This window comes from Dasypus novemcinctus, chromosome 10 (genome assembly GCF_030445035.2).
Source record: "Dasypus novemcinctus isolate mDasNov1 chromosome 10, mDasNov1.1.hap2, whole genome shotgun sequence".
Lineage (NCBI taxonomy): Eukaryota > Metazoa > Chordata > Mammalia > Cingulata > Dasypodidae > Dasypus > Dasypus novemcinctus.
In genome coordinates this window covers 17,051,106-17,123,194 of record NC_080682.1, presented here as the reverse complement: position 1 = coordinate 17,123,194, position 72,089 = coordinate 17,051,106, and the positions used below count along the sequence as shown (strand labels likewise).

Here is a 72,089-nt window from a genome sequence, read left to right as displayed (position 1 = left end):
CAAATAACAGCAGATTAGAAGAGGCAGAGCAGAGAATTAGTGATGTGGAAGACAGTACATCTGAAATCAAACAGATAGTAGAATTGACCGATAAAAAGATAGACAAAATCCAGCTAGGATTTAGGGACCTGAATGACAATGCAAAATGCACAAACCTACTTATTATAGGCATCCCAGAAGGAGAAGAGAAGGGAAAGGGTCAGAAGGAGTGTTGCAGGAAATAAAGGCTTTAAAATTCCCAAATCTACTGAAAGAGACAGATGTATGTATCCAAGAAGCACAGCGCACCCCATTCATCATAAACCCCAACAAGCCAACCCCAAGATATATACTTGTCAAATGATCCAACGCTCAAGACAAAGAGAAAATTCTAAAAGCAGCAAGAGAAAAGAAAACCATCATGTACAAGGGAAGCTCCATAAGATTAAGTGCTGATTTCTCATCTGAAACCATGGAGGCAAGAAGGCAGTGGTATGATATAGTCAAGGTAACAAAAGAAAAAAATTTCCAACCAAGAATACTCTATCCAGCTAAATTAGCATTCGAAAATGATGGAGAGTTCAAAATATTCACAGATAAACAGAAATTGAAAGAGTATGCCAACAAGAAACCTTCCCTTCAAGAAATTCTAAAGGGAGTTCTGCAGGAAGAAAGGAAAAAACAGGACAGGCAGAGTTGGAGGAGATTGTAAGAGCAACAAAAAAGACAAAGAGAGAAGAAAACAAACACACAAACAAACAAAATATGACAAACACAAGTCCAATTAAAATATGGCTAACATAAATAATTCCTTGAAAGTAATAACACTGAAAGTCAAGGGATTAAACTCACCAATCAAAAGATTCAGACTGGGACATTGGAAAAGGAAATATGACACATCTATATGCTGTCTACAGGAGACACATCTTAGACCCAGAGACTCCTGGAGGCAGAAAGTGAATGGTTGGAAAAAAATCTTACAAGCAAACAATAACCAAAAAAAATGCAGGAGTAGCTGTATTAATATCCGACAAAATTGACTTTAAATGCAAAACAATTGTAAGACAGAAGGATACTACATATTAGTGAAAGGGACAATCTGTCAAGAAGAATGAACAATCATAAATATTTATGCTCCTAACAAGGGCGCCTCTATATAGATGAGACAAATGCTAGAAAAACAAAGTGAAAGTATAGATGCATCTACGATTATAGTGGGGGATTTTAATACACCACTATCAACTCTCGACAGAACATCTCAAAAGAGAATCACTAAAGAAATGAAATATTTGAACAATATATTAGAGGAGCTGGATCTAATAGACATATACAGATCATTACACCCAAACAAAGCAGGATACACATTTTTCTCAAGTGCACATGGATCATTCTCCAAGATAGACCATATGCTAGGCCACAAAGAAAAGTTTAATGAATACACAAAGATCGAAATCATACAAAATAATATCTCTGAACACAGTGGAGTGAAGCTGCAAATCTGCAAGGACCAGAGGCCCAGTTTCACAATAAGATATGGAAATTAAACAGCACACTCTTAGAAAAACAGTGTGTCAAAGAGGAAATCTCAAAAGAAATCAATGACTACCTTGAAACAAATGATAATGATAACACAACATACCAAAATTTATGGGATGCAGCAAAAGCAGTACTGAGAGGGAAATTTATAGCCATAAATTCATATATCAGAAAAGAAGAAAGAGTAAAAATTGGGGAACTAACTGCACATCTGGAGGAATTAGAAAAAAACAACAAAGTAATCCAACAGGAAGAAGAAGGTAGGAAATTACAAAGATAAGAGCAGAACTAAATGAAATAGAAAATAAGAAGGCACTTGAAAAGATAAAAAAGACCAAGAGTTGGTTTTTTGAGAAGATGAATAAAATTAACAAACCTTTAGCGAGACTAACAAGAAAAAAAGAGAGAAGATGCAAATACACAAAATAAGAAATGAGAAAGGAGATATCACCACTGACCCCACAGAAATAAAGACTAACATAAGAGGATACTTTGAAAAACTATATTCCAACAAAAATGACAATTCAGAGGAAATGGACAAATTCCTAGAAACACATAAGCAGCCTATATTGATTAAAGAAGAAATTGAAGATCTCAACAAACCAATCACAAGTAAAGCAATGGAATCAGTCATTAAAACCCTCCCAACTAAGAAGAGCCCAGGGCCAGATGGCTTCACAGGTGAATTCTACAAAACATCCGGAAAGAACTAACACCAATCCTGCTGAAACAATGCCAAAAAATCAAAACAGAAGGAACATTGCCTAACTCCTTCTATGATGCCAACATTACCCTAGTACCAAAGCCAAACAAAGACACCACAAGAAAGGAAAATTACAGAACAATTTCTCTAATGAACCTAGACGCAAAAATACTTATTAAAATACTTGCTAATAATATTCAACAACAATTTAAACAAATTATACACCACGAGCAAGTGGGATTCATTCCAGGTATGCAAGGATGGTTCAACATAAGAAAATCAATCAATGAAATACACCACATAAACAGATTGAAGGAAAAAAAATCACAGGATTATATCTATAGATGCAGAAAAAGCATTTGACAAAATACAGCACCCTTTCTTGATAAAAACACTACAAAAGATTGGAATACAAGGAAATTTTTTGAACATGATAAAGAGTATATATGAAAAACCCACAGCTGACATTGTTTACAATGGAGAAATCCTAAAATCCTTCCCCTAAAGTCAGGAACAAGACAAGGATGCCCATTCTGTCCCCTTCTATTTAACATTGTCTTAGAAGTACTTGCGTGAGCACTGAGGCAAGTACCAGAAATAAAAGGCATTCAAATTGGAAAGGAAGAAGTCAAAATTTCATTGTTTGCAGATGACATGATCCTATATATAGAAAACCCTGACAGGTCTAAAACAAAGCTTCTAGAACTCATAAATGAGTTTAGTAAAGGCAAAGGTTATAAGATCAATGCGCAAAAATCAGTAGCAGTTCTGTACACCAATAATGAGCAAGATCAAGAGGAAATCAAGAAACAAATACTATTCACAATAGTAAATAAAAAAATCAAATATTTAGGAATAAATTTAACTACAGATGTAAAAACTTATACACCAAGAACTACACAAGTCTGTTCAAGGAAATCAAAGAAGACCTAAATAAATGGAAAAATATTCCATGTTCATGGATAGGAAGACTGAATATTATTAAGATGTCTATCCTACCAAAACTGATCTACACATTCAACGCAATCCCAATAAAAATCAACACAGCCTTCTTTAAGGAACGAGAAAAACTGACTATGAAATTTATTTGGAATAAAAAGAGGCCCCGAATAGCCAAAGACATATTGAAAAAGAAAAACGAAATAGGAGGAATCACACTTCCTGACTTCAAAACATACTACAAAGCTACAGTAGTGAAAACAGCATGGTACTGGCATAAGGAGAGACACACAGACCAATGGAATCGAATTGAAAGTTCAGATATAGAACCTCATGTATATAGCCATATAATATTCGATAAATCCACCAAACCCTCACAACTGGGAGAGAATGGCCTATTCAACAAATGGTGCCTGGAGAACTGGATAGCTATATGTAGAAGAATGAAAGAGGATTACCATCTCACACCTTATACAAAGATCAACTCAAGATGGATCAAAGACCTAAATATAAGAGCCAAGACCATAAAGACCTTAGAAAGCAGTGTAGGGAAACATCTACAGGACCTTGTAATAGGAAATGACTTCATGAATATCACACCAAAAGCACGAGCAGCAAAAGACCAAATAGATAAATGGGACTACCTCAAAATTAAAGCCTTCTGCACCTCAAAGGAGTTTGTCAAGAAAGTAAAAAGGGAACCCACACAATGGGAGAAAATATTTGGCAACCATATATCTGATAAGAGACTTATAACTTGCATATATAAAGAACTCCTATATCTTTAAAATAAAAAGATAAACAACCCATTTAAAAAATGGGAAAAAGATTTAAACAGACACTTCTCCAAAGAAGAAATACAAATGACTAAAAAGTACATGAAAAAAATGCTCCAAATCTCTAGCTATCAGGGAAATGCAAATCAAAACTACAATGAGATACCATCTTACTCCCATAAGATTTGCAGCTATGAAAAAAAAACAGAAGAATACAAATGCTGGAGAGGATGTGAAGAAAGAGGAACACTCATCCACCGCTGGTGGGAATGCAGAAGGATCCAGCCATTCTGGAGGACAGTTTGGTGGTTTCTCAAAAAGCTAACCATAGATTTGCCATATGACCCAGCAATACCACTGCTGGGTATATACCCAGCAGAACTGAAAACAAGAACACAAACCAATATATGTACACCAGTGTTCATAGCAGCATTGTTCACTATCGCCAAAAGTTGGAATCAACCCAAATGCCCATCAACAGACGAGTGGATCAATAAAATGTGGTATATACACACAATGGAATACTACTCGACTGTAAGAACAAATACACTACAAACACACGTGATAACATGGATGAATCTTGAGAACCTTATGTTGAGTGAAGCAACCCAGGCATTGAAGGACAACTACTACATGAACTCAATGATATGAAATAAGAAAGCTGCCTCAGAGAGCTAGAGACTGAATGATAGGCTTACAGGAAATCAGGGCGTGGAGGAAGGATGTGAGCCGACGTCTGCAGGGGTGGAATTTATGGCGAGCTGATGGTAAGTATGAACACAAAGAGGAGATAAAATGGGAACAAGGGGTTGCCTTTGGGTGGGGCTTTGTGGGTTTGAGGGGGGCTGGGGATGGTCGGATGGGTAATATTGCCCAAAAAGTGGGGGGAGGGAAGGGTAGCGTACGAACATAGGAGAGTGTCAGGTGTTGGTTGAGAGTAAAATGCTGAGAAAATTGTATCAAAATATAATTAAGAGGGTTACCTGTTTAGGATGCTCGGAGGGGATGGTCTGATGCGGGACGGGCTCCTGGGGAATGTCTGAATGCTCATTTTGCCAGAGTGGGTGGTACCATTGGGTAGAGACCCAATTAGTGAGAGTGGGGGTGGACCCACATCCTGGGGAGGACTAATGCCATCAAATAGAGGGAACTGTATCTCTCGAGAGAAAGGGTGGCTCCCAGGGCATTGGGGCAGTTGAGCAAGTTAGGCCCTGAACACTGTTGCAAGTATCTCTAGATGTGGCTCCTCAGGAAACGGAGGTTGGCTGTCACTGTGGGCACCAAGGGGATGGGAAAATGGATGTTAAATGTGTGGAACCAAGGTAAATGTGGGGTAAGAGAGGAGTTTCGCCAGAGTACACAAGGATGGAATTAAAACATGTAATATTACACCATAAACATATAGGGGATGACAAACTGATAATGTAAACCATAATGTAAAACATAGGATAACTAAAAATTTAGAAAACTGTGTGTCCTAAAGTATGGACCACAATGTAAGCACAGATGTCACCTTGTTTGAAAGCTATTGTCTCAGAGTCTGTACATCACTTTAAGTAAATATGATGTGAATAGGTTGTAAGAATATCACTGTGGAAGGGAAAAGGCTTTGTGGTGGATGTGTGGGAGTGCTGTATATTGTATATATGAATTGCTGTGGTCTAGGGCTCTTGTGAAGAGAAGTTCAATAATTAGAGAGAGAAAAAAAAGAAAAAGATAGGATGTAGAATTTTTCCAAGTCAACACGTATTCTATATCTAACCTTTAAGCCCATCCCTATATGCCATTTTGCTAGTAAGGGACCCTCACATTATACTGGGCTTCAATTTTCAGGAAGTTTTGGATCACAGAGTGGTTCAACAATGGCAGCGGAGGAATACTGGTATAGGATACTATTGACAGGTGATATATGGCTGACAGGGAGCTATACAGGGCATATGTCCAGGATGCATGGTAATGTTTGGATATACTCATAGTGGCAACAATTAAAAACAACAGCTGGGGGGGTACTGGGTTACTGGCCGGGGGTGCTCTGTCGTGGTGTCTAGGGGAGCAGCGGCAGTCCTCCAGGTGCAGCGGCAAGGACCGGGATGGAATGAGGGTCCAACAGTGAGCCCCTGATACTAATGACTATGCTTGTGAGCCTATATGCCTTAAATAAGAACAAGGCCTAGAGCAGCACTGTGCCTGGGAATTTCCTCCTGACAGCCTTCATGTTACTCAAATGTGGCCAGTCATAAAGCCAAACTCAGCATGTAAATGCAATGCCTTCCCCCAAGCATGGGACATGACACCCATGGATGAGCCTCCCTGGCACTGAGGGATCACTATCAACTACCAACTAATGATGCAACTGGAAAATGACCTTGAATTGAAGGTTCGATGTGGATCAGCAGAATATCCCTGTCTACGTATAATAACATGACTTTAAAATGCTGTTTGACCTAATGTAAGGGGGAAATGGAAAGGAGAAATGAGTTTATATGGCTATGAGTCTCTAATAAAAGAGTCTGGAGGCTGTCAGAAGGATTGCCCTTATGCACAACTGAACAGAGTCTAATGAGACAGATAAAGTAGATACAATCCCCAGGTACTGGTTCCTTTGAGGGCTGAAGAGACCCATGGGTTCTATGGTCATGGCAGATGGGGTTCACTGCCATGTCAGGTGGCCCTTCTTTGGAGGTGGTGTTTCTGCGTGATGAAACTGGACTCAGATGGGATCTCTTTTCACAAGCCTTACATGCTACTTTACTGGAATTGTAGTTGGTGTTGGGGTTTAAGATATATTTAGGGGATTTGAATCTCTGGACTGACAATATGATAGCCAGGCCCTGAGCCTCAACAGACTCCAGCTCCTACAATCTGATTTATTGGACTCACCTCACTCAGCTAAGATGGAGTTGAAGAAGGACAACCACCACACCAGGGAGCCTAGAGTGCCTACAATTGAAAGCAGGAGGATTGCATCCAGTATCCATGTGGAATCTGAGCCTCCTCTTGACATAGAGGTGCAATGGACACAACCAATCCAAGGTCCACAGAGAAAAGGTGGCATTGGAGTGGGAAAAGTGGACATGGTGGCTGATGGGTATGGGGAATGGCAGGAAGAGATGAAAGGTGGAGGCGCCTTTGGGACTTGGAGTTGCCCTGGATGGTGCTTCAGGGGCAATCACCAGACATTGTAAATCCTCCCAGGGCCCACTGGATGGCATGGGGGAGAGTATGGGCTATGATGTGGACCATTGACCATGAGGTGCAGAGATGCCCAGAGATGAGCTTACCAAATGCAATGGATGTGTCATGATGATGGGAGTGAGGGTTGCTGGGGGGGGGGAGTGGTGGGGTGGGGGTGGTGCGGTTGAATGGGACCTCATATTCTTTTTTAATGTAATCTTTTCACAAAATCAAAAAAAAAGGAAAAAAAAAAGAAAAAAAATAAAGTAAGGGGGAAATGGAAAAGACAAATGAGATCATATGGCTATGAGTCTCTAAAAAAGAGTCTGGAGGTTGTCAGAAGATTTGCCCTTATGCAAAACTGAGCAGAGTCTCAGAGACAGATGAAGTAGATTCAACCTCAGGTATTGGTTCTTTTGAGGGCTAAAGAGACCCACAGGTTCTGTGGTCATGGCAGATGAGGTTCACTGCCATGCCAGTTGGCCCTTCTTTGTAGCTGGTGTTTCTGCGTGATGGAGCAGGGTTCAGATGTGATCTCTTTTCACAAGCCTTTCATGCTACTTTACTGGAATTGTAGTTGGTGCTGGGGTTTAAGATATATCTAGGGGATTTGAATCTCTGGACTGACAATATGATAGCCAGGCCCTGAGCCTCAACAGACTTCAGCTCCTACACTCTGATTTATTGGACTTACCCCACTCAGCTAACATGGAGATGAAGAATGTCAACCACTGCACCATGGAGCCTAGGGTGCCTACAACTGAAAGCAGGAGGATTGCATCCAATATCCATGTGGAATCTAAACCCCCTCTGGATATAGATGTGGAATGGACACAACCAAACCGAGGTCCCCAGGAAGGAGGAATACAGTAAGGATCAGAGTGGACATAATTCATGAACTATTGTGGTTAATAATCGAGAAAATGTGGCATTGGTGTGGAAAAAGTGGCCATGGTGGCTGCAGGGTGTGGGGCATGGGAGGAAGAGATGAGATGTGGAGGCATTTTTGCGACTTGGAGTTGTCCTGGGTGGTGCTCCAGGGACAATTGCCGGATGTTGTATGTCCTCCCATGGCCCACTGGATGGAACGTGGGAGAGTGTGGGCTATGGTGTGGAACACGAGACAAGGGGTGCAGCGATGCCCGGAGATGTACTCACCAGACGCAATAGATGTGTCATGATGATGGGGGAGAGTGTTACTGTGGGGGGAGTGGTGGAGTGGGGTCGGTGGGGGTGAATGGGGACCTCATATTTTTTTAATGTAATATCTTTTAAAAAATGAATAAATTGAGTACAATTTGGGAAAAGAAAGAGAAAAACAGAAGAATGCAAATGCTGGAGAGGATGTGAAGAAATGGGAACACTCATCCACTGCTGGTGGGAATGCAGAAGGATCCAGCCATTCTGGAGGACAGTTTGGCAGTATCTCAATAAACTAACTATAGATATGCCGTATGACCCAGTAATTCCACTGCTGCGTATATACCCAGTAGAACTGAAAACAAGGACACAAACTGATATATGCACACCAATATTCATAGCAGCATTGTTCACTATTGCCAAATGTTGGAATCAACCCAAGTGTTCACAACAGATGAATGGATATATAAAATGTGGTATATACATACAATGGAATACTACTCAGATTTAAGAATGAATACACTACAAACACACGTGATAGCATGGATGAATCTTGAGAACCTTATGTTGAGTGAAGCAACCCGGGCTTTGCAGGACAAACACTACATGATTTCAATGATATGAAATAAATAAGCCAAGCTACCTCAGAAAGCCAGAGACTGGATGATGGGCTTAAAGGAAAATGGGGGGTAGAGGAAGGATGTAAGCTGACACCTACAAGGGTGAAATCTATGATAAGCTGGAGGTAAGTATTTTACAAGGAAGGGATAAAATGGGGGTATAGGGTTACCTTTGGTTGGGGCTTTGCAGGCTTGAGGGGGGGTTGGGATGGGAGGATGGGTACTATTGTCCTAGAAATTGGGGGGAGGGTGGGGCAACATGTGAACATGGGAGATTGTCAGGTATTTGGTTGAGAGTTTAATGCTGAGAAAACTTTTTCACAAATATAATAAGGAACGTTACCTATTTAAGATGCTTAAAGGGGATAATCCAACACAGGACAGACTCCTAGGCAGGATGTGAATGCTCATTTTGCCATAGTGGGTTATATCATTGGATAGAGACCCACCTAATGAGAGTGAAGGTATACCCACATCCTGGGGAGGACTGATGTTCTCAAATAGAGGGAATTGTATCTTTCGAGAGAAATGGTGGCTCCCAGTGCATTCGGTCAGTTGAGCATATAAAGCCCTCAACACTGTTGCAAGTATCTCTGAACATGGCCTTTCAAGTAAAGAACATTGGCTGTCACTATGGGCCCTAAGGGCAGGAGGAAAGAGATATTGAAGAGATGGAACCAATGTAAATGTGTGGGCAATAGAAGTGTTCCAGAACAGTACACAGGGATGGATATGACATGTTAAATTACACCAAAAATATATACAGGCTTATAGGCTAAAATGTAAATCATAATGGAAAACATAGGGTAACTAAAAATTTAGAAAATTCTATAGTCTAAAATATAAACCACAATATAAAACTAAATATTACCTTATTTGAAAGCTATTGTCTCAATATCTGTACATCAGTTTCAGTAAATACAGTATGAATATGTAAAAAGATTATCGCTGTGGAAGGGAAAAGTGTTTTATGTCAGATATGTGGGAGTATGTATATTGCATATATGAATTCCTGTGATCTAAAACTTTCATGAAGATAATCTTAATAATTAGGGAAAAAAAAGAAAAAGATAGGATGTAGAAACTGAGGAAAAGACAGATGTAGTTGCCTTGCCAATTTTCATACAGGGCAACACTTATTGCAGTGATGGAAAGCAAAACATCAAAAACAAAGCTTTTGCATTTCTAAATTTTTTGTTACCCCAATTTATTTTTACCTTAATTTTTCCAAATTAATAAGTATTCTATATCTAACCTTTCAACTCATCACTATATTCCATTTAACTATTAATGGAACCTGGCAATATATTGGGCTTCACTTTTAAAGTTTTGCATCACAGAAAGGTTCCACATTGGCAGGTGAGGAATACTGATGTGGGATGTTATTGACAGGGGCACATGGTTGGCAGGGAGTCCTACAGGGCATATATCCAGGTTCAGAAAAATGTTTGGATATTTTCATAGTGCATACAATTAAAAACAACAACGGAGGGAGTGCTGAGTTCCTAGCCAGGGGAGCTCTATCACAGTCCCTAAAGGAATAGAAAGAATCCCCCAAGTGCAATGGCAAAGACCAAAAAAGAAGGAAGGTTCAACAAGGAGCCCTTGACACTAATGACTATGCTGTGAACCTGTGCACCTGAAGTAAGCAGAAGGCCTAGAGCGGCAGGGTGCCTAAGAGTTCCCTGTGAGAGCCTCCATGTTGCTCAAATGTGGCCAGTCTCGAAGCCAAACTCAGCATGTAAATGTGTTACCTTCCCCCCAGCATGGGACATGACTCCCGGGGATGAGCCTCCCTGGTGCCGAGGGATTACTACCAAGTACCAGCTGATGATGTAACTAGAAAATGACCTTGAATAAAAGGGTCAATTCAGACCAGCAGAATATCTCAGTCTACATATAATACCAGGAGTTAAAATAATTTTTGACCTGAATCAAGGGGGAAATGGAGAGGACAAATGAGTTTATATGGCTTTGAGTCTCCAAAAAAGAGCTGGGGTGGTGGACTTGGCCCCGTGGTTGGTGCATCTGTCTACCACATAGGAGGTTCGCAGTTCAAACCCCAGGCCGCCTTGACCTGTGTGGAGCTGGTCCATGCACAGTGCTGATGCACACAAGGAGTGCCCTGCCACACAGGGGTTTCACCATGAGGGGGAGCCCCACGCACAAGGAGTTCACCCCATAAGGAGAGCCGCCCAGTGCAAAAGAAAGTGCAGCCTTCCCAAGCCACTGAGAACAGAATCTGACAAAGAAGACACAGCAAATAGACACAGAGAACAGACAAACGGGGAGGAGGGGAGAAGGGGAGAGAAATAAATAGATCTTAAAAAAAAAAAGAGCTGGAAGGTTATCAGAGGGGTTGCCCTTATGCACACCTCAACAGAGTCCCAGGGACAGATAAAGAAGATACAACCCTGGGTATTGGTTCTTCTGACGGCTACAGAGACACACAAGTTCTATGGTCATGGCAGATGGAGTTCAGTGCCATGTCAGTTGGCCCTTCTTTGGAGCTTGTGTTTCTGTGTGATGGAGCTGGACTCAGATGTGATCTTTTTCACAAGCCTCTCCTGTTACTTGTAGGTGGTGCTGGGGTTTAATATATTCCCAGGGGACCTGAATCTCGGACTGACCATATGATAGCAAGGCCCTGAGCCTCAACAGACTTCAGCTCCTACACTCTGGTTTATTGGATTTATCCCACTCAGGTAACATGGAGTTGAAGAAGGTCGACCACCACACCATGGAGCCAAGAGTGCCTACAACTGAAAGCAGGAGAATTGCATCCAGCATCCATGGGGAATCTAAGCCCACACTTGATATAGATGTGGAGTGGACACAACCAATCCAAGGTCCACAGCATGGAGAAATGGAATATGAATTACAGTGGACTTACTGATATTCTATTCATGAACTAATATGATTAATAATCGAAGAAAATGTGGCGTTGGTGTGGAGAAAGTGGCCATGATGGCTGCTGAGTGTGGGGAATGGGAGGAAGAGATGAGATGTGGAGGTGTTTTCAGGACGTGGAGTTGTCCTGGGTGGTACTGCAGGGACAAATACTGGACATTTTATGTCCTCCCATGGCCTACTGGATGGAACATGGGAGAGTGTAGGCTATGATGTGAACCATTGACCATGAGGTGCAGTGATGCTCAGAGATGTATTCACCAAATGCAATGAATGTCTCATGATGATGGAGGAGAATGTTGCTATGGGGGGAGGAGTGGGGTGAGGGGGTTGGGTGGTATATGGGGACCTCATATTTTTTGAATGTATTATTAAAAAAATAAAGACAAAAATTTTGACAAGAAGGAAAAACAATTATGCAAGGATGGATATAAGACATGTAAAATTACAAAATATATAGGGGCTGATAGACTAAAATGTAAATCATAATGTAAAACATAAGATAACTAAAAATTTAGAAAACTGTATAGTCTAAAATATAAACCACAATGTAAACACAAATGTTGCCGTATTTGAAAGCTATTGTGTCAATATCTGTACATCAGTTTCAGTAAATACAGTATGAATACGTAAAAAGATTATTGCTGTAGAAGGGAAAAGGTTTTATGTTGGATATGTGAGAGAACTGTATATTGTATATATGAATTTTTGTGATCTAAAACTCTTGTGAATAGAGGTGCAACGGACAAAACCAATCCACGGTCCACAGAGAAAAGGTGGCATTGGAGTGGGAAAAGTGGACATGGTGGCTGATGGGTATGGGGAATGGCAGGAAGAGATGAGATGTGGAGGCGCCTTTGGGACTTAGAGTTGCCCTGGATGGTGCTGCAGGGCAATCACCAGACATTGTAAATCCTCCCAGGGACCACTGGATGGAATGGAGGAGAGTATGGGCCATGATGTGGACCATTGACCATGAGGTGCACAGACGCCCAGAGATGTACTTACCAAATGCAATGGATGTGTCATGATGATGGGAGTGAGTGTTGCTGGGGGGGGGGGGGGGAAGTGGTGGGGTGGGGGTGGTGGGGTTGAATGGGACCTCATATATTTTTTTGTGTAATATTTTTACAAAATCAATTAAAAAATAAATAAATAAAACTCTTGGAAGATAAACTTATTAATTAGAAAAAGAAAAGAAAAAGATAGGAAGTAGACACTGAGGAAAAGACGGACGTAGTTGCCTTGCCAATTTCCATATAGGGCAACACTTATCGCACTGATAGAAAGCAAAACACCAGAAACAAAGCTTTTGCATTTTTTAATTTTTTGATACCCCAATTTATTTTTACCTTAATTTTTCTAAATTGTTTATTCTTCATCTAACCTTTCAACTCATCACTACTTTACATTTTACTATTAATGGAATCTGGCCATATATTGGGCTTCACTTTTCAGGAAGTTTTGGATCACAGAGAGGTTCAACAATGGCAACAGAGGAATACTGGTGTGGGATGTTATTGACAAGGGACATACGGATAGCAGGGAGTTCTCCAGGGCATATATCCAGAGTATATATAAATGTTTGGATAGTATCATAGTGGATACAATTAAAAACAACTGAGGGAGTGCTGAGTTCCTAGCCAGGGGAGCTCTATCACAGTCCCTAAAGGAACAGCAACAATCCCCCAAGTGCAACGGCAAAGACCAAAAAGAAGGAAGGTCCAACAATGAGCCCTTGACACTAATGACTATGCTTGCGAGCCAGTGCACCTGAAATAAGAACAAGGCCTAGATGTGCAGAGCACCTAAGAGTTCCCTCCTGAGAGCCTCCGTGTTGCTCAAATGTGGCCAGTCTCAAAGCCAAACTCAGCATTTGAATGTGTTGCCTTCCCCCCAGCATGGGACATGATTCCCGGGGATGAGCTTTCCTGGCACCAAGGGATTACTACCAAGTACCAGCTGATGATGTAACTAGAAAATGACCTTAAATAAAAGGGTCAACTCGGACCAGCAGAATATCTCAATCTACATATAATACCAGGAGTTAAAAATGCTTTTTGACCTGAATCAAGAGGGAAATGGAAAGAACAAATGAGTTTATATGGCTATGAGTCTCTAAAAAGTGTTGGGAGCTTATCAGAGGGGTTGCCCTTATGCACACCTGAGCAGAGTCCCAGAGACAGATAAAGTAGATACAACCCTGGGTATTGGTTCTTCTGAGGGCTACAGAGAGCCACAGGTTCTATGGACTTGGCAGATGGAGTTCAGTGCCATGTCAGCTGGCCCTACTCTGGAGTTTGTGTTTCTGTGTAATGAAGCTGGACTCAATTGTGATCTTTTTCCACAAGCCTCTCCTGTTACTTTTACCAGAACTGTAGTTGGTGCTGGGGCTTAATGTATACCCAAGGGACCTCAATCTCTGGACTGACCATGTAATAGCCATGCCCTGAGCCTCAACAGACTTGCAACTCCTATACTCTGGTGTTTTTGACTTACCCCACTCAGCCTACATGGAGGTGAAGAAGGTCAACCACCACACCATGGAGCCAAGAGTGTCTACAACTGAAAGCAGGAGCATTGCATCCAGCATCCATGTGAAATCTAAGCCCCCTCTTGATATAGATGTGGAGTGGACACAACCATTCTAAGGTCCACAGGATGGAGGAATACAGTATGGATTAGAGTGGACTTACTGATATTCTATTCATGAACTATTTTGATTAGTAATCGAAGAAAATATGGCATTGGTGTGGAGAAAGTGGCCATGATTACCGCTGGCGGTAGGGAGTGGGAGGAAGTGATGAGATGTGGGGGCATTTTGGGAACTTGGAGTTGTCCTGAGTTGTGCTGAAGGCACAGTTACCAGACATTGTATGACCTCCCATGGCCCACTGGGTGGACTGTGGGAGAGGGTGGGCTATGATGTGGACCATTGACCATGAGGTGCAGCAGTGCTCAGAGATGTGCTCACCAAATGCAATGAATGTCTCATGATGATGGAGGAGGTTGTTATTGAGGGAAGAGGAGTGGGGTGAGGGGGCTCGGGGGTATATGGGGACCTCATATTTTTTGAATGTAATATTAAAAAAAGAAAGAAAGAAAAAAAGAAAAAAAACAGTAGGTTATGGGATTTGCCCTTGGTGTAAATGTTCTTCACAGTCCAGTGTGCCTATGTAATTATATTTTCATTGTTCTCAGTTTCATCCCCTGAAAAAAATACCTTATTGGCAATTCCGTTTAGTACTTCAGGTAATGGTTCTCAACAGGAGCTCATGGAGACATTTCTTGGAAGGCAGCAGCTCCCAGGCACTACACTTATCTCCAGAAACCCCCAGAATATTAACTTCCAGTGTCCATCAGCACTTGTATTCATCACCTCTCTGAGCCCATATAAGCCTGTCAGACATAGATCTGTGCAATATTTTGGTACTTTACGCCACTAACACCTACCAGTGGTCCACTCCGTCCAAAGGCCTAAGGGTTCTCTAAGAACAGACTTCTCATATGAACTTATGTATTTTTAAAGAACAGAGTACACAGCCATGCTTGGATTGGAGGTCCCACATCCTTTACTCATGCTGCATTGCCTAGGTGGCATGGGGTGAACCCATAGGTTCTGCCATTATCACCTATAGGGTCAACAATCCCCCTTCTCTCAATCCAGGCCATGTGCATATTCATGGAAGATTCAGCAAATGTCTCTGATACATCATTCTTTATAAGAATAATCCATGTGACTCTTATCCAAATTGAGATCCCAAGACAACATTAAGAATTCAATGAATCCCAAAGATAATATGTAAATATAGTGACCACGGGTTTATATTAGTTTACACAAGTCTTGGAAATCTGGCAATTCAACAGTTTTATGATAAATCATATTTCCCTTTTTAAACAGAAAGATGAGATCACAAACTTTATTTCACCTTCAAATTAACAGATCTTGATAGCTGGTCAGAGTTGTTGGGAAGTCCATTATCCCACTCCCTATACAACACTTCTTTGAGCTTTCTGGAAAATATCACCATTGAAGTTAACAGTTATTGTATACAATTCATTGTACCACCCCATACAACAATAAGTTTCCAGGACACAGAATGTGGAACATACGCATAGAAAGACCTGTACCGTTTTTCCATACTTGTTCTTACTCTCTTCACCTGGAATATTCATAAACCTATTCAGTGACTCTATTACAATGACATTTTACAATCAATTTTTTTAAAGAATTTTATATTACATAAATGTTACATAAGAAATATAAGGGATTCCCATATGCCCTACTCCCACCCCCTCCCACACTTCCCCACATTAACAACATCCTTAATTAGTGTGGTACATTTGTTAAAATTGATGAACCCACAATATATCTCCTCAGCAAACCATGAATAAAAATTTCAAATTTAAGAAATCATTCTATAGTGTGCTAGAACTATCAACTACGGTTAGATTTTCTGGATTTATTAAGAGCAAGAAAGAGAGGATAGAATTCCAAAATAAGAGATAGTACTATTTTATGTGACATGGACATTGATTATCATCTCCCATCAGAAATACCCACTGAAGTACAAATGTGAGGATAAAAGCATCAGACTCAGAAGTCAATGGACACTGAAGGATCACACCCCTTTTCCCATCCTTTCTCAGGAATCAAATTGCGACCCCTTCCTTTAAACTATAATTGACAGAGATGAGGACACGATCAATAACTTCTTAGATGTCTTACCACTGAGAGACATCTTAAACAAGCATTAGCTATCTTGATTGGTCAATCCATGAAGCACAGTCTAACCAATTTAAAAGCTTTGTTTCTATCCAAAGGTATACCCCCTCTCTGTTCATTCTCATACAGTCAGAAATATAGAACAGTCAGTGATCACCACTAACTCTAGATCATGCTGCATCAGAATATTTAGAAGATAAGATTTCTGGGGGACTATGGCAACACCAATCCCTAGGTGAAGAAGACTGAGATTTAGAGGGTCGCAATCTCAGAAGCAAAAAGGATCACGAGGGCTTCTAAATCTTGGTTTTCAAAAATACTTGTGGTTAGATTAATAAAAGAAGTGATCATCACTGATGTACAGTGAACATATGAACCGCCAGGATGTAAATATTGTGTTTCTGTGACATCAGCTCAGCTGTTGGTCCATAATAGCATATTATCTGTCATATTAAGTCTAATTTGCTCCTACATAATATGAATTTTATTAATTTACATTCTTGTGCATATTACTGTGAGTTGTGATTGATTCTGACTCGCCAAATCTGTCATCTATTCATCTCACAACCTGTGACCTTAGCAATGCCCTCTCCTCTTTTGCAACCTCTTCAAAGCATCTTTGATCTCCCTGTTCCTCAGACTGTAAATCAAAGGATTCATCATGGGAATGACCACAGTGTACAAAACTGAGGCAAATCTGTCAAAGCTGGAGGAACCACTTGAGCTGGAACTCAAATAAACAAACAAACCTGATGTATAGAAGAGAGAAACAGCAGTCAGGTGAGAAGCACAGGTGTTGAAAGACTTGGACCTGCCTTTAGCTGAAGTGATCTTCATGATCGAGATAACAATATAGACATAGGATATCAGGATAACTAGAACATTTGTTATCCCAAATATCATTGATAATATAGCAAGCATGACTTGTATGAAGAAAGTATCAGTGCATGACAAGATTAACAATTGGGGCATGTCACAGAAGAAATGGCTGATAACATTGGGCCCACAAAAGTGAAGTTGAAGCAAGCCACACAATTGGGATAAGGAAGCAGAGAGTCCAGCCATATAGGCTCCCAGCGCCATTCGAACACAGAGGCTGGGTGACATGATGGATGAATAGAGCAGTGGGTTACAAATGGCAGCATATCGGTCATACGCCATGACTGCCAGGAGACAAGACTCGCTCAGTCCCATTGTTGAAAAGATGAAATACTGGACAATGCAACCCAAAAAGGTGATTGTTTGCTTCTCCTGAAAGAAGTTGAAGAGCATCTTTGGAACAGTGGCAGTAACATAGCACATATCTACGAAGGACAGGTTGCTGAGGAAAAAGTACATGGGTGTATGGAGGAGGGAATCCATCCTTATTAAGACAATAAGAGACAGGTTCCAGGTCAAACCCGTAGCATAGATGACCAGGAATACAACAAAGAGCAATGGTAAGATTCTGGGAAGATCTGAGAATCCCAATAGGATGAAATGAGTGATCTCGGTAATATTTTCTCCCCCAATCATTGATTCAGTGCTCCTAAAATCTGAAAGGAGATAAGGAATACATTGCTAAACCAGGAAAATGATATCACTATCATTTTCATATGTGTTAGTCTTCTCTTCTATTGACCTCTTGAAAGGAAATATTTTGCTGCCCTTCTGGTGAAAAGAGCCCATCTTTTCTCCTCAAAGTAGTCATGTAGTAGCCATTCAGTGCCTTGGGTTTTGATTAATTTGTGTGATTTCACAGATATTTAGAAGTCTAATGACAGCTTTGATTCTCTATTTAAAGTAGAGATCACTGAATAAAATAAAACTTTTGCAAAGACCTCTGTGAATTAATTATGTATTATTGTATAATTGCAAAAGCATTAATGGCATCATTTTATAATAAATTTTAAATAGAGCTTTAAAATTTAAAGAACTTAAATTTTTAATTATTTTACAATTTAGAAATATTTTCTCTGTTTAAAGAAATTTTTCAAACTTTTCTACAAATGTATTTAATAGAATGTCTCCAAACTGATATGAAAAATAACATCATAATTTGTAATTCTGATAATTTTTTGATGGGCCAAAAGCATATATGCCCAATAAAGTTATGGAATTAGTCCTCTATGGAAGCATTCATACTAAACATCCCAAAGTGGGTGAGTAAAATTCACTATTGGCCCTAAATATTGTGTCAATATTGGGGTATTTTGACTATTGGAAATAACATCGTACTGTGGTTAAGGGTTTGCGGTTGGGAGTTTGGGTTCTGCTTCGTACTCCCTTCATGAACTTGTCCGAGTGGATTAAAACACACTAAACTCAGTTTTACTCTTAATAAAGTGAGTCCAATAGGAGCCTCTGAACTAAAATGTTACAGGAGAGTTAGAAGAGAACATGATACAAGTGCTCAGCATACAGCTCAGTACATAGTAACTTTGCTCAGTCATTGCTGGCTCTAATTAGCATTGGTTGCTAAGAGATGCCCGTGGCACTAATTGTTCTATAATTGGTTTGGACAATAATTGTAATGTGTAATTTGGGAAATTCTTGAGATATCATAAGTCCTGCAGACAGTGTGGCATTGTTTCCAAGCAGGTGTGGATTCAGACCTAATATCAATGCACGATGGGCCTTGAAATACAAACAAAGTCAAATATTTCATTTACTACAGAGGTATAATTCTTACTTTTTGTAGATATGATCAGGTTGATTGAGTTCACTAACAGATTCATAATAAATAATACCTGTTTATTCACTCCATTCCAAACTATATTTCCTTGAAATGAAAGAAAAAATCAGTGACACAAGCCAAGGAAATTTTGAAAGTGATTAACAATTAGGGAGGAGTTGTAATAAAAAAATTAAAAGGATAATTTTTCTGTAACCAACAATGACTCTAATAAAAAATAAATTTTAAAACCTTAAATAATTCTTTCTTATTTTAAGAGACATGTCAAAAGAACACATGGAGAATTAAGAAATAATTCCAAATATTGGCAAAAATTTAATATATGATATAGTTAGTAACTTACATTGGTGGAGAAAACATAAAGTCTTTTATAAATGGTAGAAGGCCTGGCTCATTATGGATAAAAGAAAAATTAGACAAGCAAATACATAATCTTTGGGAAGAAAAACTACTTTTGATATATAATACCAAAAAGATAAAGCAGAGGAGAAAAAAATGGTATAGGAACTTACAACTTAATTGTAGCAGAAATACTAACTTAAATAAAATACACTTAAATTATAATTTATTATACTATATATAACTTGGAATAAAAGATGAAATTTTTAAAAAGACAATGTAGAATTGTCTTAATATAAAAATATCTTATAATCAGAAAATAATCGGCACTCTCATACACTGCTGATGAGTGCACAAAATCGTTCTACAGATGAGCTGCTTAGAATGAAAAGGTAAAATGTATTGGGTGATATGATTTATATTACTTTTTTTACTTGCCTATATCTTCTCAATTTTCTAAAAGTCCTAAGTCAATAATAAGCAAAATATACTAAAATATATAAAACCTCATAGCACATGTAGAGAGAGCAAAAGAAAGGGAAAATAGATTTTCCTTACTTCTACTTACTAGCTATGTGACTTTGAGAATTAAATTCTCTGTTCCTCAGTTGCCTCATCTATAAAAATGAACCAATAGTAGCCACCATCTGTTCAGGGATTAAAGGACACACGGGCTTAAAACAATAAGAACCCGATAAATGTTAGCAATTATCTTTCCCATTATCATTCCTCTCTAAAAAGGGGAAAAAGGTAGAACTATTACTGAAGCATTAAAGAGCTCTTCATAAAGAGATTTCCAGAATTAGATCATCTCTAAGCTTACAATGAAGAAAATTGTTAATGAATTATTGTGTTTATTTGTACTTTACATTATGCTTTAGGGTTGCACATTCCTGAAGCCACATTTTAATCACCAACGCTAAGTACCCTGGAGCTGTTGAAACTGACTATATACAGTTCATGCACTAATTGAGATGCTTTACTGTTTAGTGATAACAATGAAAACTAATATATGCAAAACTCATTAAATATATATTTTATGCATTACTAAATGCTTACTTTACACAGTTTTGGATATGAAATTAAGATTAGCTCTTTTCTGTATCATTTCAATTCTAGCTTTAGGAACCTGGAAATCTTTCTCTCAGTTTACATTTACAATACAGTATTGTCAATACAAATCCCCAGATATGTTAAACAAGAGTTATATTCAATGAGAATATTTTTAATATATAAATTCTCAGAGAATATTCCCAAAACACCACCATAATTGATTAAACTGATAATAAACTGTTGTTACACTAAAGTTCTTCATTTTTTAATACAATTCATTGAGGGAGGCAGCCGTAGTTAAATGTAGTCTATGCCATCCAACATTCCCGTTTTTCTCATTCATGGTGAAATTTATCCTAGAAATTTCTTTTAAAATTTTGTAGACAAGAACAAAAAAGGAAAAAAAGTCTGTATTCATTCACTATTTTGATTAACTACTTTGCATATTTCACCAGACAATTTGGGAAAATAAAACCTCCTGCAACCCTGATCGAATGAGGACATTGCCAGTTCCTAGGTTGTGCTAGGTTCAAAATGAGCTAAAGAAACCTGGGGAATGTTCCTGAATGAAAAAAAAACAAAGAAAGGGAAAGTTAAAAGGGACCATTAGACCAAAACTGCCTGCATGGACTGGGCATCTCTGATACATGTGTTTCCCCATCTATTTTCTCCAGATGCCCAGGGGTCTTCAAAGATAACACTGGAGAGGTATTTGAAGAATTTGAAAGGGCCTAATGAAATCACTCATGAGGTCTTTGTCATATCATTATGCAGTGACTCAGTTTATCTCTTGCTACACAGAAATTATGGATCTAAACTGTATAGTTAAATGAAGATCAAATTATTGTCCATTTAAAAACAACATCCTCAAGGGCAAAAATTAAAAGGGTCATTGGAGTGGAGAAATTTGGGAAACATAGACACATTATTTTGATATGAGGAAATAATTCTAAAATCCAGTATATTATTAGTTTTTATTTATCTTGACTTTTACAATGTGTCAGGCTTACAGACGTTCTGTCATTTAATTGTAGAAGCTCCCATTATTCCATTTTACAGGTTAAAAATACAAAGTAACACAGCTCAGGGTCACATCTTTAAGAAATTGCAGTGCTAGAATTCAAACCACTACCCTACCCCACCCCAGAATATTACCTGGAAACTTATATTAGCAGCTTTTCTTTTCATTGAAGTTTAGAGAGCTAATAAAATATCTTAGAGAATGTTGTTAAGGAACATATGAGAGAAAATGAGAAGAAGAGTCCTAAGTCGAGGGTGTGGAAGTAAAGGTTCCACAGAAACAGCTGAAGGGAAATCTGAGGGTCCATAAAACTTGCTCCTGGTGGTTTCTAAAGGGAAAATTGTACAGATATTGGGATAGCACAGAATCCACTGGCCTCACTAGGTCCCGTCCTCTGAATATGAGCCAGATTCCCCAAGAACACAGAGTTCTTGTCAACGGTATAATTCCTTACTTCTTCTCCAAAGGGCTTTTCCTGTTGGGTCCTATTATACCACAAGACCTGTCCTTTTGGCCAGGAAAATGGCTGTTCACTAACAGCAAGAGAGTTTCAGAACTAGGGATCTTCTTAAATGTCTGGTTAAGGGCAGAGATGAAAAGAGAAAAGGCAATTAGAGAGAAGAAACTCTCGGGTAATTGCTTTCTGGTGTCACTGTTGTCATAGAGCTTTTGTCCCTACAGATTTCATGCCCCACTTTGCCATGTCCGTGCTGGATTCTTTCCTCACTTCCCACTAGACCTATCATGATCTTATGATTATAGGCTTTTCTTTGTTGACCTTGGAGTCATTTGTGCTGGAAAGAGAGATGGTCTGTTCCAATATCTGGATTAGAGATTGCCTAGACCAATACCCTCAATTTTCAGTGAGGAACTCGAAGCCAGAAAAGCTAAGAGATTTGCCCAGGATGACACAGAAAACTGATAATACAATTTGATAATAATATATTATATATGTGTGTACACGTCTGTGTTTACAAAACACTTTCATTTTAGATAGATACATAAAAATATATTCTCAAATACCTTACTTGATTCAATCATCAGAGCAGCCTCTATAGTAGATATGGCATTATTTCCTATGTGTTAACTAACGATGTCAAAGCACAGGGAGACAGAATAAACTAACTCATGACAGAGGCACAACAATACACTTTTGATTATAGGCTTTGGAATCGGCCAATCTGGTTGAATTCTGGCTCTGCCACTTGCTGTTGTGTGATAATATCTCCAAACCTTGTGGGACTAACAGTAGTAGATTTTTAAAACAGTAGCTCCCATAGAGAAAATTTAAGTAGATAATACATACAAAACACTTATCAGAGCATGTAGTTATATAATATGCCCTCTATTCATAAGAAGAATACTTTCTGTTTTCTGATCTGGATTTCTTACCAACATATTATGCAGTATTTCTAATATTTCATTTAAAATATCTACTTAAGATCATTACCAGAAGATTTTACTTAGAAGAAATGTTTTCTTCATTAACAAGGATCTTGAGTATGCCATTTAATGAATCTGTGTTCATCTATGTTATTTTCTGAACAATGGAGGAAGTGAGTTTGTTTTGAAGATAAGATGAGATAAAAGTAGCTGGACAGAACTTTTTTGGAGTAATGTTTCCATAATTTGGTTTGCTGTCTTTGCCTGTGCTTGTTTTTTGTTTTTTGTTTTTTTTTAATATGAAATAGAGTTTGATGTTTTTTAAAAAAGGAACATTTACTTTTGTAAGGGGTGCACCTGCATTGTCAATTACTAGGAAACAGAAATATTTTAAATAAGACCCCATACATAAGATCTCTATTCTGTTTCAGGCAAACTTTTCCAGGAGAGGAGTAGAGTGGTGAAAATGAGTTGATTATGTGATGAACCTTTGCTAATAGGTTAGTACTTATAAGTTTCCCCTGATGAAGATTGTAATGATTTAATCCTGTCAATGCAGCAGATTTTTAAGACACTTTTGAAGAAATAAATCCAAGAGTATGACATTTAAGCACAGTGACAGACCAACAGAGATATTTGATCAAAAGAACTGTTTATGCTCCACAAATCACACTTTGTGAGACTCAAGATAGATTGTTGCCTCTAATAGAAAAGGATGGTAGGATTCAATATGCCCTATATTCCATTTGTGTATGGTGACAATTTCTTACATCTCAACTTCACGTAGGTATAGGAAAGAATCAAATCTATGCAATAGAACTATATGAAGTATAAAGTGTTATACAGATTATAAGGAAATATGTATGAAACCTGAATTATAAACCCTGGCATGTATAAAATGTCTCTGTTGAAAAAGCAACTTTAAGGAAGTGGACTTGTCCCAGTGGTTAGGGCGTTCATCTACCACATGGGAGGGCCATGGTTGAAACCCCGGGCCTCCTTGACCCGTGTGGAGCTGGCCCATGCGCTATGCTGATGTGTGCAAAGAGTGCCATGCCTCGCAAGAGTGTCCCCCACATAGGGGAACCCCACGCGCAAGGAGTGTGCCCCATAAGGAGAGCCGCCCACCATGAAAGAAAGTGCAGCCTGCTCAGGTATGGCACCAAACACACGGAGAGCTGATGCAACTAGATGACGCAACAAAAAGAGAAACAGATTCCCATGCTGCTGACAACAACAGAAGCGGGCAAAGAACACGCAACAAATAGACACAGGGAACAGACAACTTGGGCAGGGGGAGGGCAGAGAAAGAAATAAATAAAACTTAAAAAAAAACCAGCTTTTGGGTCAAAATATAAAGCCTTTTATTTAAACTATTTTTATTTTTAAGTATTTGATTTTATACATGTATTTATTTTATTGGAATATACGAATTTAACAATTAAGAGAAATTTTAAAAATCAGTGGAGAAAAGAACAGGTTGCTTGGAGTCCTGATTCCTCCCATTTCTATATATATAATTCTGTGAGCATTTCTCTTCTCAAAGCATAATCACATTTTAGTGTTTTATCCTCCTTAGATCTAGTCAAGGAAACTGGCCCCTAAAAACATATTCAACATCAGTATCAGTGTCTCAGACAGAACCTTTCTTAGTGGAAACAAAGCATGATGACGTGAGGAATCAAGGAAGCTACATTTTCACTTTTTCTCTCTGCCTCACAATTTTTTGTAACCTGCAAAGGTTATGCACACATTTATACCTCCATCTTCTTTTCTAGGGAAAATAATACCCACTTGCCAAGGTAGATGGAAACCCAGGTGCTGGTTCTACTGAGGACTGCAGTGATCCACAGGTTCTATGGTCAAGGCAGATGGCTCTGGAGTTCAGGGCCATGTCAGTTGACTCAACTTTGAAGATTGTGTTCCGGAGTGTGATAAGTTGGACTCATATGTAACCTTTCTACACATGCCTCTTCTGTTACTTTCGCTGGACCTGTGGTTGGTGTTTGGGTTGGTGTATACTCAGGAGACCTGGGTCTCTGGACTGTCCATGTGACAACCAGGCCCTGGGCCTCAGCAGACTTGCAGCTCCTACCATCTGGTTTCTTGGACTTAACCTGGCCAGCTGACAGGGAGGTTAAGAGGGTCAACCACCACACCAGGGAGCCAAGAGTGCCTACAGCTGCAAGCAGGAGAATTGCATACATCATCCATGTGGAATCTAAACCCCCTCTTGATGTAGAGGGGGACTGGACATAGCCATCCCAGGGCCACAAGATGGAAGAATAGAGTATGGGTTAGAGTGGACTTACTGGTGTTCTGCTGGGGAACTATTGTGATTACTAAGGGAAGAAATTATAATAGTGATATGGAGAGGGTGGTCACAGTGGCTGCTGATGGTCGGGAGAGGGAAGAAGAGATATAGTGTTGGGACATTTTCAGGAGTTGGAGTTGTCCTAGGTAGTGCTGCAGGGACAGATACTGGACGTTGTGTGTCCTGTTATGACCAATGGCTGGACTGGGAGAGAGTGTGGACTACAATGTGGACCACTGTCCATGTGGTACAGCAGAGCTCCAGAATGTATTCGCCAGGTGTAGTGGATGTGCTGCAATGATGGAAGATGTTGTTGATGATTTGGGAGGGGTGGGTGGATAGGGTGGGGGGTGTATGGGGACCTCATTTTTTTTAATGTAACATTTAAAAGAAAATAAAGAAAAAAAGCAAAAAAAATAATAATAATACCCACTTAAATATTATTCTTAATCTGCTATAGTGTTTCCCTTTTTATTACCTTCTTGAAGGCCTCTTTGATCTCCTTGTTCCTATAGACTATAGATCTATAGAACAGAGGGTTTAGCATGGGGACAAAGATGACCTAGAACACTGGCAGCCACTTGTCCCACTCCTGAGAGTGGCTAGAGCTGGGCTGCATGTACACAGAGGAGCCTCTGCCACAGAAGAGCTGCCAAGTGGGAGACACAGGTATTGAAAGCCTTGGACCTGTCTTGGACCTAGGACATTTTCAAGATGGAAGCTGCAATGAAACCAAAAAAAGACAAAGCCAAACAGCCAGTTGCAATGCATTAGAAAATAAGGTCTGCTCATGCTTCCACTTGTCATTATTCTCTACTTTTACCCTGAGCCCAACCTTCTTTTCTTTTTTTTTTTTTTTTATTTAATTCCCCTCCCCTCCCCCGGTTGTCTGTTTTCTGTGTCTTTTTGCTGCGTCTTGTTTCTTTGTCTGCTTCTGTTGTCGTCAGCGGCACGGAAAGTGTGTGCGGCGCCATTCCTCGGCAGGCTGCTACCTCCTTCACGCTGGGCGGCTCTCCTTATGGGTGCACTCCTTGCGCGTGGGGCTCCCCTACGCGGGGGACACCCTTGTGTGGCACGGCACTCCTTGCGCACATCAGCACTGCGCATGGGCCAGCTCCACACGGGTCAAGGAGGCCCGGGGCTTGAACCGCAGACCTCCCATGTGTTAGACGGACGCCCTAACCACTGGGCCAAAGTCCGTTTCCCAACCTTCTTTTCTTTTAAATTTTTCTCTTAACTGTTGTAGCAAGATAATATTTTTGAGATGGTACTTAACTCTTCACCTAATCTTTCCTCCCCACATCTCTTCGGTCATTCTCTTCCTTCAGGCAGCTACGTTATAAGGTTCTCAAGTATCATAGAGGGGATGAGACAGTAAAAAGAAATTAAAATGGAAAGGATAAGATAAAAAACATGAAGGAGTCTGCAGAACAACATATAGACAGAGCCCAAGGAAGACAGTACAAAAATCAAATCAGTTTGGAGACAACAAGAGCAAAAGAGCACTGATCATGTCTTGGATAGAAGAAAAATTGGCAACTGGAATCTTAAGAGGAAGGGGATGTGGGGAGTCCAGATAGACAGACAGTCATTAAGCAGTGAGGGCTTGAGTCCTCCAGAATTTCCTGTACCATAGTAGAGAACGGGAGAACAATTCCTGCTTAACCAAGAGTGGCTGAAAGTAGCAGAGTCATAGGAGCTAATGCACCTTTAGGATTGACAAGTGAGAATCTAAAATTTTATGAGTTGCTGTGTGGAGAGATGTCAAGGATAAAATGCATACATAACTTGACATCTTTCAAGCCCACTTGAACTTGAACACAACCTGGGGACTAAATGGGAAGGGTCATGAATAGACTGATTTTTTTCCTGTTGGAGGAAAGAGGAGAACACGACATAGAAATGGACCTATATAAAGACCATGAAAAATGAATTTCCTGTGCACCTGAGTTTGTGGATAATTTGTTAAAGACTCTTGAGTGTTTGATAAGTATTATGTTTCTCCATTTGCATGGTTTTTATATTCATTTTCGATGTCCACATTATAATAGACAACTGACTATAACAATTCATTTAATGATTTCTTTAATGTAACATGTAAGTTATTTTCAATTTTTTTTAATGTCTTTGAATATATTTACTCTGAAACATTTCCAACATTTGGAAATAGAAGCCAGCTTCCAAGACAGCCCGATGTGATACTTGCTTCATGGAATTCATGGGCTTGTGGATTCCCCTTACATATTAAATCTGTCCAACCATGAAACAAAGAGAGCATTGGCCTCCTCCTCTCTCCACCACCTATGTGCCAGCTGTGTGAATGATCATCTTGCAAGCAGGTCCTCCAGCCCATTCAAGCCTTCAGATGTCTTCAGTCCAAACCAACTACTTGAATGCAATTTCTTGAAAGGCCCTGGGTCAGAACCACACAGCTAAGCCGTCTCTAAATTCCTAACAGGAACTGTAAGAGCAATAATAAAGAATTTTCATTTGATATCACTATATTCATTAATAGTTTTTAAAATAACAGATAAATAACACTGAGAATATAGGCCACTTAGTCAAATGGAGTCTTATTTTGTGATTTTTGGAATATATTACAAGATTGCTTTCAGAATCAAGAATCTTTTATTTTGAATGACTGAAAATTCAAACTAGCTGAAGCAGTAAATCTATTGGCTCATGAAACTGAGGTAGTCAGGAATTACAAGCAGAAGCTCAAAAAATATGATGAAATAACCTATTTCTTAGTATATCTTACATAGCAAATGTCTATCTTCTGCTAATTATTTTCATGGTGGCAAAATTGGCCAAGTTCCAGCTCTCACAGCCTCACTCTACATCATCCAAAAAAAAGAAGAGTTTCTTATGGAAGTTTCCACCAAAAAATAAAAAAGGAAAGGTTTCTTTTTCCAAGAAACCCCAGCAACCATCTTTCATCTCCCTTGCTTTGATTGGATTATGCCCTCTATTTTGCTGTTTCATGATTGCCTTAGACCAGATGTTCTCAACCTTTTTTGTTCCATGAACCTCTTTGCCAGTAAGATGAAAACATTGGACCCCTTACTAAGTCCACACTACACTGGTATTATTTAATAAATATATCACATCCACACCAACACATCCCACAAGAATAATGTTTTTTTGAATTTTCAATTCAGGAATTTCTGACTTAGGCCAATCAAGAATCAGTCCTGAAAAGAATTGGGACCAAACTATGATTGCTGAGATTAGAAAAGGGTATTACTGACACCCGGTCTATAAAAATGTCAAGACACTTGTCAAAGGAAGATATTTGGGTGCTAGCTAGTACAAGAATAAATGAACCTCTAATGTGTGTAATATAACTCTCAATGTAATAAATCATAGTTGTACATGTCTTTTAAAGTCATGTCAGCTTAATAGAATTATAAAAGAGTGTAATTTTTGGTGCTATCCTTATTTTTACTCCTCTATTATATCACACTGTTCTTTCTTTAAAAAACATATCTTAATCTCTGAGTATATTAATGTTGGTACTCTGTTTTATATATACTTGTACTCATCTGCATTGTCATTGCCATGTTTCTTTTTGTCTTGTTTGCTTGTTTGTTTTGTTTTAGGGGCTCTATCTAGTGATCCTTGGCCACATTTTCACATTGCAAAGTGAGGCACTACAAAGCAAGATTTGTAGCTTGGATTTCTTAGTCCGGGATTGTTCTCTGACAGACTTTACTGCTATAGAAACTGAAAAGGACTTCACAATTGTTCTGACAGACCCCTACCATAACCATCAGCAAGGTTTTTCTCTTGTGCAGTTTTACTTCGACATAAGAATTCTCTAGGCTTCTGCCCAGAAGATACCATCCCATTTAGGAGTGTTCTGAAAGTTGAATAGTGAATGGACTGGGTGTATGTTGAGAGTAGGGACATCGTGCAGAAAGAATCTCACTTTTTACCTGGTAAAAATTACCCTAATTTTTCTGTTTACAGCAGTGCCTCTTATATATGCTAGATGGTTCAAAGCCCTTAGTCCCTCATTCCATTCTACGGAGAACAAAGCTCTAGTCTTCTTTCAAAGTGGGGAAGAGATGTTGTGGGGGAGGGGGAAATGGTGGCCTGGATGCAGTTTTAATTGATTTATCTGAAAAAAGAGCAATTTATTTTTTAAGAGATGAATATATGTTGTTATAATGTATTAGAGCCTAAACATTTAATAGCCATGAAAACTGTAGTTCCCTCAGAATGCTACTGAAAATCTACATGCCATATGAATCATTCATTTTCTTTTTCCTTAAGCATTTTCAGAAACATTGCTGAATATAAGCAGCAGGATAATTTTGACTTAGGAAGAATCAAAATACTAAAATTGTACTAAAGTCCTAGGTTGACACATTTATTCAGCACCTATCAATTATGTGAACGCTATGTGGCAACTATCAATTATGTGAACGCTGTGTGCTAGACACTGCTCAGAAGGTGGAATATTAAGGAACTTGTTAATGTAAGTGATAGGACCAAGGTGACTTGGAGTGTCTGCTCTGAACCAGTCTTCACTTCCCTGTATGGAACCCAAAACGGACAGATACATAATGTCACAGAAACTGAGACTCCTCCCCAACCCACTCCAAATGATGCCAGTGTTCCTGCTAGAAGAAGGACCACCTTAAAGGATTAGAGAAAGGGTATTGTCAAAGTCAGCTTTAAGGACACACACTGAATACCAAACATAAAAAAAACAGATAGGAAAGCATAAATGAGTATTACACCTAATTGCACTTTATTTTTTTCTTTTAAATTTGATCTATTGGTATATATGTTTAACATAATAAAACCATACTTTGATTCAAGATATAAATCTTTCTTGTTTCTCATTGTTTTAACTTACTGTACAAGGACACAATTTTAATATTTTATTTATGATTTTAAGTTTCACATTCACAAGTGATGAGACACTAATTGTTCTGTCATTGTTTTTGACAGTAATCATAATGTTTGGTATCAGAAGGAAATTTTTTTTTAAATATCAATAGAATTAAATTAGATGAGCAAGATGCCCAACTTTGTAAATTACTGCCAGGATTGATTTGACTTTACTGGGTTAGCCAGGCTATTGTTTCTTTAATACCCCAACTACTGTCTGTGTTTCTCTCATGAACCTATACTATGTAAAAAAGAACACACTTCTGGATGGGTGAAAGTCAATTTAAAACACGCTGGTAGCTTTTAATCACATTCAGTGTTCTAAATTCTTTCTTGTAACATTGACATGAGCTGTCCATAAAACCACAAAACCCACTGAGACCTTTAGACTTATTTGCAGAAAGGTATTTGATAACTTCAGCTTTTATGTTCTTGTTATTGGTTCACTTTTATTTTCTAGTTGTGGGGTCAATGTTATTAACATTTTCCAGAATATTACACAATTCTTCCATTCTTTGGTTGTGTTTTCTTACCACTGTGGATGTGTTTTCTTAAATTTCAAAATCTCTCTCATACTTAGCTTTCCTCTAAATATGAGTAATCTTGACTTTCCTGTAACATATGCCACCATATTTTATTTCATAAAATTCTGTCAGTCAAATCTAGTTATCAATTTTTCTTCTCCTTTCCAATATATTTCTGTTTTTTATTTTTTCTTCCTATTTTCCTTATGGTTTGTATTCACATTTTTTTTTCCAATTACTTCAATTGAGAGCTTTGTTACTTTATTTTCTTTCTTGTCAAAGTAAGGTACTTTTGAGACTAGCAGGTAAATGGCGTCAAAATAGGTAGGCAGAGCCCAACTCTCACAAAATAGAGCAGAAAAAGGGCAAGAGCCTATCTGAGAGAGCTGCTTTGGAGATAGACAGAAGGGAAAGTGTTCAGCATCATCGAGGAAGGAACAGGACAAATAATGAAGGCAAAGGACAGCTGATTTCTTGGATCTGTTATTTTTTATTTTTTAAAGGTTCCGCTTTTTGTCTCCTTATTTTACACACTAAAATTCAGTACATCATCTGTGGAGGGCAGGTTGCAGGGTGATTGGTTGATGAACACCAGAAACCTAAGAAGCAAATTAGGGGGCTTAGAGAGAAAGCTGTATTTTCTTGGTTATTTCTTTTTCAGTTGTTGGTGCTTTCTTTCTTGTTTGTTCTGTTTCCCCTTTCTTTTCTTGCTTTTTCTTTATTTTACCAATTTTTTCTACCTACTTTATTTCTTTTCTTTCCTTCATATATTTATCTTTTGCTTTGTGTTGTTTTTCTATCATTCCATCTCTTTTTGTTTTCCCTTCAATTTTTTGTTTTTCTTTCTCTCACTGTTTTTTCCTTTTTTCTTTCTTTTTTCTTTTTTGTTTTTTTCTTGTTTTCCTCTCTTCTCATTATTCTGGCCTTTTAATTCAATTTATATATTTTTCTCTGTTTTGTTTCTTGTATCAGTTTTTCTATACCGGTATTTTTTTCTTAATACATTATACATTAAGAATTTTTACTCATGTTAATTATTTATTTTCATGGGTCTTGTATGGTTCCTCTTCTACCTTTTTTATTATAATTACTATTATTCTATTTCTCTTTTTATCTCTTACCTTTCCTCTGCTCCTGATTTTTTTCCAAGTGAACACAGAAAACACCAAGGAAATAGAATCAGAGGAATGAAGTATCAAAGGGAAACCTTATCAAGCACACAAAAACACCAACAAAATAAGCACTAGAGTAGAAAGAGAAGCTAACCAACCAAATAAGCTCATCAAGATAAACAGATACCTAGACACCAACAAAAAATTACAAGCCATATTAAGAAACAGTAAGGCATGGTCCAGTTTAATGAACAAACTAAAAACAATGAGGAGATGCAAACTTGGAACAACTAATCAGAGATAGCCAAACAAATCAAACAAATATCATGAATCAACTTAATGAATCAAGGAAGAGATTAAGGCTATTAAGAAGATACTGGGAGAACATACTGAAGAAATTGTAAACATACACTAAAACATAACAGATATGATGATGAGGTGTGGCACAATCCAAGAAGTCAAAAATACACTGGAAGCATGTAACAGCAGATTTGAACAGGCAGAGGAAAGAATCAGTGATGTGGAAGACAATACATCTGAAATCAAATGGATAGTAAAAGAGATGGATAAAAACAGTAAAATCCAGCAGGAACTTAGGGATTTGAATGACAACACAAAATGCACAAACATATACATTATAGGCACCCCAGAGGGAGAAGAGAAGGGCAAAGGAGACAGAGTTTTGGAGGGAATAATAGCTAAAAATTTCTACACTCTTTTGGGAGACAGGGATGTACGTGTCCAGAAACACAGTGCACTCCAAACAGTATAAATCTTAACAGACTATGCCATGACATATGCTTGTCAAATTGTCCAATGCTCAAGACAGAGAAAGAACACTGAAAGCAGCAAGAGTAAGGAGATCCAGCACATATAAGGCAAGTGTGATAAGATTAAATGCTGATTTCTCATGTGAAATCACAGAACCAGGAAGGCAATGGTATGACATAGTTAAGGAGCTAAAAGAATAAAAACTTCCAAACAAGAATTCTGTATCCAGCAAAGCTGGCATTCAAAAATGAGGGAGAGTTCAGTATATTCACAGATAAACAGAAATTGAGTTTGTCAACAAGAAACCTGCCCTTCAAGAAATACTAAATGGAGTTCCGCAGGTTGAAAGAAAAACAACAGGAGAGAGAAAGATGGAGGAAAGAAAATTACTGGTAGGAATAACTAAAAAAATTAAAACAGCATATGGTATACACGAACCTAAAAAATATATATATGGCTGATGTAAGTAAATCTTGGCACTAATAACATTGAATGTTAATGGATTAAACTCTCCAATCAAGAGAGATAGATTGGCAGAATGAATAAGGAAATATGACCTGTTTATATGCTGTCTACAAGAAACTGACCTTAGAAACAGGGACACAAGGAGACTGAAAGTGAATGGTTCAAAAACAATTTTACATGCAAACAATAACAAATAAAGGGTAGGAGAAGCTATGCTATTATCAGACAAAATAGACTTTAAAAGCAAAACTTTTGTAAGAGACAAAGAAGGACACTATATATTAGTAAAAGGGGTAATCTATCAAGTATGAAGAACAATCATGAACAGTTATGCACATAACCAGGGTGCCTTAAAATATATAAAGAAAGGGAAGCAGACTTGGCCCAATGGATAGGGTATCCGCCTACCACATGGGAGGTCCGCGGTTCAAATGCCGAACCTCCATGACCCCTGTGGCAGGCCCATGTGCAGTGCTGATGTGCGCAAAGAGTGCTCTGCCACGCAGGGGTGTCCCTTGCATAGGGAAGCCCAACGAGCAAGGACTATAAATGATGGGATTCACCATGGGGATCACCACAGCATAGAATATGGACACCAACTTGTCCCTGTTTAAGGAGTGGCTTGAATTAGGTCGCATGTACATGAAGAGACCAGAACCATAGAAGAGGGTCACAGTAGTTAGGTGGGAGGCACAAGTGCTGAAGGCTTTGGTCCTACCTTTAGCTGAATTGATTTTAAGGACAGCAGCAACAATGTAACTGTAAGAAATGAGCAACACAAGGGCAGACACCGCACCAACAACTACACCCATAATGAAGGTCACCACCTGGCTGGTGGAAGTATCAGAGCAGGACAGAGCCAGGACTGGGGGAAGGTCACAGAAGAGTGGTTGATCATGTTGGGCCCACAGAAATCATGATGATAGACAGCGTATGTCTCAATCAAACAACTAAGGAATCCACCCAAATAAGACCCAGCCACCATCTTTAAACAAAGTGTGTTGGAAATGAGAGTGGCATAGAGCAACAGGTTGCAGATCACAGCACACCGGTCATAGGCCATGGCAGCCAGGAGAAAGCATTCAGTCAGCCCCATTCCACAGAAGACAAAATATTGCATGGCACATCCAATGAAGGAAATGGTTTTCTTCTCTGTGATGATGTGGAGCTCTTTGAAGCTGTGGAGGATGCATAGCAGATGTCCAGGAAGGACAGGTTACAGAGGAAGAAGTACATGGGTGTGTGCAGGTGGGAATCCATCCTAATGAGGGCAATGAGACTCAGGTTCCAGGCCAATGTCATGAAGTAGATTCCCAGGAAGAGCACAAAAAGGAAAATCTTCATGTGGGGATCATCTGAAAACCCCAGAAGGATGAATTTTGTCACAAACGTGTTGTTTCTTCCTGCAGCCATAGACCTGCTTCCTGCACAAGGAATGAAGCAATTCTACAGTCATATTTTGTTTGTCATTATATGAATAATATTTCCTGAAGGTCATATGGACAGTTGATGTACAGTTAACGTCCCAGCCATCTTCTAAGCAAAGTCCTCTCAGAGGAAGTCAGTATATAAAAATCGTTTGGCACTGTTTAAAATGTTTATACTATATACCTTGTGGTCTAAAAGAGCTTAGGAATCAGAAACCTGAGATGTGTCCTCAGTACCATTCCTAACCACTAGATGACTTTGGAATAGTCACTTCGCCCCCCTGAGTCTTCATTGGCCTCTAAAGCCAAGAAGAGGCAAGACCACTTTCATGATGACAGCGATCTTTTAACCCTGTCAAAAGTATATGAAAGCTGATTTGCTTTGATAGCAAAAAGTAAGCTATTCAAAAGCAGGCAGAGATTTTTGTCTGTTCTGTTTATTGATCTATCCTGAGGGACTAGAACATTTCCATAGGACCCAGTAAACATCTGTTGAATGAACAAAGGATTTTTTTCACTGATTATCAGCAGAACCTAGAATAGTGTTTGCCTATAATGAATGCTAAATTTTAATAAAATAACCACAAACACTTATTGAATGCTTCCTGTGTACCAGACACTGTACTAGGGATTTGGTTTATATTAAGTCCTCTAATCTTGTTAATAAGCTCTGGAAATGAGTAGTGTTATTCTGCCTCTTCTACAGATAATAAGGGGAATAGGCTGTATATTTTTAGTTGTCATTTGTTACATGAATGATAAAAGAGAGAAGGACCTGGACTTACTAAATTACTTCAGGCAGAAGTATCCTGGAATCTCATGCTGTAAAAGAAGAAACATTGACTGCTTTGCTCTGATTACATCTTTTGCAACCTTTAGTTCATCTGCATTTTCCATTGTCTATGCCTGGTTTATGGTTTAATTTTTTTTTTGTACTTTAGCCTTAAGCAAATAGTAATACCTGCTTCTGGAACTTCTGTTTCTTTGTTACCAAGTTGGCAAAATGGACTTTGGGAGGTGATTATTTTAATGGGTAGAGATAGCCACATTCTTCCTCTGAGAGGCTGCCCTCTGTTACGTACTCTTGGGTTGATGGCTAAAAACACAACCATCTTTTTTTTTTTTCATTTATTTATTTTTATCCATTTATTTTTTTAATTTTATTCATTTTTTTTAATATTACATTCAAAAAATATGAAGTCTCATTCAACCCCACCGCCCCCACCCCCCTCTCCCCCCACAGCAACACTCTCTCCCATCATCATGACACATCCATTGCATTTGGTAAGTACATCTCTGGGCATCGCTGCACCTCATGGTCAATGGTCCACATCCTAGCCCACACTCTCCCATGTTCCATCAAGTGGGACGTGGGAGGATCTACAATGTCCGGTAATTGTCCCTGAAGCATCACCCAGGACAACTCCAAGTCCCGAAAACGCCTCCACATCTCATCTCTTCCTCCCATTCCCCGCACCCAGCAGCCACCATGGCTACTTTTCCCACACCAATGCCACATTTTCTCTGTGGACCTTGGATTGGTTGTGTCCATTGCACTTCTATGTCAAGAGGGGGCTTAGATTCCACATGGATACTGGATGCAATCCTCCTGCTTTCAGTTGTAGGCACTCTAGGCTCCATGGTGTGGTGGTTGACATTCTTCAACTCCATGTTAGCTGAGTGGGGTAAGTCCAATAAATCAGAGTGTAGGAGTTGAAGTCTGTTGAGGTTCAGGGCATGGCTATCATATAACACAACCATCTTTAGAGCCAAACACTTCTGAGAGCTAATTGTTCTCAGAAGTGACGGTGAAAAGGCCCAACCCATCACCAGAGCATTCTTTCATTCCCCTAATTTATTCTCCTCTGAGCTTTCCCTGTTCTGGGTCCAGGAAGATTTCCCTTTTGAGTTAGTGGGCAGCTTTCTGCTTTAAGATTCCCTTTGTTAGATGTAAGCCATATACACAAACATACCAGATCTTATACCAAAATGTAGTGGTTAAAACCAAAGTTTCCAGGAGCAAGATGCGGCTCAAGCAGTTCAACACCCTGCCTTTCATATGGGAGGTTCCAGGTTTGGTTCCTGGTGTCTCCTAAAGAAAAACAAAAACATGGAAACGGACTTTGGCCCAGTGGTTAGGGCGTCCGTCTACCATATGGGAGGTCCGCGGTTCAAACCCCGGGCCTCCTTGACCCGTGTGGAGCTGGCCATGCGCAGTGCTGATGCGCGCAAGGAGTGCCGTGCCACGCAAGGGTGTCCCCCGCGTGGGGGAGCCCTACGCGCAAGGAGTGCGCCCGTGAGGAAAGCCGCCCAGTGTGAAAAGAAAGAGCAGCCTGCCCAGAAATGGCGCCGCCCACACTTCCCGTGCCGCTGACGACAACAGAAGCAGACAAAGAAACAAGACGCAGCAAATAGACACCAAGAACAGACAACCACCAGGGGAGGGGGGGAAATTAAATAAATAAATAAATCTTAAAAAAAAAAAGAGAGAGAAAAACAAAAACAAAAACAAAAACCAGACATGAGCAAACAGACAAGAGAGCCATTTCAAGGGCGAGGGGAAAAAAATGCAGGCTCCCAAAAGTTTCAAATTCTGGTCCTGCCTTTTTATCAATATAAACGGGCAATGTTTCTTAAGCTCTTAAATTTCAATTTCCCCATTTGTAAAATTAGTGTGATAATAATACCTACCTCAAAAGGGATGTAAATAAGATGTAATGAGATGTAAATAAGATCTGGGCACAGTGCCTGAGGAATAGAAATCCCTCAATAAATTTAGCTAATGACATCATCAACTCTCTCTACCTGAGCATGGCCACATGATGTCTATCCTTTCTTACTTCTCATTGTGATTAATTTCATTGTGATGAAAACAGTTCATTTTCTATTTAATATTTTGGGTGCCATATAAGCACTTCTACTACCTGGATGTGTCACTGAGGGTAAGCCAATTAAACTCTCAGGGCCTGAGTAAATTACAATTATTTTCCAAGGATCCCTCAAGCTCTGAAGGTCTGGATCTGTAAGCATAGTTAAAATTTTAAGAAATTTATTTCCTCTTTTTTTAAACTTTTCCTAAAGGAATAAATTTTATTTAAAATAAAAGAGTTAATCCATTTCTACATGAAGGGGTATAATTGCTGAGACTCTTGACACACAAGGCAATAGGCTGAAATTAGGGAAGGGAATTTAGCAACTAAGACAGCTTTCAAAAGGAGGTAAACTGTTTCCCAAATAGGTTATGAGCAAGAAAAGCAGGGAAGGTCTTCAGGTGAAGCATTCTTAGTCAGGGTTGGGGAAATCTGGCCCAAGAGATCCTGATACTGAAGAAGTAGGTTAAATTTTTTTAAGTTTAAATCCATCATTAGGATCTATACATTTTCCTAGGTTTAGAAAAAAAGCTGATAAAACAGGATGGCAATAGATTTTACCTTTTGTGACAACTCTGATTAAATGATAATGACTACATAGAGTAAGACTGAGAAGTTCAAGAACAGGCAAATCATAAATTAGCAATTATGACAGGTAGTCATAAATGTCTGCCTTGGTCAGGAAAATGCAGAGTAGAGACACTCAATGTATGTGGCAGCCAATTCTATAAGAAATTTGAAAATGAGTAAGAAAATCGCCTTATGAAATTCAACTGTATATTATCATAATCTCTTCACACCCTTACTTAAAACCAATCAAATTACAAATACATTAAAATAGCAGAAGTTTAAGTGAACAACAAAAAGTATCAAAGCATGGAAGTGTTCATCAACAGGTGAAGGGACAAATGAAAATGGTATATATATATAAACAATGGAATATTATTCCACAGCAAAAAGTGAAGTTCTGATACAGGCTACAACATGGTGAAGAAACAGAAAGTAAATTATAAGTTAACCAGGACCCAGGGTGGGAGAGGAGAAGGAGTTCTTGCTTATTGTGTGCACATTTCTAACTGAGGTGATGAAAAAAAGTTGGGGTAATGGATACTGGTAATAATAACACAATATTGTGCATCTAATTATTACTGAACTATATACTGGAAAGTGGTTAAGTGGGAACTTTTTAATTGTATATATGTCATTGCAATAAAAAATTTAAAATAGAATAATGTGGTCCTGGCATAAGGATACACATATAGATCAATGGAATATAATGGAAAGTCCAGAAGTAAAACTACACACACAAAAACATATCATTACAACAAATAAACCTCACATGGTATTACAAATGTTGAGAAGCACAGGGCATGAGTGAGATTCAGCTCAGCCTTAAACTCACTAGGAATTTGTATATCTTAGAATTCATTTGCTGACAGATTCTCCTAAAACATTATTTGTCTTCATGTTTGATTAACACGTACTTGGTGGGTAGGGGAGTGGAATCACCTATACATTTTTCTTGTTGTTGTTATTTACTCATTTATTTATTTTTGAGGAGGTACCAGAGAGTGAATCTGGGACTTCACCCATGGGAAGCAGGTGCTCAACCACTTAGCTTCACCCACTCCCCACCAAACATGTTTTAATGAGGCTATTTTAATTGTTATAAAACAAAGCCACCACAATGTAAACTATGGTCCATGCGGTGTGACAGTGCTCCAGGTTGTATTCACCAAAGGCAATGACTGTGCCTTAATGATGAAAGGGAATGTTGAAGTGGGAGGAGGGCAGGGCGGGGTGGGGTACATGTTTTTACTGCAATGTTTTGTGTGATCTATTTATCTTTTTCTAAAAGACAAAAAATTTGCTAAAAAAATAAAAAACAAAACAAAGGCTAGAGAAAAATTCATTATCTTGAGTCTCAAATCGGAGTCTGAAAAATACTGTTTTCATTTCTTCCACTAGTGACTAGTAAAAACTTCAACGTAATATGGATCCAAAGTCTTTTCACCAAGCAGTCCTGCCTAATAAATCCATGATAAAAATGCATTTTAAAATTTTAGAATTATTTTTAAATTTTTAAGAGAGGAAAAGCACTAGGCTAAAATTCCTAATCCCTGAACTCCAGTCCATCTTCTACTGTGGGATACTGGGCCCCTGATTTCTCTGGGCCTCAGTTTACTGCAATGAAACTGAGAAGCTTAAATAGACAGCCTCCAAGGACCCAAACAGTTTAATTACAGTTAAGGTAACTACATGGAGAAATCTTTATCTACACAGATCCTTACTGGTATAGACCTCCAATGGAATATTGCTTCCACCTTGTGGAATTGTGTCTAAATTTTGAGGACAGCTTTACAATTTGGGGACTCAAGTGCATGAGACTCCAGCATTATAATAATGATCATTATGAAACATATTGTATGCTCCCCATTCTCTAGGTGCTGTACCATGCGATCGTCAGGCATCTGAACTCAATACTATCCAGCAATTCAATCCTGAAAAAAACCCAGACCAAGGAGATACACAATTTACTGAACTTAATGTAAAAGTAAATGATAAATGATAATAATAAACAAATATTTAGATAAAGGTGATATAATTAAGAACTGGTAGTTCAAAATTCACGTTACTCATACCCTTTTAAATCAGATTTTTAAATCCTTGAAAAGAGGTGTTATGACATAGTGAAAGACCAGTTGAGAAGAATGGGCACATAGATTTTTTTAAAAAATCACTACTGGTGTCATGTGTCATGGATTTGAATCCTGGTTTGCCTATTGTCATCTGTGTTGTCTTAGGCACCCAAATTAATCTCATAATCAAATTAATCTCTTCCTTCATTTGTGAGACTGGACCCATTGCACAGATACTGTTTAATTGTATGAGGATCAAATGGTACACAACCTGCATGAAAAATATTATGAGTTATTCAAATGGGAGGGGTTATCATTTTGAGTTTTAAATTGCCCATTTGTCTCAGAAGAAACACTTCCAACTATAATCTGATAACAGTTTATTAGAAATAGCATGGTAATGAATATAAATGCTGTTCCCCATTATGTTTTTATTTTTTTTAATATTTATTTTCCTTCCCCCACCCTACTATTTCTGCTCTCTGTGCCCAGTCTCTCTGTGATCTTCTATATCTATTTCTCTTTTTCTCTTCTCTTCTCAACTTTCTCCTGTAGGATTCGACCCTAGGACCTCTGATATGGAGAGAGGTTCCCTGTCACCTGTGCCAACTCAGTTCTTGGTTTCTGCTGCTCTTTACCTTGACTCTCCCCCTCTTCTCTCTTTTGTTGAATCATCATCTTGTTGCGTGACTCACTTGCGCATGCACTGGCTCACCACATGGAGGGGAAGAGGTGGAGGGAGAATCAGTGAAAACAAGAGTTCACATGCCCAATTGAACTTAACCTACTGTCATTTCAAGTTTCCTTACACTGAAAATTACGTTAAAAGCAAAACCTGGCACCTACATGCCAGGATCTTTCCCTCACTCAATCCCCACCTAAAAAGGGAGGAAAGCAGGCATTTCACACATGGTCAAAATACAGCCAAGCTACCCTGCATTCATTTCTGTATCTTCCATCAGTTTCAAAAGTAATCCATTATAAGGTGATTGCATATTGTAAAGACTGGCTCCCTTTATTGAACAATAAGAAATGCATTCTGGTGGGGCACCCTATGGCAGAGACTATAAAGACTGATATAATTGCTTACATTATCTTCTTAGGTCATCTCAACCAGTCCTATGGCTATAAAGAACTTTCTATGCCCGTGACTCTCAAATTTTTATCTCCAGCCTTGATCTCCACATCAAACTCCCAAATCATGAATCTAACTAGTCTTCAGTTTTCCAATGATTTCCAATGATTACGTAATCTCAAAAGTAGCATACTAAAACAGAATTATTCTTTCCTCCAAAATTCTGTTCTTCCCCCATTCTTCCCCTTCTCACTAAATGGTACCATCACCCATCAGCCACTCAAGCCAAAACCTTGGGTTCTTAATGATAGCCCTTTTCCTACATCTAGACAACTCCATCTCCAAAATATAAAATCTGATATTTAATCAATTCTCCCTGACTCCACTTCTAACACTCTAAGTTCAAGCACCATCATCCCTCACTTAGACTAATGCAATTTCCAACTCACTATTACTTACTCTCAAAAAAAGCTGGCAGAATAATCTTTCAAAACTATAAATCAGGTCATTTTGCTTCCCAGTTCTCCAATGGTTTCTCCCTGCACCATCAAAAGACTAAAGTCTTTCCTACAGCCTAGCCTGGCTCTCCAGCCCCACCTCAGTACTTCATTATGCAGCATCCTCATGGGTCTTTCAGGTTCCACCTTAATCTCTACTGAGGGGTCTTTGTATGTGCTCTTCCCTGTCCTTGGAAAACTCTGTGCCCTCATCTTTTAATGGCTGGCTTCTTATCATCCTTGGGATCAAATGCCATGCTGCTCCTCTCACCCTACGCACTCTGTCACGTCATACTCTTCTCTTGGTAAATGAAACTATCACATAAAGTGATTTTTTTTATGAGTAGTTTATCCAAGTCTTCTCACAGTCATGTCAACTCTTTAAGAACAGTTCATAATTCATAGTGAAGCTTCAGTAACCCTTTGCTGAATGGATGGATAAATTAACAGATAAACACAAATTTTTCCATTTCTAATACTTTCTTTGGGATCTTAGAGATTAAAACAAATGAACATTTTAGAAAATAATGATTTTCTTCCATTTTCAAAAACTAAGCATCAAGAAAGAGAAATTAACCAAGAATATATTAATTAAGCTGCCATTTTAATATTGTCTTGCATCTATAGTGAATATAGATTAAATAGTTGTAATGTAAATTCATGTCAACTTGGCCAGGTTATGGTGTCCAATTGTTTGGTGAAGCAAGCATTGTCTTGATTGATACTCTGAAGATATCTTGTGGGCTTAAATCATCAGTAAGTTATTGCATCTATGGCTAATGACATCTACAATCATCTGATGAGATTGCCTTCAACAATGAGAGAAGTCTCATTCCAATCAGGTGAAAGCTTTAAAAGGTGGAGTGATAATTTCAGCAGTCGGAAGAGAGAATTTCCATCTCTACTTCAGCCAAACAGCTACTGCTGGGTAATTCATCAAAAACCTTCATCTCAATTCCCAGCTTGTGGCCTCCCTTATGGAATTTGGACTTGCTTATTCCCATATTTGTGTGAGATCATTCTTAAAAAATCTCATAATATTTACAGATATCCCCTGTCAGTTTTGTTTCCCTAGAGAACCCTGAGTAACATAGCTTTGGTACTGAGAGTGGGGTACTGCTGTTGCAAATATCAAAAATGTGGAAAAAGCTATGGAATTGGGTAATGGGTAATGGAAGAAGGTAGTTATAAATACCAGCTCTGACCACATGACCAGTTACAAAAATGAAGACAATAATGCTTATAAATATTTTCTTTCTTCTTTTGTTGAGTATGTTTGTGTATATATATACATTTTAAAAATCTTTGTTTTCTTCCCTATTGTATCCTTTTATCTTTGCATTAACTTCGTGTTTTAGTATTTAAGTTATAGGATATCAAGTTATCCAAAAACTTGCACCCTATCCTGGGGAGAGTTAGTGTGTTTATGGTTAGGCTTTAATCTGCAATTTTATAAGCAGAGTGAAAGTCAGACAGAAAGAGAAGTCACAAGGAACAACCACGTAGCAGTTTGATATTATTGATGAATTCCAAAAAGAAATGCTGGATTATGTTTATAAACTGATCTTTTCCTTTGGGCATATTAGATTATATTGGATTCAGAGGTTTGCTTGATTAAGTAATCATGTAAACCTCTTGTGCCAGTAGGGTGTTAAGTCCCCACCTTTTGGTGGGTCAGGACTCAAAGATAAAAGTCATGGCAAAGGACAGAGTTAAGGGCTTTTAATGTTGGAGTTTCGATTTTGGAGTTTGATGCTGAAGCTGGAGCCCCAGGGAGAGAGACAGAGCCATTCACCTGATAGCCTACAGCTGTCCTTGTGGACAGAGGCAAAGTCTAGAGAGCCTATTGTCTACAGGTGACCTTGGGGAGAAAACAGAGGAGCTGAGCCCAGAGGAACCCAGGAAGCCTGAACCCTCCCAGGCATTAGCAGCCGTCTTGCTCCAACACATGAAAAGAGACTTTGGTGAGAGAAGTAACTTATGCTTTATGGCCTGGTATCTGTAAACTCCTACTGCAAATAAATACCCTTTGTGAAAACCAACCAATTTCTGGTATTTTACATCAGCACCCCTTTGACTGAATAACACAAGCCAAAAGACAGAAATCAATGCAACTTGGAGGAGAAGGGAGAAGACATTGCCATGTACATTGCTATTTAATGGAAAAGTCAAGGACCAAGGATCAGCAGTACCCAGCCCCAGAGTGCCACAGTCCTCTGAGAGAAAGCATCACCTGGTGAGGCATTGACGCTTGGAGTTCTCCTATCCTCAAAAATGTGACCTGAATAAAAGGATCAATTCAGACCAGCAGAATATCTCAGGGTACATATAATACCAGGAGCTAAAAATGCTTTTTGACCTGAATCAAGGGGGAAATGGAAAGGACAAATGAGTTTATATGGCTATGAGTCTCCAAAAAGACCTGGGAGGTTATCAGAGGGGTTGTCCTTATGCACACCTGAGCAGAGTCCCAGAGACAGATAAAGTAGATACAACCCTGGGTATTGGTTCTTCTGAGGGCTACAGAGACCCACAGGTTCTATGGACTTGGCAGATGGAGTTCAGTGCCATGTCAGTTGGTCCTACTTTGGAGTTTGTGTTTCTTTGTGATGGAGCTGGACTCAGATGTGACCTTTTTCCACGAGCTTCTCCTGTTACTTTTACCAGAACTGTAGTTGGTGCTGGGCTTTAATGTATACCCAGGGGACCTGAATCTCTGGACTGACCATATGATAGCCAGACCTTGAGCCTCAACAGACTTCAGCTCCTACACTCTGGATTATTGGACTTACCCCACTCAGCTAACATGGAGACGAAGAAGGTCAACCACCACACCATGGAGAGAGGAGCTTCTGGCTACAGCCCCTCCCCGTAGGGCTGGAGGCCCATCTGCAGGAGTCCCTGATTTGCCTGTAGTACAGCGGCGCCCCCAGCAGGCTGTTTCAGGGGCTTGCAGGGCGGGAGGTGTCCTGAAGTCGACTTGGTGAGACAGTGACAGAAGAGATTCTTGTAAGAGGGGGAATTTTGGGTTTCTGACACAGAGGTCAGAGTTTGCAGGCGTGACCCCACCCCATAGAGCTGGCGCCCAGTTGCGAGGATCCCTGAAGGCTGTGTTGTGCTATGATGCTCCCAGACTCCCTGTTAACTGGATTCATGGTTCCCAGGTCTGTGTCCCCTAAACCCTGGTGGCCCACACCCCCGAGACTCACACCTCTTGAGTGTGCAATATCACAGATTTCCCATCCCTGAATCCACCTCGCACCGAAGGCCATCTGAGGTCCCTGATGGTCCTAGCCCTTGGAGTTTGTGGGGTTTTTTTTTCCTTTTTCTCTTTTTTCTTTTTTTTTATTGTCTTGGTGGATAATATTGCATTATCTCCTGGTCTTTTCTCCCATTGTGTACCCCAAGGTCTTTTTTCATTTATTTAGGGGTTTTTTTCTTTCTTCTTTTCTTTTTCTTGCTTGTTTCCCCTCTTTTCCTTGCCTACCCCCATTTTTTCTTCTCTTTTTTTCTTTTCTCTCTTTTTCTTCTTATTTTATTTTATTTTATTTATACAATAGGTGCTGCAGGGAGTGCCTCATATTTGCTGTGTTAGCTCATGCTCCATTTCCTCATTTCTGTGTGAATTGATTTTGGCAACCTACACTAACCCCTTTACACCACATCTTGCTATCCTCCATCATCTACTGTCTCCCTTACATTCCACCTCCCTTTCTTTGGTCCCCAAATTGTCTAGCTTTTGATTTCTAATACCTTTGTTCTGTTTTCTGTCTTTTATCCACTTCTGATAGTATTGTCTTTCTTTTCTCTTTCTCTCTCTCATGAAAACACTGGCTTTTTAATTCATATTATATTCCTCCCCATATTCTGTTGACTGTATCATTATAGGTACTCTACTTACTGCTATAACTCTACACAACTTACATGAGTCTAATATCCATTCTCCCAGATCTCACATTGTTGCTCTGTTAATATTTATTACCAATACTACTGTACACATTTTATTTTTTTACACAATTTCCTTTCCGTGGCCCTAATATCTTCCTTCAAAGAGACCTCAGCCTGCAACAAGAAATTAGAATAAGAAGAACAAAGTGACAAAGAGAAGATATAACACTTATGCAAAAACAACTAATCAATCACCAAGACTAGACAAAGAAGCTAAGGAACTGATTAAACCCGTCAAGATAAAATGATGACCAGACAGCAAAAAAAAGCTACAAACCAAACCAATAATCAGGAAAATATGGCTGAATCCAATGAACAAACTAAAAACCAGGAAGGGCAGCAGAACATCGGACAAGTAATTAAAGATCTCAGAAAATATGTTAGAGACCAACTAAATGAAGTAAAGGAAGAGTTTAACAATATGAAGAAAACACTTGGAAAAGAAATTGCAGACAAAAGCAATAAGACAACAGATATGATGGGAATGAACACCACAGTTCAAGAAATCAAAAATACACTCACAGTATATATGAAAAACCTAAAGCCAATATTGTTTACAATGGAGAAATCCTAGACTCCTTCCCTCTAAACTCAGGAACAAGACAAGGATGCCCACTGTCTCCGCTCCTATTTAACATTGTCTTAGAATTACTTGCTCGAGCACTGAGGCAAGAACCAGAAATAAAAGGCATTCAAATTGGAAAGGAAGAAGTCAAAATTTCATTATTTGCAGACGACATGATCCTATACATAGAAAACCCTGAGAGATCTACAACGAAGATTCTAGAACTCATAAATGAGTTTAGTAAAGTCGCAGGTTATAAGATCAATGCGCAAAAATCAGTAGCATTTCTGTACACTAATAATGAGCAAGATCAGGAGGAAATCAAGAAACAAATACCATTCACAATAGTAAATAAAAAAATCAAATACTTAGGAATAAATTTAACTAAAGAGGTAAAGAACTTATACACCGAGAACTATACAAGATTGTTCAAGGAAATCAAAGAAGACCTAAATAAATGGAAGACTATTCCTTGTTCATGGATAGGAAGACTGAATATTATTAAGATGTCTATCCTACCAAAACTGATCTACACATTCAATGCAATCCCAATAAAAATCAATGCAGCCTTCTTTAAGGAACTAGAAAAACTAACTATGAAATTTATTTGGAAAGGAAAGAGACCCCGAATAGCCAAAGACATACTGAAAAAGAAAAATGAAATTGGAGGAATCACACTACCTGACTTCAAAACATACTACAAAGCTACAGTGGTGAAAACAGCATGGTATTGGCATAAGGAGAGACACATAGACCAATGGAATCAAATTGAAAGCTCTGATATAGAACCTCACATATACAGCCACATAATATTCGATAAAGCCACCAAACCCTCTCAACTGGGAGAGAGTGGCCTATTCAACAAATGGTGTCTGGAGAACTGGATAGCCATATGTAGAAGAATGAAAGAGGATTACCATCTCACACCCTATACAAAGATCAACTCAAGATGGATCAAAGACCTAAATATAAGAGCCAAGACCATAAAAACCTTAGAAAGCAGTGTAGGGAAACATCTACAGGACCTTGTAATAGGAAATGGATTTATGAATATCTCACCAAAAGCACGAGCAGCAAAAGAACTAATAGATAAATGGGACTACCTCAAAATTAAAGCCTTCTGCACCTCAAAGGAGTTTGTCAAGAAAGTAAAAAGGGAGCCCACACAGTGGGAGAAAATATTTGGCTATCATATATCTGATAAGAAACTTATAACGTGCATATATAAAGAACTTCTATATCTTGAAAATAAAAAGATAAACAACCCATTTAAAAAATGGGAAAAAGACTTAAACAGACACTTCTCCAAAGAAGAAATACAAATGGCAAAAAAGCACATGAAAAAATGTTCCAAATCTCTAGCTATCAGGGAAATGCAAATCAAAACTACAATGAGATACCATCTTACACCCATAAGATTGGCAGCTATGAAAAAAACAGAAGAATACAAGTGCTGGAGAGGATGTGAAGGAAGGGGAACACTCATCCACTGCTGGTGGGAATGCAGAAGGATCCAACCGTTCTGGAGGACAGTATGGCGGTTTCTCAAAAAACTAGCCATAGATTTGCCATATGACCCAGCAATACCACTGCTGGGTATATACCCAGCAGAACTGAAAACAAGGACACAAACAGATATATGTACACCAATGTTCATAGCAGCATTGTTCACTATTGCCAAAAGTTGGAATCAACCCAAATGCCCATCAACAGATGAGTGGATCAATAAAATGTGGTTTATACACACAATGGAATACTACTCGGCTGTAAGAACAAACACACTACAAACACATGTAATAACATGGATGAATCTTGAGAACCTTATGTTGAGTGAAGCAACCCAGACATTGAAGGACAAATACTACATGACCTCAATGATATGAAATAAACAAGCTGCCTTAGATAGCAAGAGACTGAACGATAGGCTTACAGGAAATCGGAGGGTGGAAAGGATATGAGCTGATGTCTGCAGGGGTGGAACTTAAGACGAGATGGTGGTAAGTATGAACACAAAGAAGAGATAAAAGGGGGGCAAGGGGTTGCCTTTGGTTGGGGCTTTGGGGGTTTGAGGGTGGCTGGGGAGGGACGGATGGGTAACATTGCCCAAAAGTGGGGGGAGGGAGGGGTAGCATACGAACACAGGAGAGGGTCAGGTGTTGGTGGAGAGTAAAATGCCGAGAAAATCATATCAAAATATAATAAAGAGGGATACCTGTTTAGAATGCTCGGAGGGGAGGGTCTGATGCAGGACGGGCTCCTGGGGAATGTCTAAATGCTCATTCTGCCAGAGTGGGTGTCACCATGGGGTAGAAACCCAAGTAGTGAGAGTGGGGGTGGACCCACATCCTGGGGAGGACTAATGCCACCAAATAGAGGGAACTGTATCCCTCGAGAGAAAGGGTGGCTCCCAGGGCATTGGGGCAGTTGAGCAAGTTAGGCCCTGAACACTATTCCATCTATCTCTGGAAGTGGCTCCTCAGGAAACGGAGGTTGGCTGTCACTGTGGGCACCAAGGTGGAAGGGAAAATGGACGTTAAATGTGTGGAACCAAGGTAAATGGGAGATAAGAGAGGAGTTTCTTGAGAGTACACAAGGATGGATATAAAACATGTAATATTACAACATAACATATAGGAGATGACAGACTGATAATGTAAACCATAATGTAAAACATAGGATAACTAAGAATGTAAAGAACTGTATATCCTAAAGTATGCACCATACTGTAAGCACAGATGTCACCTTGTTAAGAAGCTAATGTCTCAGACTCTGTACATCACGTTAAGTAAATATGATATGAATAGGGTGTAAGAGTATCGCTGTGGAAGGAAAAAGGTTTTGTGGTGGATGTATGGGAGTGCTGTATATTATATATATGCATTGCTGTGGTCTAGGACTCCTGTGAAGAGAAGCTGAATAATTGGGGGGGGGGGGGGGGAAAGATAGGATGTAGAATTTTTTCAAGTCAACATTCTTTATCTAAGTTCTTTATCTAACTTTATCCAAGTTCTTTATCTAACCTTTAAATCCATCACTATATGCCATTCCCTAGTAAGGGACCATGACATTATATTGGGCTTCAAATTTCGGGGAGTTCTGGATCACAGAGTGTTTCAACAATGGCAATGGAGGGATACTGGTATGGGATACCAATGACAGGTAATATATGGCTGACAGGGAGCTGTACAGAACATATGTCCAGGGTGCATGGTAATGTTTGGATATACTCATAGTGGCAACAATTAAAAACCACAGCAGGGGGGGTACTGGGTTCCTGGCCAATCGTGTTCTGTCGTGGTCCCTAGGGGAGCAGCGATAGTCTCCCAGGTACAGCGGGGGGGACCGGGAGGGAGTGAGGGTTCAACAGTGAGCCCCTGATGCTAATGTCTATGCTTGTGAGCTGATAAGCCTAAAATAAGAACAAGGCCTAGAGCAACATTGTGCCTGGGATAATTTCCTCCTGTCAGCCTTCATGTTACTCAAATGTGGCCAGTCTCGAAGCCAAACTCAGCATGTAAATGCAACGCCTTCCCCCCAGCGTGGGACATGACACCCGGGGATGAGCCTCCCTGGCACCGAGGGACCACTATCAACTACCAACTGATGATGCAACTGGAAAATGACCTTATACGGAAGGTTCAATGTGGATCAGCAGAATATCCCTGTCTACATAAAATAACATGACTTTAAAATGCTGTTTGACCTAAAGTAAGGGGGAAATGGAAAAGAGAAATGAGTTTATATGGCTACGAGTTTCTAAAAAAGAGTCTGGAGGCTGACAGAAGGATTGCCCTCATGCACAACTGAGCAGAGTCAGAGAGACAGATAAAGCAGATACAACCCCCAGATATCGGTTCCTTCGAGCGCTAAAGAGACCCATGGGAGTTATGGTCATGGCCGATGGGGTTAACTACCAGGTCAGATGGCCCCTTTTTGGAACTGGTGTTTATGTGTGATGAATCTGGACTCAGATGGAATCTTCCTTCATAAGACTTTCATGCTAAGGTGATGGAGGTGCAGTTAATGTTGGGGTTTAAGATATATTTAGCGGATTTGAATCTCTGGACTGACAATGTAATAGCCAGGTCCTGATCCTCAACAGACTCCAGCACCTACAATATGATTTATTGGACTTATCACACTCAGCTAAGATGGAGTTGAAGAAGGACAACCACCACACCATGGAGCCTAGAGTGATTACAACTGAAAGTGGGAGGATTGCATCCAACATCCATGTGGAATCTGAGCCTCCTCTTGTCATAGAGGTGCAATGGACACAACCAATCCAATGTCCACATAGAAGAGGTGGCATTGGATTGGGAAAAGTGGACATGGTGGATGATGGGTATGGGGAAAGGCAGGAAGAGATGAGAGGTGGAGGAGTCTTTCGGACATGGAGCTGCCCTGGATGGTGCTTCAGAGGTAATCACCGGACATTGTAAATCCTCACAGGGCCCACTGGATGGAATGGAGGAGAGTATGGGCCATGATGTGGACCATTGACTATGAGGTGCAGAGGTGACCAAAGATGTACTTACCAAATCCAATGGATGTGTCATGATGATGGGAACGAGTGTTGCTGGGGGGGTGGGGTTGAATGGGACCTCACATATATATTTTTAATGTAATATTATTACAAAATCAATAAAAAAAAATACACTCACAGCAAGTAGCAGCAGTTTAGAAGAGGCAGAAGAGAGAATTAGCGATGTGGAAGACAGTACATCGGAAATCAAACAGATAGTAGAATTGATCAATAAAAAGATAAAAAAAAAAAAAATCCAGCTAGGATTTAGGGACCTGAATGACAATGCAAAACGTACAAACATTCATACTATAAGCATCCCAGAAGGAGGAGAAGAGAAGGGAAAGGGGATGGAAGGGGTGTTGTAGGAAATAATGGCTGAAAACATTCCAAATCTTCTGAGAGAGACTAATGTACATATCCAGGAAGCACAATGCAACCCAAACATCATAAACCCCAACTGGCCCACCCCAAGACATCTACATGTTAAATTATCCAATGCTCAAGATGAAGAGAAAATTAGAAAAGCAGCAAGAGAAAAGAAAACCATCACATACAAGGGAGTCTCCATAAGATTAAGTGCTGATTTCTCATCTGAAACCAAGGAGGAGAGAAGGCAGTGATATGATATAGTCAAGGTACTAAAAGAAAGAATTTCCAACCATGACTACTCTACTCAGCTAAACTAGCATTCAAAAATAATGGAGAATTCAAAATATTCACAGATAAACAGAAATTGAAAGAGTATACCAACAAGAAACCCTCCCTTCAAGAAATACTAAAGGGAGTTCTGCAGGAAGAAAGGAAAAAACAGGACAGGCAGAGTGGAAGGAGAGTGTAAGAGCAACAAAAAAGACAAAAAGAGAAGGGGGGTGGGGCAAGATGGTGGCTGAGTGAGCATACCTGAGATTCTCTCCTGCAAAGAAGCGGCTGGACAGTGTTGGAAATTCTTCAGGACCAGGCTGTTTTGGGATTTTGCAGGACAGGAGGTGTCTGGACATCGATTTGGTGGGAACGTAACAGAGAAAATTCATGAATAAGATATAATTGAGACTCTATTACACAGAGGTGGGAGCTGCACGAGGGACACTCCTCCTGGGGTGGGCAGAGCCACGGCACCGGTGCTGCAGCGGCGATTTCTGGAGGCTCTGTGGTACTGGGGAATTCATAAGCCCTGAGAGGGATATCGGGGAGTTAATAGGACAGGAGGCCTTTGCAGACTGATTTGGGGAGGCAAATGGGAGTGTTTTTGCAAAGTGGGGAATTTTTTATTACGGACACAAATTATAGCACTTCTACCTAGAGCCCCGCCCCCCAAAGGCCGGCTGCTCATCTGAAGCAGCCTTAAATTTTTCACAACAAAGAGACATCATCAGGAGACTGTTTCAGGGCCTGCAGGGTGGGAGACGTCTAGAAGCCAATTAGGGGAATATTTTGCGAAGTGTGGGAATTTCGGTTTTGGACTCTGTTATCGACGTTTCCAGATGGAGCCCCACCCACGGGCCTGGCTACTGATCTGCATCATTAAATTGGCTGCAATGTAGAGGTGCCCCCAGGTGGCTTTTCCGGGAATTACAGGGTAGGAGGTGTCCTGAAGTCGAATTGGTGATACTGCCACAGAATACACCCAGTGAGTGAGTGAATTGAGGGGTTCAGACACATAGGTTAGAGTTTGCGGAAGTGACTTCTCCCATAGGGCTGGCACACAGCTGCGGGGATCCCTGAAACCTGTGTTGCACTGCTGTGCTCCCAGGCTCCCTGTTAACCAGATTTGGGGGTGCCAGGTCTGAGTCCCCTAAACCCTGGTGGCCCACACCATATAGTAACACCTCTTGAGTCTTCAATATCTCAGAATTTCCATTCCTGAATCCATCACGCCCTGAGGTCCATCTGAGGTCCTTGAATATCCTAGCCCTCAATGTTTGCATTTTTTCTTTTTTGTTTTGTTTTGCTTTGTTGTATTTTTATATATATATATTTTTAATGTCCTGATTGCTAACATTGCATTATCTCCTAATCTTTTCTCCCATTGTATCCCCCAAAGTCTTTTTTTTTTCAATTATTTAGGGGGGTTCTTTTGTTGTTGCTGTTGTGGTTGTTCTATAACATTTTTTTCTTTTCCATACTTGTTCCCCTCCCTTTACCCACCCCCTTTTGCTTTCTTCCTTTTTTCTCTTTTTTTTTTCTCTCTGTCTCTCATCCCTCATTTTCTTCTTATTTTATTTTTTCTTAATTATACAATAGGTGCTGCAGGGAACACCTCACATTTGCTGGGTTTCCTCATCCTCCGCTGACTCATTTCTGTGTGAATTGATTTTAGCTACCTATATTATCCCCTTTCCCCTACATCTTCATATCCTCCATCATCTACTGTCTCTCCTATATTCCACCTCCCTTTCTTTGATCCTCAAAGTGTCTAACTCTTAATTTCTAATACCTTTGTTTTGTTTTCTGTCTTTTATCCACTCTTGAAACTATTGCCTTTCTTTTCTCTTTCCCTCTCTCACGAAAACAATAGCTCTTTAATTCATACCGTATTCCTCCCATATTCAGTCGACTACCTCATTATAGGTACCCTACCTACTGCTATAACTCTACACAACTTACATGAATCTAATATCCATCCTCCCAGATATCATATTGTTCCTCTGTTAACATTTATTACCAATACTACTTTACACATTTTCCTTGCTTACACAATTGCCTTTCCCTGGCACTAATATTTTCCTTCAAAGTGAACTCAGCCAGCAATAAGAAATTAGAATAAGAAGAACAAAGTGACAAAGAGAAGATATAACACTTATGCAAAAACAACAACTAATTAATCCCCAAGACTAGGAAAAGAAGCTAAGAACTGATTAAACCCGTCAAGATAAAATGATGACCAGACAGCAACAAAAATCTACAAATCAAATGAGTAATCAGGAAACTATGGCTGAATCCAATGAACAAACTAAAAACCAAGAAGGGGAGCAGAACTGTGCACAAGAAATTAAAGATCTCAGAACATTTATCTCCGACAAATTTAATGAAGTAAAGGAAGAGGTTAACACGAAGACAACATTTGGAGGGGAAACTGCAGACATAAGCAAAAAGATAACAGATACGATGGGAATGAACACCACAGTTAAAGAAATCAAAAATACACTCACAGCAAGTAGCAGGAGACTAGAAGAGGCAGAGCAGAGAATTAGTGATGTGGAAGACAGTACATCGGAAATCAAACAGATAGTAGAATTGATCGATAAAAAGATAGAAAAAATCCAACTAGGACTTAGGGACCAGAATGACAATGCAAAGCGCTCAAGCATACATAATATAAGCATCCCAGAAGAAGAAAAGAAGGGAAAGGGATCAGAAGGAGTGTTAAAGGAAATAACGGCTGAAAACTTCCCAAATCTACTGAAAGAGACAGATGTACATATCCAAGAAGCACAGAGCACACCAATCATCATAAAGCCCAACAAGAACACCCCAAGACATATACTTGTCAAATTATCCAACGCTCAAGATGAAGACAAAATTCTAAAAGCAGCAAGAGAAAAGAAAACCATCACATACAAGGGAAGCTCCATAAGATTAAGTGCTGATTTCTAATCTGAAACCATGGAGGCAAGAAGGCAGTGGTATGATATAGTCAAGGTACTAAAAGAGAAAAATTTCCAAGCAAGAACACTCTACCCAGCTAAACTAGCATTCAAAAATGATGCAGAGTTCAAAATATTCACAGATAAAGAGAAACTGAAAGAATATGCCAACAAACCTCCCCTTCAAGAAATTCTAAAGGGATTTCTGCAGGAAAAAAGGAAAAAACAGGACAGACAGAGGTTGAGGAGAGTGTAAGAGCAACAAAAAAGACAAAAAGAGAAGGGAAAAAGAAAAACAAACAAACAAAATATGAAAAACACAAGTCCAATCAAAATATGACTAACATAAATAATTCCTTGAAAGTAATAACACTGAATGGCAAGGGGGGCTGGGAATGGGAAGATAGGTAATATTGTCCAAAAAATTGGGGAGAGGGAGGGGCAACATATGAACATAGGAGATTGTCATGGGTTGGTTGTGAATAAAATGCTGAGAAAACCATATCAAAATATAATTAGGAGGGTTACCTGTTTAGGATGCTCAGAGGGGATGGTCTGACACAGGACGGATTCCTGGGGAATGTCTGAGTGCTCATTTTGCCAGGGTGAGTTGTACCATTAGGTAGAGACCCAAGTAGTGAGAGTGGGGTTTGACCCACATCCTGGGGAGGACAAATGCCATCAAATAGAGGGAACTGTATCTCTCGAGAGAAAGGGTGGCTCCCAGGGTATTAGGTCAGTTGAGCAAGTCAGGCCCTGAACACTGTTGCAAGTATCTCTGGATGTGGCTCCTCGGGAAATGGAGATTGGCTGTCGCTGTGCACCCCAAGGGGAGGGGAAAATGAATGTTGAATGGATGGAACCAAGGTAAATGTGGGGGCAAGAGAGGAGTGTCACGAGAGTACACAAGGATGGATATAAAACATGTAATATTACACCAAAACCATATAGGGGATGACAGACTAATAATGTAAACCATAATGTAAAACATAGGATAACTAAAAAATTTTAAAAAGTCTATACCCCAAAGTATAGACCACAATGTAAGCACAGATGTCACCTTGTTTGAAAGCTATTGTGTCGGAGTCTGTACATCAGTTTCAGTAAATATGATATGAATAAGTTAAAAGATTATCACTGTGGAAGAGAAAAGGTTTATGGTGGATGTGTGGGAGTACTGTATATTGTATATATGAATTACTGTGATCTAGGGCTCTTGTGAAGAGAAACTCAATAAATAGAAAAAAAGAAAAGAAAAAGATAGGAAGTAGAATATTTCCAAATCAATATGTATTCTATATTTAACCTTTAAACTCATCACTATATTCCATTTTACTAGTAAGGAAACCTGACATTATATTGGGCTTTACTTTTCAGGAAGTTTTGGATCACAGAGTGGTTCAACAATGGCAGAGGAGGAAAACTGGTATGGGATGTTATTGACAGGTGATATATGGTTGACAGGGAGTTATACAAGGCATGTATCCAGGGTGCATGGAAATGTTTGGATATACTCATAGTGGAAACAATTAAAAACAACAGCTGGGTACTGGGTTACTGGACAGGTGGGGCTCTGTTTTGGTCCCTAGGGGAGCAGCAGCAGTCCCCCAGGTACAATGGTAAGGACCAGGAAAGACTGAGGGTCCAATAGTGAGCACCTCATACTAATGACTATGCTTGTGAGCCTATACACCTGAAATAAGAACAAGGCCTAGAGCAGCACTGTGCCTAAGAGTTCCCTCCTGATAGCCTCTGTGTTACTCAAATGTGGCCAGTCTCGAAGCCAAACTCAGCATGTAAATGCAATGCCTTCCCCCCAGCGTGGGATATGACACCCGGGGATGAGCCTCCCTGGCACCGAGGGATCACTATCAACTACCAACTAATGATGCAACTGGAAAATGACCTTAAATTAAAGGTTCAACGTGGACCAGCAGAAATCCCTGTCTACATATAATAACAGGAGTTTAAAATGCTGTTTGACCTAAAGTAAGGGGGAGATTGAAAAGACAAATGAGTTCATATGGCTATGAGTTTCTAAAAAAAGAGTGGGAGGTTGTCAGAAGGAATGCCCTTATGCACACCTGAACAGAGTCTCAGAGACAGATAAAGTAGATACAACCCCAGATATTGGTTCTTTTGAGGGATAAAGAGACCCACAGGTTCTATGGTCATGACAGATGGGGTTCACTGCAATGCCACTTGACCCTTCTGCGGTGCTAGTGTTTCTGCGTGAAGGAGATGGACTCAGATGGGATCTCTTTTCACAAGCTTTCATGCTACTTTACTGGAATTGTAGTTGGTGCTGAGGTTTAAAATATATCTAGGGGATTTGAATCTCTGGACTGACAATATGATAGCCAGGCCCTGAGCCTCAACAGACTTCAGCTTCTCTGATTTATTGGACTTACCTCACTCAGCTACCATGGAGTTGAAGAATGTCAACTACCACACCATGGAGCTTAGAGTGCCTACAACTGAAAGCAGGAGGATTGCAGCCAGTATCCATGTGGAATCTAAGCCCCCTCTTGACATCGATGTGGAATGGACACAACCAAGCCAAGGTCCACAGGAAGGAGGAATACAGTAAGGATTAGAGTGGACCTAATGATATTCTATTCATGAACTATTGTGTTTAATAATCGAGAAAATGTGGCATTGGTGTGGAAAAAGTGGCCATGGTGGCTGCTGAGCGTGGGAAATGGGAGGAAGAGATGAAATGTGGAGGCATTTTCGGGACTTGGAGTTGTCCTGAGTGGTGCTGCAGGGACAATTGCCAGACATTGTATGTCCTCCCATGGCCCACTGGATGGAATGTGGGAGAGTGTGGGCTCTGGTGTGGACCACAGGACATGGGCTGCAGCAATTCCCAGAGATGTACTCACCAGATGCAATGGATGTGTTGATGATGGGGAAGAGTGTGGTTGTCGGGGGAGTGGTGGGGTGGGGGTGGTGGGAGTGAATGGGGACCTCATATTTTTTCAATGTAATATTTTTTTAAATGAAAAAATAAAATAAAAAAGAAAGTAAGGGGATCGATAAAAAAAAAAAGTAAGTACAAACTCTACCCCCAGGCTATCAGTGATTCAGGCTCTTTGACCTTCAATTAAATGCAAGGGAAATTCTGAGTCTTTTCAGTAAAATTCAACATTAACTTTCATGGTCTTACCCAAATTTTCCTCTTAACTTCCATATCTCCTGACACTACCTTGTTATGAATTAATACCGTTCCATTTGCTACTTACTTCACCAACTTAAAATGTGCTTCCCTTTCTCAAATTAATCTGCAAAAACCAGCTCAAGATCTTCCTCTTGAGAGAACCTGCCATTGACCCCTTGCTAGTCTCTGTGATTCTTACTTTTCTTGCCTCCCTTCGCTTGTAGATCTGTTTGAATCACTTTCCATTGAACTACCCATAAAATACAGAATGTGTGTGTATTTATATATATATATATATGGTCTTGATGCATTTATCGATAAAGCCCTTAATTACTAGCTGATTGGTTGTGTTCCATTATTTATTGCATAGCTATATCTATATTCAATTACTGTGATCAAACTAAACTGTACTTTTAGTCCCAGAGGGTGATCTTAGTTAGAATATGTGGTTCAGTTAAGAGTAGGTTATGGGATTTGCCCTTGGTGTAAATGTTATTCACAAGCCAGTGTGCCTACGGAATTATATTTTTTTTAGTGTCCTCAGTTCTGTCCCCTGAAAAAATACCTTATTGGCAATTCTCTTTAGTACTTCATGTAATGGTTCTCAACAGCAGCTCGTGGAGACATTTCTTGGAAGGCAGCAACTCCCAAGCACTGCACTTATCCCCAGAAACCCCCAGAATATTAACTTCCAGTGTCCATCAGCACTTCTATTCATCACCTCTCTGAGCACATACAAGCCCATCAAACATAGATCTGTGCAATATCATGGTACTTTACACCACTAACACCTACCAGTGGTCCGCCCCGTCTAAAGCCCTAAGGACTCTCTGAGAACAGACTTCTCATATAAACTTACACATTTTTGTAGCAATTTTTGTCTTTATTTTTTAATGTTACATTAAAAAAATCTGAGGTCCCCATATACACCCCACCTCCCTCCCCCCACTCCTCCCCCATAACAACAACCTCCTCCATCATCATGAGACATTCAAAGCACTTGGTAAATACATCTGTGGGCACCGCTGCACCTCATGGTCAATGGTCCACACCATAGTCCACACTCCCCCACAGTCCACCCAGGGGGCCATGGGAGGACATACAATGCCCGGTAACTGTCCCCACAGCACCACCCAGGACAACTCCAAGTCCCAAAAACACCCTCACATCACATCTCTTCCTCCAATTCCCTAACCCCAGCAGCCACCATGGCCAGCTGGAAGATTCAGCCAAAAAGCCTCTGATACATCATCCTTTATAAGAATAATCCATGTGACTCTTATCCAAATTGAGATCCCAAGACAACATTAAGAATTCAATGAATCTCAAAGATAATATGTAAATATTTTTACCACTGGTTTATATTAGTTTACTCAAGTTTTGGAAATTTGGCAATTGGACAGTTTTGTAATATATCCTCTTCCCCTTTTTAAACAGAAAGATGGGATCACAAACTTTATTTCACCTTCAAGTTTACAGATCTTGGTAGCTGGTCAGAGTTGTTGGGAAGCCCACTATCCCACTCCCTATACGACTTTTCTTTGAACTTCCTGGAAAATATCACCATTAAAGTTAATAGTTGTATTATACAATTCATTATACCAAACCATACAACCATAAATTTCCAGGACACAGAGTGTGGAGCATAGACATAGAAAGACCTGTACCATTTTTCCATAGTTGTTCTTTGTCACTTCATCTTGAATATTTGCAAATCTATTTAGTGACTCTATTACAATGATGTTTTATAATTAATTTTTTTATTTTTAAAGAAGCTTTATGTTACAAATATTACAAAAAATATATAAGGGACTGCCACATGCCCTACTCCCTCCCCCTCCCACACTTTCCCACATTAACAACACCCTTATATAGTGTGGTATATTTGTTTAAATTGAGGAACCCATAATAAATCTCCTCAGCAAACCATGAATAAAAATTTCAAATTTGAGAAATCATTCTACAGAGTGATAAAACTATCAACTAAGGTTAGATTTTCTGGATTTGTTGAGAGCAAGAAAGAGAGGCTAGAAATAAAAAATAAGAGATATTACTATTGTATGTGACATGGACATTGGTTATCACCTCCCATCAGAAATACCCACTGAAGTACAAATGTGAGGATAAAAGCATTGGACTCAGAAGTCAATGGACACTGAAGGATCACACCCCTTTTCCCGTCCTTTCTCAGGAATCAGTTTGTGACCCTTTCCTTTAAACTACAACTGACAGAGAGGAGGACATGGCCAATAACTTCTTAGATGTCTTACCACTGAGAGACATCTTAGACATGCATTAAATATCTCTGATTGGTTGATCCATGAAGCACAGCCTAACCAATTTGAAAGCATTTTTCTGTCCAAAGGTATATCCCTTCTCTGTTCATTCTCATACAGTCAGAAACACAGAGCAGTCAGTGATCACCACCAATACTAGATTATGCTGCATCAGAATATTTAGATGACAAGATTCCTGGGGCACTATGGCAACACCAGTCCCTAGGTGAAGAAGACTGAGATTTAGACGGTCCCATCTCAGAAGCAACAAGAATCAAAAGGCCTTCTAAATTTTCATTTTCAGAAATACTTGTGGTTAGATTAATAAAAGAAGTGGCCATCCCTGATGTACAGTGAACATATGAACCTCCAAGATGTAAAATATTGTGTTTCTGTGGCACCAGCTCAGCTGTTGGTCCATAATAGCATATTATCTGTGTCATATTAAGTCTACTTTTCCCATACACAATATGAATTTTATTAATTCACATTCTTGTGCATATTACTGTGAGTTGTGATTGATTCTGACTCGCCAAATCTGTCATCTATTCATCTCACAACCTGTGACCTTAGCAATGCCTTCTCCTCTTTTGTAACCTCTTCAAAGCATCTTTGATCTCCCTGTTCCTCAGACTGTAAATCAAAGGATTCATCATGGGAATGACCACAGTGTACAAAACTGAGGCAAATCTGTAGAAGCTGGAGGAACCACTTGAGCTGGAACTCAAATAAACAAACAAACCTGATGTATAGAAGAGAGAAACAGCAGTCAGGTGAGAAGCACAGGTGTTGAAAGACTTGGACCTGCCTTTAGCTGAAGTGATCTTCAAGATCGAGTTAACAACATAAACATAGGATATCAGGATAACTAGAACATTAGTTATTCCGAAAAACATTGATAATATATCAATCATGACTTGTATGAAGAAAGTGTCAGTGCATGACAAGATTAACAATTGGGGCATGTCACAGAAGAAATGGTTGATAACATTGGGCCCACAGAAGTGAAGTTGAAGCAAGCCACACAATTGGGATAAAGAACCAGAGAGTCCAGCCATGTAGGTTCCCAGCGCCATTCGAACACAGAGGCTGGGTGACATGATGGATGAATAGAGCAGTGGTTTACAAATGGCAGCATATCGGTCATACGCCATGGCTGCCAGGAGACAAGACTCACTCAGTCCCAGAGTTGAAAAGATGAAGTACTGGGCAATGCAACTCAAAAAGGTGATTGTTTGCTGCTTCTGGAAGAAGCTGATGAGCATCTTTGGGGCTGTGGTTGTAACATAGCAGATATCTATGAAGGACAAGTTGATGAGGAAGAAGTACATGGGTGTGTGGAGGTGGGAATCCATCCTTATTAAGACAATGAGGCAAAGGTTCCAGGTCACAGTTATGAGGTAGATGACCAGGAATATAACAAAGAGCACTGCTAAGGTTCTGGGAAAGTCTGAGAATCCCAAGAGGATGAAGTGGGTGATCTCTGTGATATTTCCTTCTATAGTCATTGATCCAGTGCTTCTAAAATCAAAAAGGAGACAAAGGAATACATTGCTGAGCTGGGTAAACTGATATCATTATCATGTTCACATGTGACAGACTTTTCCTTCATTAAGCTCTTGAAAAGAAATACATACTGCTCTTCAAGTGAAAACAACGTACCTTTTCACCTCAAAGTAATTAAGAAGTAGCTACTAAGTTCTTCATGTACCAAATTAATTTATGTCATCATGAGAATTAATATTTAAAATATTGAGTGGAATCTTTAAAAATGTACTGTTGGAAATGCCATGATTATTACACCTAAGGTAGACATCATTATTTAAATAATTTTTTAAAAAACCCCTGTGAATTCACCATACAACAGCTATTTTATAATAAAATTATAAGTGGGGTCATCCTATAATACTTTTAAAATAGACTTTCTCTGCCAGATTGTCATCAAGATATTTTAAATTTCTTCTTTTACTCTTAAGAGGTATTATATTCCCTCTCTTATTGATAAGTTTTCAAGTTTTTTTGCAAATGTATTTAATATAACATTATCAAACATCTTGGAAAAAGAGCACCATTTAACACTGATTTTTTTTTTGTTAGGGCAGAAGTATGTGTAACCAATAAAGTCATGGAATCATAACTCTGCTGAAGCCTTATAGTAAGCATTCCAAACAGGTGGGCACAGTACACTATTGGCCCAAACCATTGTCACAATGTTAGATCATTTCACCTTTTGGAAGAGAGCATAGTACTGGGGTTATGGGTTTAGACTTTGGATTTGTGTCCTAAAAGCCTCTTGTTTTAAGAACATGTCCCAATGGTTTAAACACACTAAATCCAGATTTATTCAATATAAAGTAGACCAATAAAAGCCCCTGAACTACGAGGTTATTTGAGAGTTATAAGAAGAAATTATTCAAGTGCTCTGCTCACAGTTCAGTATATTATATCTGTTCAGTCGATGTTCAGCATTTTAACCATTGGTTGTTTAGTGATATCCAAAGCCTATTGTCCGAGAATGTACTGAGTTAACTTGGGGAAAGATTCCTGAGAAATCAACAGCTCTGGAGAGAGTCTGGCATTGCTTCCTGGCAGGTGTAGTTTTATTTTCTACTGTTCATGCAAGTCAGACCATCTAAATCTATGAATATACAAACCTCTTAAACACTTTTCATTTAGTTTGAATGAATTCAGGTAAACTGGGTCAATGGACAACCAGAATCAAACTATGATGGTCACTGAGATACAGATAGGGTCAAAAAACATTTCATTTCCCAAATATATCTCAAACACCATAATAATTGATCGATTCAGTAAAAATATGTCAAACAGTTGTCTAATCTGTTGCACTAAAATTCTTCATTTTCTCATACATTTCTGTGACACAGGAAGTAATAATTAAATATAACATATGAAATCAACCACTCCCAGAAGAATGAGAAGTTGTGCATTGTTTTTCTCATTCATGATGAAACTTATCCTGAGAATTTCTGTTAAAATTTGGCAGACAAGAGGGAAAAGGGAAAAATCTGCATATACTCACTCTCTTTAATTTCTTTGCATGTTTCATGAGATAATTTGGAGAAAAACAGGTGATAGACTTAACTAGTGTTTAAAACTAATCAAAACCCCTTGCAATCCTAATCTTATAAGGATGTGGTCAGTTTCCTAGGTTATACAAAATCAGGTAAAAAAACACAGGGAAAGTTTCTGATTGAAGAAAACTAGACAAATAAAGGAAGCTTAAAAGGGACAAGAGAACAACACTATCAGAGCTGGGAGTGGGTAGCTCTGATATCTCTGTTCCCCAGTTTATTGTCTCAAGACACCCAGAGCCTCAAAAGATGGCAATGGAGAGATATTTGAGGAATTTTTAAAGACATAATGGAAACATCCTTGGGTACTTTTTAATACCATTATACAGTGAATCTACTTGTCTCTAGCTACTCAGAAGCTATAAATGAAAGCCATATGTTTCAACAGAACTAATTTATTATTTCAAAAACAAAGTCCTCAAGGATAAAACTTAAAGGTCAGGCATTACTGACATTGTCTAATTTAATTCTAGATGCTCCTATACATCCATTTTACAAGGTAGAAAATAGAAGGTAACAGAGTTAAAGGCATATACTTAAGAAATTGCAGCCTAGAATTCAAACCCCAACACAACACAATCTGGAATATTACCTGAAATTTTATTTTGAGGTTGTTCTTTTCATTGAAGTGTAGAAAGCCTTAAAAAAAAGTAAAAATAAAGAAAGATTTAAAGAATTTGAATAAGGAGCATAAAAAACAAAAGGAAGAGTCCTAAGAGTAGAGTGTGGAAGTAAGGGTTCCACAAAATTGATGAATGGGAGACTGGTTTCCATAAAATATGCTCCACTTAGGTCTTACTGAAAGATTACACTTTGAATTTGACCCACATCTCACAAACCCTGCCAAAGGAGCAATTGCTTATTTCTTCTCCAAAGAAATTTTCCAGGCGACCCTTATTACACAACAAGATCTGCCCATTTGGCCTAGAAAATTGCTGTCCACTAACAGCAAAAGTATTTCCCACATCTGGGGATCTTCTTAAATGACTGTTTGACACAAAGGTGAAAAGAGAAAAGGCAATTTCCAGGTAATTGCTTTGTGGTGTCATGGTTGCCAGGGATTTCTGTCCTTCTCAATTATATGCCCCAATTTGCCATGCATGTCCCTGATGAATTCTTTCTTCACTTACCCTGGTACTATCATGATCCCATGATTGTAGATGTTTCATTGTGTACCTTGGAGACATTTGAGCTGGAAGAGGCCTAGAAATATTCTAATGCAATGTCTTCAATATTCAGGTAAGGAAACTGAAGGCAGAGAGCTGAGGGATTTACCCCAAATGACTCAGCTAACTGGTGATTTAGCTTGATAATAATAAATTAGATCTGAACACTTCCCTGTTACAAAACTCTTTCATTTCCGATAGATATGCAAATACTTTCTCAAATACTTTACTTGATTCAAACATCACAGCTGTCAGTACAGCAAAATAAGGCATTATTTCTGTTGTCTAAGTTATGAAATAGAGGTACTAAGGATCACAATAAGAATAATTCATGACTGAGAGACAACAATGCAGTTTTGACTATGGACATTGGAATCAGACAATCTGAGTTAAAGTCTGGCTCTGCCATTTGCTAGTTGTGACCTTAAGCAATGTAACATCTCCATACTGCATGCAGTTGAAGGTAGTAGGTACTTCAGCAAGTAGGGCCCACAGCGAGAATTAAATGGGCTAATGCACATTAAGCATTTTTGACGATATGGTGTATATAGGTTGCCCTTCACTAATAGTTGGTATAATTTCTATTTTCTGATTTGGATTTCTAACATATTAATCTGCATTTCTAATCTTTAAATACGTACATAAGATCATTACCAGAAGCATTAATTCTTGGAAGAAGCTCACCTATGCTGCCAGTTACTAAGAACACAGAGCTATTTTTGGTAAGATCCTATACTTGGTTTCATCTGCTTCAGACAAACTTATCTAGAAGGGGAAAAGTGGAGTGGGAAGTTAATTATTTGATTAACACTTGTACTAGGTTAGTTTTCTAAGTTTCCCCTGATAAAGTTTGTTATAATTTAATGCTTTCAACTGAACAACTTCTTAAGACACTTTGAAGAAATAGCACCATGAATAAGACATTTAGGCACAGTGGAAGAACAAAGAGGAAATACATTTGGTCAGTAAAAGCTGTACAGGCACTAAAAATCAGACTTTGTAAGACCTGAGATAGATTATTTAGTGCACCAAAGGCATAGCAGGACTCAGTGTGCTCTATATTCCATTTGGTAATGGGGAGAATTTCTTACCTACCTATTTCATGTGGGAAAAGAAAGTCAAATCTATATAATATAACTATACAAAGGATAAAGTGGTGAACAAATGACAAAAAAATATATGTATAAAACCTAATCCATAAATTGTTATGTAAAAAATTATTCTTTGGTGAAAAAAAATGTTTTATTTTCATCGTTGCACTCTGAGCCTCCATGTTGCTCTGGTTCTAATTTCTTGCTGCTCTCTTTACATATTACGATGATGTAATTTCTAGAGGCTTCAGAATCTGAGGCCCAGTCCTCTCCCATGTAACACATCTCAACGGTCATCATTCCTGAGGTCTTGCATGGTCTCAGGGATATTATACTGGAAAATACTTCAGGCCAACTATGCCTAGAAATTAAGGATCTTTGACTTCTCAAGAGCCTCTGAGAATCTCCCTAAATCTTTTTTTTAATTTATTTATTTTTGAGAAACTTTAGATTACTTAAATGTTACAGAAAAAAATAGAAGGGATTTCCATATGCCCCACTGCCTCATCCTCCCACACTTTCCCACATTAACAACATCCTTCATTAGCATGGTATATTTGTTACAATTGATGCACACATATTGGAGCATGGTCACTAAGTGTGGATTATAATTTACAGCCCACCCCATGAAACTTTGTAAGTTTTGACAAATATATACTGGCCTATATCCATCATTGCAACATCATGCAAGGCAATTCCAATGTTCCAAAAATGCCCCCAAATTACATGTATTTTTCCCTCTCCCTCCCCTCAGAAGCTCCAGTGCCCACTGCCTCCACATCAATGATAAAAGTTCTTCCTTTGCCAGAACAAAAATAAGTCTATAGTAGAATAATAATAAGTCTACTTTAGTCCATTGTTCATTCACCAATCTTGACGATTTGTGGATGGTGATGCCCACTCTGCCTCTAATTGAGGAGAAGCTTAGATTCCATGGAGCAGATGGCTACGCTCTTGAGTTTGCAAGTGCAGACACTCCCTGTTCCCCATCACCTTGATAGTTGTCCTGGATGACCTCAATGAACTGGAGAGTAGGTTTTGCAACTCTGCTTTCTCTCAGGATCTAATTGACACATGGATGGACCAAAGATTTAAATCTCTTGGACATACACCACACACCCATTTAGTACTAACTATAAGTTAAAATAGAAGGAACAAAAGAGCCATGTATATTTCCTAACTCTTGACCTCAATGGTACCACTTCCTTCTTACTTTTTTTCTCCCGTATCTTAGATCCCTTAATAGGCTCAAGGTGTAAGCTGGGGAAAATAATGTGCCATGGGAGTAAACCCAGTCAAAACTCTCCCTCCTACTCATTCTTTTCATATTCTCTGTCTCTCAGTTTCAGTCAATATACAAAACATTCCTTTGTAAATTACTTTTAGTTTCTAATATAATCAATTCTTCCATGACTTTAATTTATATTACAATATACAAATGTTTAACAATTAAAAAGAAATAAAAGAAGTCAATGGAAGAAAAAAACAGAGTGTGTGGTGCCCTGATTCCTCTCATTTCTTATCTCAATACATAATCACATTCTACTTTTTATTTGCCTTATTCTAATCAAGAAACAAGCTCATTAAACAGAAATCAACATCAGAGCCACTGCCTCAGAAAGATCCTTTACTGGAAGCAACCAACCATAACGGCAGCAGGAATCAAGGTAGCCAGATTGGTTATGCTTATTTTCTCTGCCTAGTTATTCATTTCAGAAAAAAAAAATGTCATTTATATATTCTTACTTCACATTTCTTATAGGAAAAATAATTCCTACTTAAATAATATACATACTGTGATAAATATGTTGCCCATTTTATTACCCTCTTGAGGTCTTCTTTGGTATCCTTGATCTTTTCATTGCACATCAGAGAGTTTAACATGGGGATAAGAATGGCATTATTGCTGGCAATACCTTGCCATGATTCAGGAAGTATTTAGACCTGGGACACATGGAAAAAGCAGTGACATAGGAGAGTGTCAGAGCTGTCAAGTGGGAGGCACACATATTGATGGCCTTGGTACCAACTTTCACCAAAGATAATTTAGGATGGACTCTTCAGTGACACCAGAGGAGAAAACGATAGCATGTAAAGAACCAAGACAAATAACCATGTCTACCAGAAGCATAAGCATGTGGTGGAAAAGGAATTGGAACAAGACAAGGAAACAATCCGAGATGTGTCACTGAAGAATTGTTGAGTATTTGGTCCAAAATAGTGGAGATGAAAGCAAGAGACCATATGAACTAAGCTACAAAGGAAAACACCCATGTAGGCCTCAGTTACCGTCTTTGCACAGTAGTGAGAATCCATGATGGCCGAGTATTACTAAGGGTTACACATGGTGACATACCAGTGATAGACCATGGTAACCAAGAGGCAGCACTCAGCCAGCCCCATCCAAGCCCAACCAAGTATTGTGTGGCATAGGAAAGGAAGAAAAAATGGTTTTTGTGGGCTTTTGTTTTGGTCTTATAAGAAATCTGAAAACATCCTTGGGCTAATCAAAGAAAAACAGATATCTGTAAATAACAAGAAACTGAGGCACATGTGTGTGTACAGCTGGTAGTCCATTCTGATTGGAATAATGAGACCAGTTTCCATGTCAGGATCACAAGGTAAATTCCTAAGGTAATTAGGTAGATTATGAGTTGCAGTTCTTTATCTGAGAGTTCAGGAGAACAAAGATGACCACAGACTTGTGGTTTAATCCCATTCCATGGACCTCCTCAATGCCATCTACTGAAGGAAAGATGAGGTAAGAAAATGGCTTTATTCCCAAAAAATAAAAAAGGAATTCTTCATATATTTCTGTCATTCAGCTGGATAGATGTAAAATATTAAATTGTCAACATTGAGTTAAACTATATTTCCTGCCCTTTTCATAAAATTTCCAACCTTAACCGAAAAATCCTGTTGCAACTATATGGCTATTCCGTCTTTATGGACAAAAGACACTAAACAGGCATCATAAGTACATTTCTTCCTAATATGCCTTAATTTCAGATTCCCATACCAGATTTTACAAATATATGAGATTTAAATAGGCCAAATTAAGAAAATACTACCATCTCTAGATATGGTGAAACAGAAGGTTTCTGCTCAATCATGGCTCTGCTATAACTTGATGCTTGAAGAAGTCCCTGAATCATGTTGTTCCACATGTAGAAGTATGGAAGAAAGAACCATTCACAAAGAATCAACAGTTTGGAATGAGATATAACTTGCCCAATGTAATGACTCTAAGAAGATTCCTGAGATATGAAATAAGACAAGATTTAAAAGGCCAGGAGGCACCCATTCTCACATATACTGAGTTTCCTTTCCTCAATTCAGTTAGATAGTCTAGGACAGTGATTCTTTTTTTTTTTTTAATTTTTTTAATTGACTTTGTAATAATATTACATTAAAAATATATATATGAGGTCCCATTCAACCCCACCCCCTCCCACCCCCACCTCTCCCCTCCCCCCTGCAACACTCGTTCCCATCATCATGACACATCCATTGCATTTGGTAAGTACATCTTTGGGCACCTCTGCACCTCATGGTCAATCGTCCACATCATGGCCCATACTCTCCCACATTCCATCCAGTGGGCCCTGTGTGGATTTACAATGTCCAGTGATTGCCCCTGAAGCACCATCCAGGGCAGCTCCATAGGACAGTGATTCTTGATCTTCTTTGAGCCAGTGATTCATTTGAAAACCTAAAGGAAACTCTAGATCCTCTACCACCAAAATGAAACCTCTTACTTCATTTGTGTACAATTTCATTGGATTATCTGTCATGCTGAAGTCTATCCAATGTTTCCATGTAAAAACTCCTTCTTTTGGTGAGAGTGACTTGGGTTTAGGTAACAATCAGTAAGTTTAGTCAATAGGCATAGGGATTGGGATGCTGGGGCACATTTAGAGAGTTCTTTTCCTTTACATTGACCAGATCAGGGAAGGCAAAGCACTGAGTCTTCAGAGAAATGGTAAGTCACCAAAAGAGTATTTTTTGCATCACGAAGTATGCATTCTTCAAGATGGTATAGCTGGCATTCTCTCTAGGAAATTATTATAAAATCCCCCAAAACAAAATTTTTTTTATTGGAATGAAGTGAAGTTAGAAAAAAATTATTGAAAGTGGGAAGCGAATCTGGCTCAACTGATAGGGCATCTGCCTACCACATGGGAGGTCCAGGGTTCAAACCCCAGGGCCTCCTGACCCGTGTGGTAAGCTAGCCCACATGCAGTGCTTTTGCACACAAGGAGTGTCATGCCATGCAGGTGTGTCCCTTGCATAGGGGAGACCCACATGCAAGAGGTGCACCTCATGAGGAGACCCACCCCATGCAAAAATAGTGCAGCTTGCCAAGGAGTGGCACCACACACATATAGAGCTGACACAGCAAGATGACTCAACAAAAAAGAGATGCAGTTTCCCAGTGCCGCTGACAAGAATACAAGTGGATACAGAAGCCGCTGGGTGTGGGGAACGGGAGGAAGAGATGAGATGTGGAGGCGTTTTTGGGACGTGGAGTTGTCCTGGATAGTGCTTCATGGACAATTACGGGACATTATAGATCCCCCCAGGGCCCACCGGATGGAACTTGAGAGAGTCTGGGCTATGACGTGGACAATTGACTATGGGGTGCAGTGATGCTCAGAGATGAACTTACCAGGTGCAATGGATGTGTCATGATGATGGGAGAGAGTGTTGCTGTGGGGGGAGTGGGGGGTGGGGGCAGTGGGGTTGAATGGGACCTCATATTTTTCATAATGTAATTAAAAAAATAAATAAATAATTTAAAAAAAAAAAGAAGAACACACAGCGAATGGACACAGAGAACAAATAACAGGGGGTTGGAGGAGGGTAGAGAAATTAATTATTTTTTTAGTTTAAAAAAATCATTGAGGGAAACGGACTTTGGCCCAGTGGTTAGGGCGTCCGTCTACCATATGGGAGGTCTGCAGTTCAAACCCCGGGCCTCCTTGACCCGTGTGGAGCTGGCCAGGCGCAGCGCTGATGCGCGCAAGGAGTGCCGTGACACGCAAGGGTGTCCCCCGCGTGGGGGAGCCCCACACGCAAGGAGTGCGCCTGTGAGGAAAGCCGCCCAGCGTGAAAAGAAAGAGCAGCCTGCCCAGGAATGGCGCTGCCCACACTTCCCGTGCCGCTGACGACAACAGAAGCGGACAAAGAAACAAGACGCAGCAAAATAGACACCAAGAACAGACAACCGGGGGGGGGGGGGCACGTGGGAATTAAATAAATTAAAAAAATCTTTTAAAAAAAAATGACAACAAAGTGACTTATTGAGCAGCTACAACATACACTGAAATTCTCGTGATCATGAAAATCAGCACAGCTAATTCTAATGATCACTTATTCAATATTATAATAGGAATGAAGTGCTGTCTATTAAATGCAAACCATATTTTAAATTTTTCTTCTCATTTATTTTCATTTTTTTTAAGATTTATTTATTTCTCTCCTCTTCCCCCACCCCACCCCCCAGTTGTCTGCTCTCTGGTTCCATTTTGCTGTGTGTTCTTGTTTTTGTCTGCTTCTCTTGTTGTCAGTGGCACAGGAATCTGTGCCTCTTTATGTTGCATCATCTTGCTGCGTCAACTCTCCTCGTGTGTGGTGCCACTACTGGGCAGACTGCACTTTCTTTCATGCTGAGTGGCTCTCCTCACGGGGCGCCCTCCTTATGCGGGGGACACCCTGTGTGGCACGGCACTCTCTGCCACATCAGAGCTGCACATGTGTCAGTTCCACATGGGTCAAGGAGGCCTGGGGCTTGAACTGCAGACCTCCCATGTGGTAGATGGATGCCCTAACCACTGGGCCAAGTCCACATCCCTCTCTCACTCATTTTCTATCATACATCCTTGAATCCAATTACATGTACATTGGATCTTCTCATGATATATTCTGCATCTCTGAAATATCCATGTTTATATCTCCCTAATGCACAGCTTAGTTTTTTTGTTTTTTTTTATTTTTGGTTTTTTAAAGATTTATTTATTTTTATTTATTTCTCTCCCTTTACCCTCCGGTCCCCCCATTGTCTGCTCTCTGTATCCTGTGTGTTCTTTGTCTGCTTCTATTGTGGTCAGCAGCACAGGAATCTGTGTTTCCTTTTGTTGTATCATCTTGTTGTGTCAGCTCTCCCTGTGTCTGGCACCATTCCTGGGCAGGCTGCACTTTCTTTCACACTGGGCGGCTCTCTGTACAGGATCCACTCCTTGCACGTGGGGCTCCCCTACGCGGGGAGAACCCTGTGTGGCATGGCACTCCTTGTATGCATCAGCACTGTGTGTGGGCCAACTTCACACGGGTCAAGGTGGCCCGGGGTTTAAACCACGGGCATCCCAGGTGGTACACGGATGTCCTATCCACTGGGCCAAGTTCGCTTCTCACAGCTTAGTTTCTAAAGATCTCTCTTCTGGTTAATTCATCCTACCATAAACTATGTTTTCTTGGATGTTTAAACCATCTACTGAGTTTCAAATTTCATTCATAAAATTTTATTTTCTATTTACTTATACTTTCTATATTTTTGGTTCCAAATATAAATGGCCAATTATTGTTTTGTTTTGTTATTTTATTTTTGTTTTTGTTTTTTGTCTTTATTTTTTAATGTTACATTCAAAAAATAAGGTCCCCATATCCCACCAAACTGCTCACCACACTCCTCCCCCCATAACAACAACCTCCTCAATCGTCATGAGACATTCATTGTACTTGGTTAATACATCTCTGAGCACCACTGCACCTCATGGTCAATGGTCCACACCATAGCCCACACTCTCCCACAGTCCACCCAGTGGGCCATGGGAGGACATACAATGTCTGGTAACTTCCACTGCTACACCACCCAGGACAACTCCAACCCCCAAAAATGCCCCACATCACATCTATTCCTCCCACTTCCTACCCCCAGAAGCCACCATGGCCACTTTCTCCACATGAATGCCACATTTTCTTCTATTACTATTCACAATAGTTCATGGATAGAAGACCAGTGAGTCCACTCTAATCCATACTCTATTCCTCCATCCTATGGACCTTAGAATGGTTGTGTCCATTCCACATCTATATCAAGAGGGGGCTTAC

The 72,089-nt window shown here is 39.4% G+C and overlaps 2 protein-coding genes and 1 pseudogene across 2 annotated transcripts; all 3 read right to left on the bottom strand.

Moving 5' to 3' along the window:
* Positions 1 to 17,079: 17,079 nt before the first annotated feature.
* Positions 17,080 to 18,018, bottom strand: LOC131280275 (olfactory receptor 5AN1-like). Its single transcript, XM_058306378.1, has one exon. The coding sequence runs from the start codon at positions 18,016 to 18,018 to the stop codon at positions 17,080 to 17,082; it is 939 nt and encodes a 312-aa protein (XP_058162361.1).
* Positions 18,019 to 25,741: 7,723 nt separating this feature from the next.
* On the bottom strand, positions 25,742 to 34,474 carry LOC131280147 (olfactory receptor 5A2-like; annotated as a pseudogene).
* A 25,725-nt stretch (positions 34,475 to 60,199) lies between these two features.
* LOC131280274 (olfactory receptor 5AN1-like) lies at positions 60,200 to 61,138 on the bottom strand. The gene has a single exon (XM_058306377.1). It carries the CDS (start codon positions 61,136 to 61,138, stop codon positions 60,200 to 60,202), a length of 939 nt encoding a protein of 312 aa, XP_058162360.1.
* Positions 61,139 to 72,089: the final 10,951 nt, after the last annotated feature.

Bases quoted from the DNA above. Each gene is read 5' to 3' on its own strand.
- LOC131280275 (XM_058306378.1), bottom strand. From the start codon at position 18,018: ATGATTGGGGGAGAAAATATTACCGAGATCACTCATTTCATCCTATTG.
- LOC131280274 (XM_058306377.1), bottom strand. From the start codon at position 61,138: ATGACTATAGAAGGAAATATCACAGAGATCACCCACTTCATCCTCTTG.